At 43.7% G+C, this 72,089-nt stretch overlaps 1 pseudogene; it reads right to left on the bottom strand.

Annotated features, from left to right (window-relative positions):
- Nucleotides 1-44,463: 44,463 nt before the first annotated feature.
- LOC144828129 (uncharacterized) lies at nucleotides 44,464-66,126 on the bottom strand (annotated as a pseudogene).
- Nucleotides 66,127-72,089: the final 5,963 nt, after the last annotated feature.

Here is a 72,089-nt window from a genome sequence, read left to right as displayed (position 1 = left end):
AAATGCGGTGTGACATACGCATGGTGTGGACAAAATAATAAAAAGAGCCGTGCTTTGCTGAGTTTGTGTGGTGGCAGGCGCAACTAAATCAGAGACTGATGCTAGGCAGGGTATTAAAACTAGTAGAAGTAAAGTGTTAAGAATGTCTACTTAAGTATTAGTTACTAATTAGGTACCAACTGAAATGAGAGCAGATGAAAGTTTGGCCCACGAAATTGACTCCGCACCAGCGCTCGGCGATGTGAGGTGAGAAGGGCTATGAGCTCGCCCTGTGACTTACTTGTGAGTTGGGTGTTGCCTCGTTAGGAGAAACCGTATTTGTAGCATCTTGCCTCAGTGGGAGGGAGTAGTCTCTAAGGCAATGATTCCTCTCGCCTTGAAGTAGAAGCAGCGTGCATCACTTTTGGGTGAGAGAAATCATATGATTGTGCATCCGGTGGTAGTCTAGAGCGACAACCAAGTGTTGGGAGAAGGCCACCAATAAGTGGTTCACCAGCGAATTTAATCGCTAGAGGCTGCGGTGTTTGGTGAAACCTCACAGCCAGCTTCATGGTAATAAGTGACAGTCTATGTGCAGTAGGCATAGGTTAATACCGGCGAAAGACCAGTATCCTAGTAGATGTGAGTGTGTATATCCCATATTAGTAAATAGAATTATCCTATTCTAGGCAGAGGGAGTGGGCATCGCATATCAACCAGTAAAATAGCCAAAATTGAGCATCGTGGTTGTGAGGTAAAGGACTTCACAGTCACATGTCAATAAGTAGAATTAACCTAATTTGAGGATCGTGGTTGTGAAGTAAAGGGCTAAGATTCGAGGAAGGTAAATTGAAAGTGTAAATACAGCAAGGTTGAAAAAAATCTTATTTGAAAACATTTGAGATATGTTATAATAAACGAGGTGGTTGTTAAAGAGAAGGGGACGAGTTCCAGGGACACAAAAGTAATGTCTATACATGCATAATTACCCTTTACAAACTAGCACCAGCAGTCAGGTAACACCATGGCAGATCAGGTTCACGGACAAACATCATGTAAAGTGTGCTTAAACCAGGGTAATGCTATATAGGCAATATTGTTACAGTGTCACATAGCATCACATCCAAATACTGGGAGGAATCAGATATAGAGTAAAAGGTAAATCAAGGTAATCCTACGCAGGCAATAGTGTTACAATGCCACACAGCATAACATCCAACTGTTGGGAGGAATGTCGTTAGAGGTAAAGGGGAGGGCACATTCATATACGGAATGGAGATGATGGGGCGACAGAGACCATTTACAAGAAATAATGCATTTCATTGTCACTGTTCAGAACACGTTTGGAGGAGCGTAGGGTACAAATCAATCTGGCTTCCAGCTGTCTGAGGGCTAGTTCTCTATCCCCTCCTCTTTTGTTGTGCATGGTAACATCAATGCCATGGAAACGGAACTTGGCCTTGTCTGTTCCCCTTGTGCATTCATGTGAGACTAAAGCATAAGTTGTGTCCCCATGCAGAACTGCTCTGCGGTGCTCTTGGATGTGTGTCTTAAGCTGTCTTGTGGTGCTGCCTACATACATTTTGCTGTAGCTATAGATGAGTACGTAGATCACAAAACTGGTGAGACAGTTAATGAACTGTTGTATCCTGTGTTGTGTACCAGTGTTGTATCTAAAGCTCATGGCTTTATTGCAGCCTAGGTTACAGATGTTGCCGGTGCCACAGGTGTAAAAGCCCAAAGGCTTTTGAAGCCAGCATTATTGTTGTGGTGTCTTGCAGAGGGTATAACTAGGACACAGCGAATCCCTTATTGACCTACATCTTTTAAACATCATCGATGGTCTCTGTGTGATATTATCGTTAACTCCTGGTGCCCCTTTTAAAAGTGACCAGTGTTTGCCAATTATTTTGAAGACCTCATGGTTGAGTGTGGAAAGTGTTGTGATGCATGAGAGACTTTCCTTGCCCTTTTTGCTGTCCTTGGGCTTGCTCCCTAGTGTGTCTTTTCTCCTAAGAGTCCTGGCCCTATTCTCTGCCATTGCCAGCACACTTTGATCATATCTCCCTTCTACTGTGTCTGTATGTTGCTAGTTTAGCTTGAGCCTCTAAATTGGCATCTTCGCTGCAATTCCTACAAATGCTTAACAACTCTCCATAAGGGATAGCCTTTTTAGTTGCTGGTGGATGTGAGCTGGTGTAGTGTAGAATGCTGTTAACTGCTGGTTCTTTCCTGTATAGTGTACTGTGTATCCTGTTTTCCCTGACAAATATCTCAAGATCAAGAAAGTGTATTACAGACTGCGACATCTCAAGTGTAAAAGTGACATTAAGAGTATTCAAATTGAGGAAGACAAAGAATTCCATAGGTTCGGGTCCTGTGCCAGTCCATAAGATGATGATGCATCAATGTAGCGTCCCCAGAACTGGATTAGTCTGGTCCAGTCTGAGGCTGCTCTTGACCATTCCTGGTTGTGCTCCACCCACCCAATGAAGAGGTTGGTGAACGATGGAGCAAATTTGGATCCCATCGCTGTCCCTTGTTCTTGTACCAGGTCTAATCGAACAAGAAAAAGTTATTGTCCAGAATAAGATCAATCATTGCCAACAGCATTTGGTTGTGATCAAACATGGTTGCCTGTCTTTTGGAAAGAAAGAAGTCGATGGCTATCTTCCCAAAGCCCCTCCTAATGCAAGTGTAGAGTGATTCTACGTCAAGCTTTGTAAAACGCAACCTGTCATCCCATTCAAGGTCCTCAAACTTGTTAAGTATGTCTGTGCTGTCTCTGACATAAGAGGGCAAGTTGATCACTAGAGGTTGTAAAAATGTGTCAACAAATTTCGACAGGGCTTCTGTCATTGAGCCCATACCAGAGATGATTGGCCGTCCAGGTGGAAAGGGCTGTTTTCTTGTGTATCTTCAGTAGAAGGTAAATACAAGGGTATCTAGGGTTGAGAATAGTGAGAAAATTGTACTCCGTATCAGATAAGAGACCCCCTTCCTTCCAGTGTTGGAGCTGACTATTGATCTTAATGGTAGCAGTGGGGCATGGGTTCTTTGTGAGTCTAGCATAGTTTGTTGTGTTGCTAAGTTGACTCAGTACCTGGCCCTCGTAGTCCTTTCTGTTCATCAACACCATGTTGCCACCTTTGTCTGCTTCCCAGATCACTATAGAGTCATTCTTGTGTAGGCTGTAAAGAGCCTTGCTCTCATCAGAGGCAAGGTTGTCCCTGGTGTAGCTCCTGATTTTACTCTGTAGTTTGTCTTCAAGACAGTGTCAGTCTCAGTCACTAAGTCAAGGAATACCGCAACGCATTGGAGATGGGTGCCCTGTGGAGTAAATTTGCTGCGTGTATGTAACCCGCTTTCACAGGTATAATCCTGCAAAATGTTGACTCTCAAGTACATGTGTTAGTGAAGATTCGTTATCATTGTCAAGATACAAGAGTGTGGCAACATTTCTAACATGTGATACTGTGAGGTCAATTTGTGGTGCAGTCACATCAGTAGTATATCGTTCTAAATTGTTAACGGCAAAATTACATTTTAATTTATCTGTCCTCACAAATTTGTACAAGTCTATGTGCAATTCAGAAAATAGACCTTGTCATACAGGACAATAGCCACGTCCTTTATTAAGTACATTGTTCGCATGCACAGATAATGAATAATCAGACAAATTCTCAACCAGATCATCATTGTTCCTGTTCACAGGCATGTTAGACATATTCAAGTTCATGTTGTTCATTGACGTTTGTTCAACTGGCTCTTTTGGTATCGTGTTAGTACCCTGTCCTTTTCTGCCATTTTTCCTCCTCCCCCCTCTCCTGGTTTATCTCATTATTTTTTATTTCTAATCCTGAAACAAAGTATTTCGTCTAAAAAAGTCGAGGAGCATGCTCCCTGTGCTGGTACATCAATCTCTTCTTCCTTGTTCAGTTCGTCCACTGAGGAAGCATCAGAACTTGCACTAATACTGGAAATATTCCCAGAGCTGGGTGTGACTAATGCATTGTTCTTAGGTATTTGTGTGTTGTCAAAGTGTGTGGCGGAAGTAAAAATAAGCCCATTACCGTAATCATGATCATCCCTCATGATCTTATGTAGCTACCTACTCTTTACTGTTGATTGGTGTGCAGCGATCGTCTCTTTTAGGATGGCATAGTTCTTAGTGGTCACCTTGACCAAATTCAATTGTCTGATTTCTTCCTCTAGTGCTTTTATTCCTGAAAGGAGTTCTCTTTACCAACCACCCCGTTTAGTATAACATCTCGCAAATGTCTTCAAATAATATATTTTTGTTACCTTTTTTTGACCTTGCTGTATTTACGTCATGAACAAACACACTAGCTTATTTAGTCGACATGTCTGTCGCTTACTACCATGAAGTTATGAAGTGGGATAGTGAAATCCAATCGGTCACACTCCAATGTAATGTTCTTGTACCATGCTTCGTTTACATCCCAGTACTAGCTCTCCTGGTCAATGACTCCACCATTCGACTCGTATTTAACTGTGTTTTTGCTTACACACTACAGGGTGGCTTCATAACATGCATGCCAATACCTTTTGACTGCTGGTCGTCTTCATATAAATGTGTACCTCCGTAATGTTGACTCGAATTTCTGATGCCTTTACTCTCTAACTAAAATGGGACTCTACCACTACCCTTTTCCTACTGTTCTTACTCCTCTCACTTTCGATTTACCTTCCTCAAATCTTAGTCCTTTACTTCACAACCGCAATCCTCAAGCTAGGTTAATTCTACTTATTGACATGTGACTGTGAAGTCCTTTACCTCATAATCGCGATCCTTAATTTTGGCTATTTTTACTGGTTGACAAGCGATACCCACTCGCACTGACTAGAATAGGATCATTCTATTTACTAATATGGGATACTCACTCGCATCTACTAGGATTCCCATCCTTCGCTGGTTCTGACCTTTGCCTACTGCACATAGACTGTCAATTATTACTGTGACGTTGGCTGTGAGGTTTCACCAAACATCGCAGCCTCAAGTGATTAAAGGTAAACCACTTAATGATGGCCTTCTCCCTACACTTGGTTGTCGTTCTAGACTACCACCGGATGTACAATATTATGATTTCTCTTACCTGTAAGTGATGCACGCTGCTTCTACTTGAAGGCGGGAGGAATCATTGCCTCAGAGACTACTCCCTCTCACCGAGGCAAGACACTACAAATATGGTTTCTCCTAACAAGGCAACACCCAGCTCACAAGTGTTCCGGCTCTTTTTATTATTTTGTCCACTCCATGCATATGCCACGCCACATTTTCAAGCCTTACACTGCTGTGACCTTTGCCTTAACCTTTGCTGATATTTCTTATCACATTGATGCTCGGCACATAAACCCTAGGCCACACGTGGATTCAGAGGGTCTGACCTCCGCCTCCTCTACTTTTACCTCAGTCACGGGAGCTGGCACATCGTACTTCCTGTCTTACCCTGCCCCCCTGGAATATAGGAAGGTTTGCGCTGTGACCACACTGGCAGCAGTTCTGAATTATGCTCAAGCACAGCGGCATCTACTCTCTTTGGAATGAGCCTGATTCCTTTTCTTATAGCGTAGACACTCTACAAATCAGCGACCCTTGCTTGACCCACCTAGCTTGCCCCAATTGCAGTCACTTACTCTAGGCTCTGCTCTCTTTTTTAGACTTTTGTACACTGACGACACGTTCAGGCACAACAACAGCACTGGCCTTGGTTACCGACCATATGGACTTTTAGGTGGTCCCCTCACACTGAGGTATGTTCAGAACTGTTTTATTAACTTATTGCACTAGTTGGTTACTGCAGTTATCACCATCACTTAAACTTTTCTCTTAAATATTTAGGCCATCTACCAACCAACACGTCCAGGCACGGACAATCAGCATTGATGAAGCTTTTCTTTTTCATTTAACAAGATATAGGCAATTTTACCTATGATAAGCCGAATCTCGTGTATGATGCTTTTCTCGTCGCATACTGGGTCACTTGGGTGTTTGCGGTTATCCTGAGTTTTCTTTACACAGTCCTAATCGTCCCTATTCACTCACATCTGCTTTAGCATCTACCCTCAATGGATAGATTTGTTTGCACCACTCTGATTTCCTGAACTCACAATACCCTTAAGTCTTTTCCTTCCCTTTCTTTTATTACCTTCCCTCATTGGACAAGTTTCTTTGCACCACTCTGGTTTCTGAACTCACAATACCCTAAAGTCTTTTCCTTCACTTCCGTTTATTACCTACACAACTCCTTTTGTGGTCCTTCTTCTGTTGGACTCCTCTTCTCCTTTCTATCTATTACTTTTATCTTTACTTTATTTTTTGTACACAACTCCTTTGCTACTTTTCTTCCCTTGAATCTTCACTCTCCTTTTTGTATTTACTCTTTCTAAATTTCCCTTGAAATCCATTTACCAGTCATGTACAGTCTTCTAAATATTTTTGCATATTGTATGCTATTGCAGCCCTGAAGAAGCCATTGTTTGGGCGAAACGCGTTGGCTGTTTAAATCTGAAAACCAAGCACAATTGAAATAAAGAAACAGACAAGCCACAACGACAACGTTTATTCATTGTTTTGTAATTTACATATACTATGTTACCTATTTCTTCTCGCAATATTGTTGTGTGGCGTTTAGAGCTCTGAGTGAATTTTTCCGATTCATGCCCTTATAGGTAAAACTCACATTGCCCTTATATAGGCATAGAAATCAATCCCTTATTTAGACATAGCCCATGCAGACCAAATACAGACATGGCTACTTCCACCCGTCACAACGATTTCTTGGAAAACCAGCTTAAGCCTTTAGGGAATGTCCCCTTGCTTGAATATTGATTTGTCCAAGAACTCATGTACTTTGCAAAGAACAACTATTCCCCAGGGGTTCTTTGCTGATGTTATTATGCCTGACTTTACATCAAACTATGGCATTCCTAAACACCCTCAAGAAATAAATATACCTTCACTTGCTATGGCAAACTATGATGGTTCGGAGCAGTTCGACTATCTACTTGCCCGACGCAGCTCGCTACAGCAAGTGCTTCCCTTGTGGGGTGTTGGGAAATCGAGTCCTGAGACAGAGATACCAGACCTCCTTCATTCTGAACCAAGGTATGGAGCTGATTAAAACCTAGAGAAACCTTTGGTAGATTCTTGGCAAAAACAACTAAACCTATGCTACACAATACTTACTTCTTCCCGCGTACTTGTCTAGGTACATTGGGGTAGGCGTTTTTAGAAGCACCAGTTAAGTATTTTGGTCAATGTTATTAATGTATGTATTTTTATATGGCTTAGAAACCATACAATGCTTTTACAGTATTATTTTATAATACTATTCTCGCTGTACGCATTATACTTTGCAGTCTGCTTAACGATTGTAGCAATTCACTTCTCTTGCATGAGAAAGAAGACTATTCAATAAATCTTTTTTATTGAAAACTCCTGTCTCTCTATTTCTCTGCAAACTCTGTTGAAACAAAGCATGCACGATTGGTTGAGTGAAATACTTATCCACAAGATATATTTCTTATTCTTGGGAAACAAAGTTGTAATGTTTATACGGTTGTCAGAAACAAATCCCTTCTTGTGAATTCGAGAAAGTTTCTAGTGACCTCTGAGCTAGCTGGCACTCACTATAAGTTTAGTATATTCGATAGAGACCTAGTCGACCTCAGTCCTACGTCTAATCTATAGGATATCTTATTCCAAAGCGCAGAGCCTATTGGGAATATAGGAACTACACTACAATATGTTGTCTCTCACATCCCTCCGGTGCATGTTTAAATTTGTAGTCGAGTGGCATCTGGCCATTTGAGGCGGGCAATATCCTGAACCGACGTGACTTGGCTAGGCAGTGCGGTCCTTGCTAACCCGGCTGCCTTCTTTTCTTTTGAGGTGCTTAGAGATTGCTTAAAAATGGACCGCACATTCAGCACTACTTATTCAAAGTTTGTTTGATTCTCCATCATTGTGTGCACGATTTTCGAAAGCCAATTTAAGGAAGATTTTTAAAAAAGCTTCAGAAGATAGGTTGGAGAAAATAAAGATACAATTTCAGTAGTCATGTAGCACACACTGCCCCTTACGAACATGGGAACTCAGGCTTATTTGACCTATGTATTGAATTTGCAGCATAGATATATACTAACAAGATTTCACCTAAACTATATCCCACTCATGTTTGGTTTTCCTAAAAATTTATATTCCAAGAAGGAGGACTGTACAATCCAATCACACCTTTTATTTTTCTGCTCCTTTTATGGTCCACAGAGGAAAGATTTCATTGTGCCCCTTTTACGAAAGTATAACTTAAGGTACTGTTGCCTGGCTCTAGCTTTTATTAAAAAACTAGAAGGCGCACATGTATGCTATGCACTTGCATCCTTTTTGTAGGCTGTAATGAGATATAGATGTTTGTACGAAGATATGTGAGGCCATGCACTAACAGGAGGAATTGAATGTGTTATGCCTCATAATGATCAGAGATGTATTGGGGGCAAAAACTACCTCATTCTTCATCTGCGGATGGAAAATTTGATTTACCCCATTACTCCGTTGAATATTTCTACACTCATTCTTCCAATGTCCAAGCTTTCCACATCCATGACAAGGATATTTCTTTTTCGTGTCATCTCTATTCATTCGACCTCTTCCTTTATTTCCATTCACTACTTGACTATTCTGATTCTGCACATTCATCTGGTTGTCAATATGAGAACCATAAGTTGCCTCTTGGTGTTCTGCCAACTTCACTTGTACCCACATCATTTTCTCTTTTAACTTTTTATGTTTTGCATCAATGTCATCACTATGGTACTTTGCATACTTTAGAATGTCATCCATTGGCTTGCTTTGCCAGCAAAGCTTATGCTGCCGAATCATCTGACTAATTTCTGATCCTAGCCCATACACAAACCTGTATACAAAATGTCCCATATCTTTATCAACAATGTTCTCAAATCCACTATCCTGCTTAAACACCTGCAATAACCTTTCATAGTATGCATGCACTGACTCCTTAGGTTCTTGAGTTGTTCTGTCTATTTTACCCCAATCTGTTTCTTTAGGAAGGTAATTACTTGATTATATGTTTTCATTACTTCCTCTCAAGGTGCACCTGTCTTTGCATCTCTAGGATACTCTTCAGTTGGCCAATCATCTGTAATTTTACATTCTATCCATAAATCCGTGGGTACCACTATATCAAACAAGCCATCCAAATCCTTCAACAAAACCTTTGAAACCTTAACAAACCTCTGTACCTGCTTGTACCATTCAATTGGTTTCAGTCTCAATCTAGGGAAGTCATTTGTAAAGGACAAAATATCCTGTCTACTCCATGGAACATGAACATATCCACCACCAGGAATGTCTCTCATCGGACACATCTTTTCAACCATTTCTACCTCCTTCAATGGAAATGTAGTGATTTCCTTTTTCTAGCTGCTTCATCTCTCTTCTTTATCCATTTACTTCTCAATTGATCTACATCTCCCGATTTCTTAACAATGTGTATTAATTCCTTTATTTGCAATCTATTTCCTGAAGCATTCAAACTTTCTAAGCCCTTTCAGAAAACTCTGATCTATACGGTTTTTGTAGTATTGTTGACTTTTCCATATCTATTCTAAATTCTAAAGCTGTCTCTCCTATCTTCTCATGAAGATTATTTGTCCTCCAAGTTATACTTTTGCCCAGAAACAACAACTCTTCATCTCCATATGAACCTAATCTGTCAAGATTTATTGTACCAATGACCATTTCTTCTAATCCCACCTTCAAGTTGCTAACATCTATAGTTTTTGGTGACAGTTTCTGCTTTTCTAATCCTTTTACCTTTTCCTCCAGATCTTCAGTAAAAAATCTAGTTGAACTTCCTGCCACTGGAGTGACATTTGGTTAGGCCTGGGCGGTAAATTCCGTTCTGCCGAGGACAGGGAATTGCCAAAAATTCTGCGATCTGCGGCTTTGCGGAATTTGTGCGTGTTTTTGCTTTTAAAATACGTGTTCACAAGATATTTCTCCAAGAGCACGCAAACAGCGTTCGCAAACAGGAAAATAGCACAGCGAACGGGCGGATCAAGCAAATCCGTGTGTTTGCGGAACATTTGCGTGCTCGCAGCGATTTTTTACCATTTTGCGTAGCTTTGCGTAGCGGGATTACGCATATTTGCCCACCCCTACAGTTGATACTTTCCTCCTTGCATCTATGGGTGAAATTCTTTTTGGAGTTTCATCACACTCTCAATATTTGGGAGTTCTAATAATGAAACATTTGAATCACTCTCACTAGTTTGATCTTCTAGCATGACTATCTCCTTTCTAGCACTATTCTGTGAGACTACCACATTTTGCGATTTTGGAGTACCTCGTTTATCACCATACAATGGAATGGCCCGACCAATAGTTACTGGTACTGTCAGTGTTTCGGCATTTAAACCTAACTGATTTATTTTCTGAATTATCTCTTGTTTCGTTGTATTCAATACATCACTTTCCTTTTCTTGTGATGCTCGAATGACTGTTGGATCATATAGAACTTGTGAAACCAATGGAGTTCCCATCATAGGGGCACTTGGAATTGTATCTCTAGCACTTTCTTGATAAGTCTGGGTATTTTTACTAGAATATCTTTTAACAACTCATCTTCAGACTCATCACACCCTATTCCTGTCACATCCATGTGTTTCGTTTTTTCCTTACTTTTTCTCCCTTCTTTGTCTTCATTTATTTATTTATTTATTTTTACCATTTATTAAGCGCACTGTTACCGGGCAGGTGTCCTGGCGCTGAAATGATATACTTTCTCCATATGATGTTAGTCCCTATAGGTTGAAAAGCCATGTTTTAATGTTCTTCCTAAATATTACCAGGTCAGTGCTTTGTTTTAGGGGGAGGGGCATTTTATTCCAGATAGCAGATGCTCCGGAAATAAAACTGCGACCTCCCCATCGAGCTTTCTTAATGCGATCAGTCTTGACAAGCCATTTGTTGGATGATCTTAGATGTCGACCTGGTTTATAGAGCTGGAAGTGTTGTTGGAGGAAAGACGGGCCTAGTCCATTCACTGCCTTGAACACTATGCACAGTGCTTTGAACATCATACGTTTCCGTATTGGGAGCCAGTGCAATTTTCTCAGTTCCCCGGTGACGGAAGCAAACTTGGGTAGACCCGTAATTAAGCGGGCAGCAGCATTTTGCAGCGTCTGTAGCTTGTTCAGGATCCCTTGCTGTGCTTGCAGATACAGACTATTGCAGTAATCGAGACGTGACAGCACAAGTGCTGTCACGACAGTTATCCTGCTGCTAGTGGAGAGGAAAGGGAGGATTTTCCTAATTGTTTTTAATATCCAATGTACGGAGGATGAAAGAGCATTGACTTGTGCTTTAAAGGAAAGTTGTTTGTCAATGAGTACCCCCAGATTTTTTACTGTTGTGGCTGGAATGGGTGGATCTCCCATTTCTTGAGGCCACCAGTTAGGGGTCCATAGGTTGGCCTCATTGCCAAAGAGAAGAACCTCTGTTTTCGAGGAGTTCAATTTAAGGCAATTCCTAGCCATCCATGAACTTACTGCACTCATGCATTCCTGGAATCTTGCAGCTGTTCCTTCCTCTCGACCCGGGAGCAGAGATACCACAATTTGGGTATCATCTGCATAAGATGTCAATTCGAAGCCAAAAGACCGAATCACCGGGGCGAGGGAGGAAATATATATATTAAAAAGGGTGGGACTCAGGGAGGAGCCCTGAGGAACCCCTCCTGGGAGTGTGAAAGGAGTAGATTCAAAATCTCCTAGGGCTACCACCTGAACCCTGTCCGAGAGGAAAGATTTCAACAAGCTCAGTGCAGCTCCTCGAATTCCGCACCCCTCAAGACGGTCCACCAAAATGCTATGGTGGACCGTATCGAAGGCCGCGGACAAGTCGAGGAGCACTAAGACTGCCCGTCCACCCGCATCCATCACCTTCCTGATTTCTTCGGTGGACTTAATGAGGGCAGTCTCAGTGCTGTGGCATTAATACTGGATACAATCCCTCTGATACTACAGCCCTTCTCCATCTTTTCATCTGGTCCACCTGAGTGTCACCATCCCCTCTTCTATACTCCACCCAATTTTACAACCACACACATGTATTATATCTACTTTACATCATCATAAAGGAAGCAGGTGTGTTAGGAGGTGACATAAGAACTCCCTCCCTAGTCACTACTCTTTTGTCCTTTTTCAAGTAATTCTTAATTTTATTAATCAGTGTCATTCTTCCGATTCTTGTAATTTAACTAATTCAGTCAGCAAAATCCCAAACGTTATTTTCACAGACCCTGTTTGTTAACCCTTGTCCTAGACCAGAGCAACTCACACCAACAGTCCAATCAGGGCTCACTACATAGTCCCTTCTTCAACCAATACCAGCACGCTACCTGTCTACTCACTAATCAGAGCTTACAACACACCCACTCATCTGAACAATGCCAGCACGGCTCTTGTGACGTCAGTATTACTCCTGCCCTTTACAATCTGCAGTTTTATTATGCCCACTGCTTCAGCGAATACCAGCGCAGCTCTCTGTGAGGTCAGTATGGCACCTGCTACTGACCCTCCCTTTACAAGGTAATACGACAATGTCTTTTTTAACCTTTCTATTTAAATTTCTTGTTAGTAACAATGTAAAAACAGAGCTAATCTGTCTGCTCCACTAAACCAAAGATAGTTTCTACAATCGCTTCAAAAAGGAAATTCCTTCCTGTCACTACGAGTAAAACCACTGTTTACCCTTCACTTAAGCTCGGGGACGGACCTTTTACTCCTCTAAGGATATTCTCCTTTGGGTAAGGCCAAAGTTTTACAGGTGGTCCCTCTGCTGTCACTCACACTCTACTCCTATATGATATAGTCCCTAATATAATACTGCCAGCCCTGCGTAGCTTCTCAGTATTATGAAAACAGACGAGTAACCTTCTGCAGTGTGATTTCCTTACCACACTCTTCTAAATTCTGTTCCTGGGATTCCCAGGTATCTCTGTGCCTGTGCTTCCAGACAACATAAAACGTGAAAATAACTCTTAGTCAATAATCAAAATTAATAATTATTAATCAATAATCAATAATCACCAAACTATTCAATAATAACCATTGCTCTGCTACCAGAAGTACTGATCCCGCGAAAGGCCAAGATGAACATTTCACAATCAATGACATTTTGCAAATGGGCCCACATACACATTCAAGTTTCCTGACATTTTTTGCTAGGTGGTCAAGTTTTATTTCACTTTGATCTTGATTAGTCAATATTAAACTAATCTTCACAGATCAACACTCTTCCTTTCGTCAATGGACCATTAGTTGAGTAGTTGATGGTGATATTAACAATTAACTAACTAATTTACAAATCTTAATGAAATAATCACAGACTCTGGGTAAGATTCAATGAATTTGATCTAAATCTCAGTCAAACGTGAAGGCTCATTTGTACAAATTCACAGTGCAAACTATCAACTTTCATGGTAGAGAAAATTAATTCATCAAATACATTCAATTCACAGACTCATTCAACAATTCAATGCATTGGGAGTGGATAGATGTAGAGACAAAAGACATAATAAATCATACATATGTAAATTTAAGACAGAATAATAATTACCCAATGGTGAAACGGGAAACCCAACCCTCTGGCCAAAGGACTGGTGGAGGTCTCCTGACTAAGAATCAGGAGACAAAGACTATAGGACAGGATCAGGACAGGATAATACTTACTAAAGTTATCTAGAACCCCGACGCACCGGAATGCATCCCTCTCTTACACTCTCTCCCTCCTTGATATTCTTCCGAAATGTTCAATATAATCAGGCTGTCTTTCAGGAATTATTCTTCCGAGTCTGTTCTCTTCTTTTGAGTAGAAGCTCTCGCCCACACATCTCTCAGCAATCAGCAGCAATCTCCAGCGGCACTAACTATTAATCTTTTGGTCACCCTAATTATATTCTTCATTTCTACATGTCCCACCCTTAAAAGTTGCAAATATCAGTGGATTATGGACTGTGAATGTGCAGGGGCAGGGGATTTGTCATCACCTCATGCTGTCATGCTCAATTTCTTAACTAATTATGCGTGTAACAAAACCCTTCAAGTTTAGCTCATTTATTATTCTGCCTCATTATTTTCTCATGCGTTTGGTGTATCAATGTAAACAATTTTTCAATAGGATGCTACAGTCGATGAAGGTGTTCACACAGCAACTTGTCCTTGGCTCCTGGCAGCCTGTCAACGATACAGTCAGTGGGTCACATTTTCATCACACTGCACATGCCCCAACTGGTCAACCTCGTCACTGCCATCTTTTCATTGGCTTAGCACATTGGGCCCAAAGTACACTATTTATAAAGGAATCATAAACAGATTTTAATTTCTCAAATATGTGATTGTCACTGTTTACCACCCACTTCTACTCTATCCCATGTTAATTTCTCTTTCTTTAAGCAAAAGCATTAGCAGCAAAATGTTCTTTTAAAGTTCAGGCATGTGGTGTCTCAAGACCAACAGTTAGTAACTCTTGCGCATGCGTGAGAGTTTTGCCTCTCAAACAGGTTAGTAACGTGGTTATTTACACAGTTCTTGTTTTGCACATGCATAAAAGCGGTTTTTGGTTTTGTGCGGGATTCGGTCGCATTGTAAAATATTCTTTGTTATTTTAGAGTGCATAAAGTTCTTTTCCGCATATGTGAATGTCGTTCGCATGTTATTTTGCACTTCTTTTCTATTCCTAGTGATTAGTACTTGTTAATGAGAGATTGATCCGAGCAAGTTTCATTTTCTCGAATCCTTGCTCCATCAGTCGCACCCTGGCCGTTATGTCAAAACGGTAAAATTCGTGCTATGAGAGGTAAATGACAATATATGAATGTCATGAGTGAGTTGGCAAAATGCCAAATCATCAATAGGTAAATACACTCGTCTTGAGTGGTATAATAAGCCTACCTGCCTCTCCGTGTCTCTCGTCATGTGGATTCAAGCCTCAATGCTGTAAGAAAGATGAACGGAGGCACCAAACATGTTGATCTTAAATTTCGTATACGCAAATGGAAAACTGACTTGCGGCCTCACAACAGTACGGTCGCCATCTTGGAGTGACCGATGCTCACCACCTAGTCATGTGGCAGTCTGAGAATGCGCCATAGTCTATGGGTGTTGTTTGGTAACACCCAAGCACCATCAATGGAACTCCTTCCTGAGCAGAGTAACGCACACAGTGATTTGTGCTGCAATGCTTTACTTTAGATTTTTCAATCCACTCAGGGTCATGCAAGGGGGCCTTGCATGGCCTAATAAATCTAACTTATGCTTTACATCGCTCTAGCCTGCCGTTGCGTGGCGCAAGGGTGAAACAACTTATTGATAAATGTGTCCCTATTGTGTTTAACAACAACGAGATAGAAGACAACAGAACAGTGAAGGCAGCATGTAAACTGTCCATGTATATTGAGTGCAGCTGTAGCAGTGGCACTTGATACTAGAGAAGTATCTGAGGATCACTTGCATACCAAGCTCCACCCTGACTGTGCTTTCATCATTGCATGCCTCTTGAGAGACCACTAAAATAAACAATCTCTGAGGTGCATTTGCATCCCTCAAGGTATCCAAAGGAGTATAAATGTAACCTTTGTTTTAAAAAGTATGTTTGACTAATATGGTTCCAAAGTGAATGCATAAGCCTTACGAAAGAGTAGTCAACTGGTACCAAAAACAGGGCATACAAATTTTAAAATATACTGTATTTATATTTTGAAAATGTCTTTGCCTTACAAATCATGCACTTTATGTTTTATTCTTTGATCTGACAGATATTGTAAGAATAATACTGTTTACAAAAGGCTATGAACTTGAAGTGAGTCCTTCTTTTATCTCCATGTTTGTCAAACAAATTCCTTTAGTGTGGGCGATATAGGTAGCCCACAGATGACTTTCCTGCTAAAATGAAATCCACAGCACCTACTGGATCTGGGTTCATGGTATCCCCAGCCCTGCTGCCACAAGCAGTAATGGCACCTGGATCATGAAGTGGCTTGGAGTTGTGTGCTTACGGAAGGTGCTGGACAGTTTTGAGCGACTTAACCAGGATGCTGCCCAAGTGATCAGGACTTCTCGATGCTAGGAGGATTTAAATTGCACCTCACTACATCTTTTTCCTAGTTCTTTGCTTCTTAATATGCCTCAACATTTTCTTTCCATATTTACATGCAATTTAAATGATCCAGAAGAGCAATGAAAAAACTCCACTTGGGTTTTAGTCTTGGGTTGGGTTGACTCTCCCCCATGGTGTAACCACCACTGGCCCAGCCTCCAGTGAACAGCACAGGCACACCATCCTGAGAAAAAATGGTTAGTGGATACTATCAAGATGTAAATGTGGACTGACATCACCAAGCATTTGCCACTCACTATGAGGCTAAAAAGCCACACTAGTACCTTTGTATGTTGAGCAAATGTTGACAATGAGCAACAAAAATGACTCTGGGCCAGTAATGCTCTCTTTAAAAGTTTAGAACAGGCCCAGAAGCTGTAATGTTGAATGATTGCTCCCCTTGCACTATTTGGCAAAGGCCCAGTTAAATTCTGTATGGGGTGGTCTCATCAGAGATAAACAAAGGAATGGGCCCAGTGGGTGAGTCCTGCACATCATGGTGATGCAGGTGCAAGCCCCGTTGGAGAAATGGCTGGATTGAGAAAGGCTGGTTAGTATTACCTCATCAAAACCCAAACATTCCCTTGGAAGCCTCTTGCATGCCACTCTGTTTTGTAGTCTTTTACATTGGCATTGTCTTACCACCGCTATTGAAAGCACATTCTCAACATTTTGTGCCAGGTTATCAGTGCTGTGTTATCAACTGACATAAATATGGTGTCTTAACTATTGCCTACAAAATATTCCCACATTGTATTTATTAATAGAAAATGTACACTCAATAGGACTATATTTATATAGCGGTGTTTAGGATAGACAATTTTTCAATACACAATATTTGAACACAAATCTATCGCTAACACGGGGATCAAGGTGATGGATAACACCCAACTGATGTTTTCCTTCAGAGAAATGTTGGCATCTGTCTTCGACACTTTCAGAGATTGCCTTAAAAGCATTTCCTTCTGGATGAGTTGCAATTTTTTAAAGTTAAATGCCAACAAGATGGAGGTTCAGTTTTTTAACCAAGCAGTCCCCCCCCGGCAGCCCTGTGGTGGCGGGTCGAACTGAGAACGGCACCTGTTCCTGAGGACTCAGTCAAGAATCTTGGAGTCCAATGTGACAATGACTTATCCCTTTCCATCCATATCCAGCATGCATCTGTGGCCTGCTTTGGTAAGATGAAAATTATTAGAAAATTCATTGACTTCTTGCCAGAGATAACTCGTAACACTTTAGTGCATGCGTTAGTCACCTCCCATCTCGACTACGCCAGTGGACTCTATTTGGGTCTGCCTAGCGGCTCGATCCGTAGGCTGTAGATAGGGCAAAATGCGACAGCGAGGATGGTCCACAATGTCCCTCTCGGCCACTATATCTCCCCCCACCTCAGACAACTACATTGGCTCCCAGTGGCCGAGAGTTTTGAATTCAAGGCCCTCACATTTGCTTTCCGGGCCTACCAGGGAAGAGGGCCCAATTATCGGAGGAAGAGACTTTGCCCTTACTAGCAGTGCAAATCGCTGAGATCCAACCTGGAATGCTACCTCTTTATCCCCCATTTGCCAAAGCGAGAATGGGGGGCAGAACTTTCGAGGTGGGAACCTCCAAATGCTGGAATGTCCTGCCCCTCCAAATACGTATGATGCACTCTGAACTGGAGTTTAGAAAGGCCTTGAAGTCCTGGCTGTTCAGCCGTAGAGACTATATCTTTGCCAGCATTGCTACGCTGTTATCCACTTTAGCACCGGGACAACTCAGTCGAGGTAGCTGCGCGCTCTATCAATGTCTTTATTATTAATATTATCTGACTAAGAACTACCACAGCATTGTGTGATAAAATACAGATGAGTTAGTGTGGAAATGGGCACAATTTGGGATGGTTGTCTCAGAGAACCACTCATGCCATTACCACACATGCCTTTACAGCATGTCCATTACAGTGCATGAGTCTTTACCACGAAAATATTTACAACATTTATAAAGAAAATGTAAGTATTTTGCAGGTAAGTAAAAACCCTTTATATACACACACACATATCTACATATATATGTGTGTGTGGTGTGTACGTATATCTGTAAATATGTATGTGTATATCAACTTCTCATTTGTAATCAATAAATACAAACGGAGCCGACCTAAACACCGATTTCAAGTTCTTTTTAATTCAGTTAGGCGTAACACATTTCGGCAGCTGCAACGGCCTTGGTCACATGACCCGTAAGTGATGTTGCTTGCTTTTTACTTCCGGCAGTCTGGAAAATATAAAACAGAGACTTACTCCCTTGTAACCTCTGTGTGTGGGACAATTTAAATTCATTGTACATCCTTCGTGGAGTTTTGTTTTTTCTTTGACCCCCTATTTCTAAAATAGGAATTGTGGTAACTTAAGCTTTCCGAACATCTTTCAACATGATTAAAATGCAATTGAGGAGCATGATTAATTACATAATCCTAGGCAAGTGCCTCATTCAATTACATTAATTCATGCTCTTATGGGGCGTGGCCGAGCTGAGCAGCAAGATACGTTCTTGGTGAAGTGGCTCTGCCGGCCAAGTGCATTATCCGACATTTATGCAGAGCTAAACCACCAATCTGTACATCTAACATCGAGGATTGCACTCAGCAGACAATGCAGTGCACTGCTGTATTTTGACTTGAGTCGCACTGTTGATTAGCGCAGAGGCAACCATCAGGACCTTGCGGCCTAGCCCGGGCTGGTTGCGCAACACAGAACCAGTGTGGAGGAGAGCTGGCCATGTGGACTCACCATGTGTGGTAGCATCGACCCCGACTCCGGCTGGCCGCTTGTTTGGGCTGCATGGGTGCTGAGGTGCAGACGTGGACACTGGGGTGTGGACTGGTACGGCCCAGCGGTGCGCACAGGGAGTCAAAACTGCCTGCGGGGCCTGCTTGGGTGCCAAGGTGTGAGTGGCGAGTCTGAAGCTGCAGCTGGCCCCGCTTCCCAGTGACATTGGGGGTCATCCCTGCAGCACATTTCAGTGGCCGACATAGCAGGCCGCCTAGAAGACCCCCGCGGCGTTCTCTGCGAGACAGGCCACTGACGCTGCCTGGGCAGGCTTGGCACGGGAGGAGTGCTGGGCCTGATGCACGCCTCTGGCTCGCCTGCGGCGATCCACCATTGATGTTGGTACCTTGCGGTGGCCCGGCAGGTGAACCTTCAAGGCGAGAAGCCAGCCACCCCATCAGCTTCAAGTACGGAACCCCCCCCGCATGTGCGGAGGCCCCATGTTGAGGGAGCCGGGGCCTCCGTGAGTGGTGCCAAGCACTGAATGTGCATTCCGCTGGGTCTTGTGTTGCATCCTGAACTTAGGTACCTGCAGGTGAACAGTAATAAGCATATGATCTCCCCCACTTTTTGTGTGAATAACATGATGCCTGCGAGTGAATAGCCGACAACAGTATTGTGGGTGCCGAAATATTGTATTTCCTGTATTTGTGGGCTGATGAGCGGTGGATGCACAGTCAACGTAAAGGCTCCAGGGAGGTCTCCATCATCTTGGTCTAGCATGAGAAGAGTGTGTCAAGGCTACGCTGCCACAGTTAAGCATGGGCTACGGCTATTGCAGTGCTTGTTTGCATCCGTAACTGTGTGTGGGCGGTGTCTGTGGGTGCGGCAGACAACTTGTGATCCCTGGTGGCGCAGAAGTGACTGGGCAGTTTGAGGCACAGGGGGACACAGCGCTACCGGACTGAGACACATCAAGGAGCATAGTTTCACCCCATAGCGGTCTACTATATATCAGTGTTTGACCATGCGCTCTGTGCCCTGGTCGGATTGGGAGCCGGTAACGGCACTCGGGGACTTGCAGCTTGCTGGGTGCCTGCACTCCTCCTTGCGAATCTGCCAGTGTTCTTGGTAGTAGCCGGACTACTGGACTTTGACTTTTGGTCTGCTGGCTGCAGTACCACAAATCTGTGGTGCACAGGAGAAATAACACTTTGTCCTTCCAATTGTCTGTGTTTGGTGATGTCATCCGGTTGAGTTGAAGTGCACTAGGTTGGAGCAACGCTGGATCCTGTTCCACACACTTTAAGGGTGCTTCTCGCTCTTCGCCACAACTGGATGGCCCAGCGGGGCCTGGAGTAGTACCTTCGCACAATGTGGTTAAGCGCCATAGGGAAAAGTTGTCATGGCTAAAACGAACAATAAACAAGCTAAAATCACCTTGTGAAATGCACCACAAGATTGCAGGATAACGACTCAACGCCGCTCACAGAGGTTTCTGAAACACAGCTGGAACCCAAGCAAGAGGACGATATTAAAACCATGTTGCATGAGGTGAAAGTTAGCTTCCCTGCAATAGACTCTAAACTAGATTCTCTAGAGCTAAAGATGGATCACGTCCCCCAAAAAGTGGCAAGCATGAAACTCGATTAACACCTTAGAAACCAGAGTCTCGGATTTGGACGACAGCCATGTGGAGACACAAGAATGTCTACTTGTATGGACAGGGTGCTGGAAGTGATTAAGGAATGCAATGAAGGCCTCGAGGCGAGGTCAAGGAGGAAAAATGTATGCATAACTGGCATTCCAGAGTCCACAAACATCATCAATATGGAGCAATATGTGGAGGGTCTTCTGAGAGAGTTGTTCGGCTCTAATCTGTCTGCGATGTTCCTGGTTGAATGGGCACACCACACTCTGGGGCCGAGACCCCCCCCGGAGCTCAACTACGCCTGATTCTGGCCTGTTTACTAAACTATAGGGACAGAGACACGGTCTTGAGGATGGCCCAAGAGAAAGGGGACTTACAGCATCTGGGCAATAACATTGCATTTTATCCAGACTTCACTCAAGCTGTTCAAGCCGCACAACAAGAGTTTATCCCAGCAAAAAAAGTATTTCAGAAAGTTGGCACTAAATATTCTTATTCTATGTTTTACCCTGCAAATCTTAGAGTACAAACGGGGGCAAGCCTAGATTTTCATCGAAGCTAGTGCTGCCCTGAAATTCGCCAAATAGACTGCGAGAAAACAACACAGCAGGGACGCTGCTAATGCGGCTTTCCCGAGCAGTCAGCTAAGTGACAAGGATTAATGTTTGTTGCATACTCAGTTGCCTTTGGTATGTGTAATACAGAGCCCGCAGCAGTGTGTCCAGTAATACACATATTTTCTTTGATTATAATGGGATTCTTTTCAAATAATGCAACCTAATCCAAAATGCTCGGCCATCCTGTTACTGTGTGACAGGGCAGTGTGCCGGCGACTTCACACCTCTGTGGGATGATTCCCTTTAGCCCTGAGTTCCGAGGGCCTATGATGCTATGGGATGTTCATTTGGGGATGCACAACCTGTTTGTGGGTTTGGTGTGGGTGGTGGGTGGGGTAGGGGTTGCTCTTGTTCTTTGTTGTCCAATATAGTACGTACCAGACCCCTTGCTGTTGATGCATGTTATGGATAGCGTGACACACTTTAGCTGTACAAAAATCACACACTCAGTTAGCTCACTAAAGGTCCCACTGAGACCAGGATTAAGACGTAGGAATTTTTGGGATTGGTGCTCTTCCCCTGTCCATCACATTTGTTTGACTTACTTCAAAATGTCAAAGATAACTTGCCTTACCTGGAACGTTCATGGTCTAAATGACCATCTTAAAGCGCGGCTGGTACAGTCATACTTGGCTAGGCATACGGTAGACATCTGTCTCCTGCAGGAGACCCACCTTAGGGAAGCAGCCCGTTCTAGACTAATAAACCACAGAAGGAGCGAGGTCCACACATTCAGTTATTCTAATTACTCCAGCGGAGTGGCAACATTGATTAGGAGGGGAGTGCCCTGGCTGACGCAACAGATGCTACGTGACTCAGAAGGACGCTACATTATTTTAAAGGGGCTACTGTTTCACCAGTCAGTTATTATTGCCAACACATATGGTCCAAATGTGGATGATCCTGCTTTTTTCCAACCTATTTGGCTTAAGATTCAGTCGCTGAGGCATGCTGCACTACTGTGGGGCGGGGATTTTAATATAGTCCTCTTGCTCTCAACTGACAAAATGGGCATGTTACGCACACACCATCTGCAGGCTTCTGCGGTCTTGAATGGTATAACGCTACACCACCACCTAATTGACTCATGCCGCACGCTCCATCCTACTGCCCGGGAGAGCATGTGCATCTCAAAGCATCACCAGTAATGGTCCAGAATCATTTTCTGGTTAACGACTAAGGATCTACATAGCTGGGTCATAGAGGCAACACACCATGCCGCACACTTTCAGAGCACGCTCCGGTTGCTTTAGTCCTCTCGGTACCCAAACCCTATCAACAACCATTCAAGTGGCGCCTTCCTCCTAACGCACTCTTAGATGCGGCCTTTCATGAAAGTATCAGGACGCAAATCATTGAATACTTTGAGCATCACAAGGGGTCGGTGCATACAGCAGGAGCATTGTGGGAGGCGTCCAAGGTGGTGATAAGGGTGTCCGGTATAGCAGGACAATCTGGGGTGCTCCGAGACATCCGGGGCAGTTTGGGCAGACTGGAAAGAGACATACAAGAACTGGAAACCCAATACTTTCGTTCTCCATCCCCCGCGAACCTAGGGGATATTTGTAACAAACTGACGGAAATTGAGGAGGAGGCGTAGCGCGGGACTCATTATTTTCATATATTTATGCAACTGCGCACTGTTACAGGGAGGGTGATAGGCCAGGCAGGACGCTTGCAAACCTCCTACGGGACCCTAGAGGGTCCACATTTGTCAAAGCGCTTGTCATCTCTGATGGTGTCATGGCACATTCACGTTCCTCACCCGCCATATACATCTCGATCCAGCCCACCTTACACTGTCTTGTTGGAATATTTCGACTCTGTGGAGCTTCTATGGCTCAGCAGGGCCCACAGGCACTACTTAGACATTCCGTTCACAGTGGAAGACGTGTGTCATGTCATTGGCAGTCTGCCTGCAGATAAAGCCCACGGGGAAGATAGCCTCATGGCTACATTTTATAAAGAGTATTCGGCGATACTGGCACCACAGCTACTGGCCGTCTACCAGGAGGCTGTGCAATGGGGCATACTCTCCAGTTCTATGCATGAGGCCATAATTATTACCATACTAAAGCCTGACAAGGACCCCTTGAAGTGTGACTCGTACTGTCCACTCTCATTGATCAATCTGTACGCAATTTGTTTTGCCAAGCTCTTGGCAATACGACTTCAACCGTTGCTCCCCCCTGTAAGTTAAATGTCACTAGTAGATTGTAGTGACAGTGTAACCATGACTGCAGGTCTCCCATTTGTAGCCTGACTGTTCAGTTTTAAACTGCAAACTTGACCTTTCAAAATTACCTCTTTTGACCAGTCAAAATCTTCCTTTTAAATATGTAGTTACCTATATGTGGGCTGCATTGCCCATAATGCAGGATGCATGACATTTAACAGTGAGCCACGTAAAAGTTTAATATTAAGCATTCCCTCACGGGGAAAAGACCCCAAAGGGTATTTTTAATATAGCAGGCTAGGCTGTTCCATAGGAAAGTATTGGGCTAAAATATGAGATTTAATAATGTTACCTCCAGTTTGGAAACATCTACAAATTTAATTTTGGGAGTTTTTGAAATATTTATTAGAGGCCTAATTCACTACTGAAGTCAAATTTGTAATACATTTTTTCGAATAGGTACTTTTAGAAAGTTACCTTTTCCCTGCCCAGAGCCTCTGGAGGCCGATTTGCATTAGCTCCAGCTGTCACCTGCCAGCAGAATACCCCCCCTTGATGAAGTGTGAACTTGTTTGCATAGCAGAGAAAAGAGGCACTGGGTATGGGAAAGCGTTGTTTCCTCTTGACAGGACAGCCTGTAGGATGTGTCCAGGAACTTGACTAATTTTGAAGAGGCCTACCCTGTGACAGGCAAATGTTAGTTGAGACCTTGACAGGTCCTTTCTTTGTTTTCCCCAGAAATAGAGTGACCGCAGAGAAGGGGTTTTTCATTTCTACTCCCAAACCTCTGGGTTGGGCACAGGAGCTCTGTGTAGGGTAAGGAATATTCTGCAATCTTGGTTTTAGGTAGAGACTCGCACTGTGGGATTGTTTGCAGTAGAGATCCAAGGGAATGCTGGAAAAGTGAGTAGGGGACTGTTTACCCAATTGATTAGAGAGGAGCCAGGATACACCCCCACCCACAGACTGGTACCAAGCATAAATATGACAACAAACGGTACCCTCTCTAAAACATTTTCTGTACCTGTGGAAGAACAGAAGAGAACTGGACTTGGTTGGTGTGACCTGGGTAGAGCTTAGATGTCTGGACCTACTCTCCCTCTTGAGCCTAGGAAAAAATAAGTATACTTCAAGAGTCATAAGACTTCCCTCTTGTTCAAGCTACAAGAACATAAAAAGCCACCAGAGGACTTTTTCTGCAGTTGCCCAGCCTACCAGTTCTAAATTTACATGCCCTGGATCCTGCTGCTGGCCTCTACTGAAGTGAGTCTTGACCCACAAGTGCTGGCCCCAAGGTCTGTGACACTTGTCTGGTATCAAAGTGTTTGAGATTTTCCTTGTGTAGTGTTTGACTTCATTATGATACAAAATATAAAAAGTATATAAGTGGACACAGTAAACACACCCTGAGCCCCAGAGGTATATGTAGGGATGCAATCCCTAAAGAACCCCTTCTTCATTGGCTGTATACAACATGCACAATATGTTGTGGCAGCCGAAATAAATTGTGTCAAATACCAGGATTTCCGAGTCACAAAAAGAATCACATATGTAACTGATGATAACATATATTAGTCAAAATATAAAGTATTTGTTGGTAATGTCTTATTCTTTATCGGAATTCTGGAGCGTTCTCAGTTGATTTAACCACTCGCTTCCCTTTTAACTATTGAAATGTTGTTTTTGTTGTGCTAATCTGTGCCCTGCCATGCATACTATTTGGGCTCACGAGTGCTTTCTCTTGGCAGGTCCTGCACTCCATCTCCGCTCTCTCCAACGGGATCAGGGGTGTCAGCTGCTGCACAGCATGGCCGATTGGCAGGGAGGGGCCAGGGGTCACGAGAGGCATAAAGATAACACACTGGAGTGAACGTGTGCAGCTGGCGCGCCAAAGGTGTGCCTAAGGCAAGCCTGTCTGCGAACACCCACGCCCAAATGGGTCAAGGGGCCTGGAACCCTGGCTAATCCTGATCATACTTGGGCGTTGAACTACGAGCACTAGGTTTTAGTTCCAGCCCCCTAAAACCAGAAACAGGAAATATACTCCAGAGAGTGTACTCCTCATCTCACAGGGGAGGGAGACACCTAGCTCTATACCTCCACATACCCTATGGTAATTACAATTCTGGCGGCAGTTATAATATCTAACTCTCTGTCTTCAATACACTCTCCTTAAAAAAACTTACCCTTGAGATCTTCACCCACCTACAAGAAGATGCCCCTGACATCCTTTCCCTGACCGTAACATGGCTTGATGAGGACTCTGGACCCACCAAAACCTCATCACTTCCTGATGGTTATGATGCCATCTGGCACAACAGGTCAGCGGGAAAAAGAGGAGGTGGGGTGGCGCTGATGTACAAAAATCAACTGACAACTGAGAAGTTGTCAGGAGAAAATCTGGAAGGGGCGGACATCTTAATAACTAAGGTCTGTCACAGTTCCTCAAGTATAGCAATCTTGGTAGTATACCGCCCGCCTAAACGGCCACCGCTCTTCGTGGTTCTCTTTATCGAATGTGTCACTAACCTCCACTCACATTTCCAGCAACTTCTGGTGGTAGGTGATTTCAACTACCACTGGGACCAATAACCCAGAGGGGCACAGGTCCAACAGCATGAGGACACGCTAACCACTCTTGGGTTTGAACAGATAGTAACGACCCCTACCCATGAGAAGAGACACACCCTAGACCTGGTTTGGACAACTCTCCCATCTGTGAATCTAGTGGATGCTCCTCGCTGTGAGTGGTCTGACCACTACTTTATTAATCTTCGACTCCCCTGAGCTAGGCGAGATTTATGCCCGCCACCCAACTGGAAACTAGTACAAAGTTGGAATAAAATTGAGGGTCCCAGCTTAGAGAGCACCCTTCGAGAAAACCCTGTAAGGAGGCCAGTGACAGCTGATATTAAAGAATGGACTGAATCCATCTCCAGCCAGCTATCATCTGCCATTAATAAATTAGCCCCAGTCAAGAAAATAATAACCGGAAACAAGGGCAAGGGGGCGCCATGGTTTACGGTGGAGCTCAGGGCTCTGAAACGCACGCTTCGCCACCACGAAAGAATGTGGCATAAAGCTTATGAGCCACATGCCTTTGCAGATTACAGGGCAAAAGTCTCCACTTATAAAAAAGAGCTCCTTAGCAGGAAGGCTGAATATTATGAAAGTAGGATTTTGGTGGCAACTAACAAACAAAAAGAAACGTTTAAAATACTTAGGGAACTGAGTCAAAAACAGTCGCTGGATGCGCCATCCAGCCAGGAACAATGTAGTACATTCTTATCCTACTTCTCTGGTAAAGTTCAAATTATCCTGGATGACATCGACAAATCTACCTTCAAGCAACTCCTCAACGAGGCGGTAAAGATATGGGAAAATAGGGTAGAGCTGATCTCTTCCTTTCAAACTCTCGATCTAGAGACCCTGCGACGCATCGCAACCAATATCACCCGCTGATCCTTGCCCACCTCGGATCTTTAAACTCACTTTCCCAGAGATTGAGGGAGAAATCCTTGCTTTCAAGAACCTCTCACTGGAAACTGGGAAGGTCCCCAGGTATTTCAAAGAAAAAGAAAACTACAGAACAATATCTCATCTCCCTTTCCTGGCCAAAATCATGGAACAACATGTCCTACAAACCTTTTCCAGGTTCGGGGCTCACCATAGTACGGAGTTGGTGATGTTGTTGTACTTGATGGAATCCGGATCACAGCAGACAACAAGAAGCCATGTGTCCTAGTCCTCCTTGACCTGTTGGCAGGGTTTGACACGGTCAACCATTCCCAACTCCTGGAAGGAATAAAAAACATTGGTAGTGGAGGGCCAATTCTCCAATGGACTACTTCATTCCTGACAGACCACAACCAAAAAATTCAGATGGGGGACTGGGTGTCAGAGAAGGGGTCCATTCCCTGTGGAGTTCCACAAGGGTCGGCACTGTCTCCTCTCCTGTTTAACATATACCTCAGAACTTTGATAAAGGGTCTTGCCTTGATGAACTATCGGGTATTCAACTATGCGAAGGAGACGCAAATCATTCTACAAATAGATAACACCCCATAAGCCCACACCCGGGTACAGGACATACTGAGATTTGTGATAAATTGGATGACAACCAATTCACTCAAGATCAATCCGAACAAAACAGAGGTCCTGGCTGTCACCAATGAAAGCAACACTTGGAACTCCCACTACTGGCCGCACAAACCCTCTCCTCAACCATGAGGACAGTGGTGGCCGCCCTGATCCTGGCCTGGCTTGACTATGGGAACTCGCTCTACATCGGACTACCGGACTCACTGCTGGGCAAACTCCAGGTGGTGATGAATGATGCTGCCAGGCTGATTTTTAAGCTACCTAGGCGCACTCTGGCATCACCCCTACTGCAAAAACTGCACTAGCTACCCATCAAGCAGAGGGCCAAATTCAAAGGCCTCTGCATTACACACAAGGCCCTGTTTGTACAGGTACCTAAGTACATCAAGGAAGGCCTGGAGAAATATCCCCTCCCCGGAGGGCCTTCTAAAATGTCCACGATTCAACTACACCAGTAAAGGCGGTCGGGCCTTCTTAGCCCTTATGCCACAACTTTGGAATAGGCTGCCTGGTCAGCTTCGCTCTGAAAGCTGCCTCCTTCCATTCAGGAAGAAACGTAAGACCCTATTATTTACAGGAGCCTGGGCATAACACTCCCCATTGTGATACAACTCTCCCTTGGAACTTCCATGGATCTTCTTGAAGTGCTTAGAGACCTGCTGGTATTAGGCGCTCTACAAGTCAAAATTAACATAACATAACATGTAAAAAATGCTGACCCTCTGCTAGGATTTCAAATCAAAACCACTTTATTCGATTAATAAAAATCATAAAAGTATGCTATACAAAATACAAAATAATGCCAGATTTGCATAGATTCACAATAAAAACAATAAAAACAGTTTAAAAATCAATTGATCACTTTCATTATAACTTAATACGTCAGGTAATACGGAGCTGTTGAGACCGCCAATCTAAGTTTCCTGCAGCGGATAGATACAACAAGGAAATTTGCTACACTAAACATAATCACAGGGAGTTCCATGAGTTGTAAATAGAGTAATGCTGGTTTAGTCTGTAAAAACCCCTGATCTTTTATTAGTGGAAAAATAAACTTTTTCCTGCCTCCTGTATAGAAAGGACAAAAGAATGTAAAATGCATTGTACCTTGAAGTGAGTGGCCGTCACACTTACAAGGGGCAGCATCCTCAGGCCCACACCACCCTTTGGATTCACTTAATAACAAATGGATCTGATTGAATCGGAAATTCGTTAACAACCATCGGTGAAAAGGGATCGTTACAGTGGTAAGGTACGGTTGAATAAAAGTAATGAGCCCTTACCATATGTTTTCTTAATTGTACCGATTCCCGCTCCTGCTCTCTAATCTTAACGAAATTAGTTTTGACCCAAATTAGGTCGGCTTTCAACAGGCCCTCTGGGTTTGTGAAAATCTCTGGGCGCCCCAATTCCCTGGATGTTGTTTTAATGAAGGACTGCCACTGGATTTCCTTTGCTTTCTCTAATTTCATACAGTCCCTTAAAATCTTATGTCTCAGAGTAAGATTAGGGTTAAACCAGGTTTTGATCCATAATAAAATAGGGGCCATACTTGTTGTATCTGAGATGTAGCCCTTGCCTAGCTCAAGGTGGACCGCAAAGGTAGCCGTTTATTGGGGAAGGGCTAGGCGGGCACGGAGGAATTTATTTTCCTCTTTCTGGATGGACTCAGATTGTTTATAGACCCATATAGCAGCCCCCTACCTTGCTATTGAGATGGTTTTTGCGTTATAAATGGATGAAATTGCTTCGCACGGTTTTCCCCCTAACTGCTTAGCAAAGCCTAATATTGCAGCGGACGATCTTCTCACAGCATTTACTTTAGCAGTAAGTTGGGGAACCCAAGTACCTTTATCATCAAACACGACCCCCAGATACGTAAAGACTTTCACTCTAGAGATCGGGACAATCATTACAATAAAATGGTTTAATACTGTTCTTTCTCAAGCCCAGTGACATAACATGCGATTTTCGATTATTAATCACTAGGTCCAAAGATTTCATAAAGTCCCCAAAGGAATTTAGCAGTCTTTGTAACCCTAATGGGGTCCGTGCCGATAAAACGGCATCATCCGCATATAGGAGTACTGGGATGGACGTTCCTCCCATACGCGGTATATCAGGTGTCGCCTTTACCAGTGTATCTTCCAGGGCATTTATATATAAAGTAAATAGCATAGGGGCCAATATGCACCCTTGGTGCACCCCTCTGTCTGATTTAAACCCTGAAGTACATTTTCCCTCCTGTGTCATCCTTATTGATGCGTGCAGATCCCTGTGAAGCTCAGCCAGAAAATACACCAATGGCCGATCAATCCCTAGGTTCAGGAGCATAGTCCACAGCCTTGACCTATTAACTAGGTCAAAGGCCGTGGACAAGTCCATGAATCCCAGGAAGATTGAACCCTTGGTAGAAACCGTATATTTATTTATTAATAAATGTAAATTGAGGCACTGGTCCTCCGTTCCTCTACCAGATCTAAACCCATACTGGGCATTAGATAGGATATATTTCTCAGAGACCCAGTCTGCTATTTTGGCTAAGATGACTTTTCCTAAGATTTCAATAGAGGAGTCTAATAGAGATATGGGCCTGTAGCACCTGGGATCCCCCCTTTGGCCCTTTTTAAACACAGGGATGATAATTGACCACGACCATGATGCCGGAAACCCATTTGTATCTGATGAGTTAAAAACAATTGTTAGTATTTTGGCCCAATATTTGGGATTGGCCTTGTACAGGTCGGGGGGGACACCGTCAGGGCCAGGGCCTTATGTCCAGCCGCACCCTCTATCGCCTTCTCAACCTCTTCTTCAGAAAATGTCAATGGCAGCCGTGGATGGTCGATAATGGGGGCCTCAAAGGTTTCAAGCTCTATGTTACTACCATAAATTGATTCAAAATGACTTAGCCAGTCCTTCTCTGAGATGTTAACTTCTAGCATGGAATTTTCTGTGCCGGTGAACAGCGGATTGTTAACAATGGCCCAGAAAGTAGAGCTATCCCTCATTGTTGCCTTGTCCATCAGCGCTACCCAGGCCTCCTTTTTAATTTCATTTTTACGTGCCTGCACTATGGATTTATACTCTTTCCTGAGCCTTGTAACTTGCAATTTATCCCTAGGTTTCTTTTTAAGGGCCTTCATGAGCAGGTTATGAGCTCTAGAGCATTTATGGTCAAACCAACCCTTTGCTGGATTTACTTTAGACCAGGTATTAACTGTAAGCTCTTTGGCCACTTGAAGACAAATTGCTTAGTGAGAAGCAATTACGTCCACCTCATGTCTTGAGGAATCAGCACATATATTAAGTTCAGCGCCAACCTTCATGCTAATAGTGTTAAAAAGTCTTCGGGGTAACTTTATTCCGTTTTAGTCTCCTCCCTTTATCTTTAACTTTTACCTCAATTACGGCTTCTGTAGTGGCCATTTTATTAAGAAAAGAAATACCATTATCCAGCTCTAGTACTACCGGATTATGGTCACTAAAAGTTGAGAATACAGCATTATAGAAGATTACAAAACTTAAGAGTCCAGGAGATATAAATATGTAATCTATTATTGATTCGCTATCCCTAGCTCTGTACGTAACGACACGGTCACTCCTGTCAAAAAACCCAGACTCAAACAAATCAGTGTTTTAATGGAGATCCTCCAGAGCTTCCCCCTTAGAGCTATGTTCATAGTGTTGGGGAGATGAATTAACAGGACCTTCGTTATCTCCATACTGGCAATTTAAATTGCATAAATGAACATTAAAATCGCTCATCAAAATATAATAGGCAAAAATGGTTTGATTTTCCTTATATAATTTTAAGAAATTTGGCAGTGAGAGGAGATGCTCATTTGGGCTCTCACCTTGCATAGAGTTGTAAAAATTAATGAGTAGTAATTTAATGTTGTTTGACAAACTAACTTTCACTATTAGGTAATTAGGGGAAAAGGAATCCAACATTTTACATGTGCCTGCTATGTTTACTGAGACCAGGAGCATAAGACCCCCCTCTATCTCTCCCTGCCGTCGAACTGCGAGCAGGTACAGAATATGATGTATAACCAGTGACCCAAAAGTCACACTCTCTATCCCAAGTCTCCTGTAGGGCTACAATATCGTATTGTTTCACAAATTTTAGCCAGACATTATCGTCCCTTTTTGTACGTAGCCCTGCAATGTTCCAACTTATCAGTTTTACCGACTTCCCCGTCCCCTCAGTGTTGCTTGCTGTGTTTTGTAGTATATTTTGGGGCATTCTATCAGGGCCAGCCAGTCAATCGATCTCCCCCACCTGAGACAAAGGGGAAAATTGGTTGGATAAAGCCAAGGCCTCCCTATTCTCCTTTCTGTATGCGCTATGAGGCTTAGGTAGAGACCCCGTTTTTTGGGTTACCCAGCTTGGTTGATGCTCTCTAACCAATTGGACAGGGGTGTTTAGGGTAGACCACTTTAAATCACAAGTTCCCCGAACCAGGTGTACCTTCTCACCCGTATTACCGGGTCTAGCGCTTGGATAAAAATAACCCAATGGCATAGCTCTAATACATCCAACCTAATTGTTTATTTTTGAGGCATCCCAGAAAAGGCGGGTCGCCTCATTGGATTTGTTAAAATTTACAATGAGACAATCCCCCTTCAGGTGTTTTTTTGTATGACCCAGCCACCCTACCTGTCTGCCCATGTTTATACTAGAGGAAATCCTTTTATCCCCCTGCAGTTTTCATTGCACCAATTCTTTATATTTGTTAACAAAGTTTCTGAGGATTCTATCTCTCCAGCTTCCAATGGGGGGACATTAACTAATATTGCGACAAAGGGGGTGGCTTCGGACGGGGAGATTAATAGTAGGTTGGGATGCCGAGACATTATCCTTCATGGGATCCTTCCTGTTCTTCAAATTCCTCGTTGGAGAAATGGAGCTCTTGGGACCTAAACCCAACAGCGGACCCTTAATGCCATTGCATTACCGGGGAGATACTGTATTTATAGGGAGCGTTTCTGCGCTCTGAATCTTGGTAGCAGATGGTAATAACTCTCATCCCTCCCCCCCAGGGGCCAGGAATTTTTGGGCCTGAGGATTTATCGAAAAAGTACCTTCCGGCAAGTTAGGGGATTGTTCCTTCGCTAGCAGAAAAGCGTTAAAACGCTCACATATATTTAAAATCCCCGCTACACATTCGTTTAAAGTGTCAATGATATCTTTAGCAATCAATGTCAATGTAGATTCCAATTTCTCGGAAAAGATGTTCTCCACCATGTCCCTAATGGTACCTTCTAGATGACTGGGTATTATCGTTCCTTTTTTCGCCGAGGTATTGTTAGGCAACTTCGTCTTTTTATACTGTCTCTTACCATGTTTCTTCACAGTATTTTGCCCACCACCTGTAGACCCAGTCACGTTCACAATATTAACAGGGTTATCAGGGTCAGGGCCAGATGGAGTAATAGCGTCAGGTGGTAAAGTAATCTTGGGTGGGTTGATTACAATCCGCGGCTCCAGGGGGACCTGCCTGGTAGTTGGACTGTCATTAACGGGCAACCCCAGCGTTTGGCAGTTGTTACCTTCCAGGCCCAGTTCTCGTTCAGTGTTTGCAATCTCAGTATTTAATACCCCAACGGTGGAAGTCAAATAAGAAATAATACTAGCAGAGTTGCGTGGTACTTTTGCCTTGACTCCCCCTCCATTCATGGATGTTTGAAGTTTCCGCTTACCCATGTTGCACCGTACATGTCAGGGGGGTGGCCCGTCCCGTCCCTCGCCAACCCCTGACAGCCACAGATGGCCCGCCCTTTGCCCGGGCTTCGCCCGGCACTGCCTGCGCGCGGTCCCATGACGCGGGAGGAGCAGCTTCCTCTCATGTGCCTCCGGGCGCGAAAGTTACTGTGAGGCGGCGTCCCGATCCAGCAGGGATGCTGGGAGCTGTGGTTTCACTCTCCCCGCTCGGCGACCGCGGAGACCACAGTGGCAGCGGGGGAGAGTGTCGGCGTCCGTAGGACCCCTGCAGGTGAGATGGTGCTTGTGTTGTTTGCCCCCAATGCTGCCGGCAAGATTACTAGCAGCCCTGCTGGGATTTGATGAACCTTGTTTGGGAGAAAACTGTTTTCTCTCATGATTAACTCATAGAGTTTATGTAAGGTGCTCCTGAAGCTAAAATGAAAGCACATTTCCTTTAAGGGCACATTATCTTACTCTACAATGTGAGGATAAAGTCTGATAGTCTGAGTAAAACATACTTCCAATAGAAGCAGAAACCTATCCATTAATTTCCCACTTTTCTACCATAGCTTAACTGCAGAGTTCTAATTACCAACTAGGGAGCTAACATTCTGGATTTACGAAAGAAGTATGGTGCACCTGACTGCCATCTTGATGGAATGAAACTTGTAAAACTTGAAGCATTTCCTTTATAAATGAACACAATAAGTGGGTTCATTACGTCATAGAGAAAACAGTTAGTGGTCTAGAAAGCTAGAATGAGGAGACTTTTCCAATACATTCCAGAAATTCTTCATCAATGTCAGAAAATGTGTTCAGTGAAGCATGAACTTCCAACACCAGTAGCAGCTTGTCAGTTTATTCTACTGCATTTTCACTGTGGAATTCTATGGAGAAACTACAGCACTAACATTGTGTATTCCTGTACAAAAGTGGCACACCAGAAGGCCACTGCTGGGTCATGAACCAATTACAATCTATATTTATCTGGTCACATTTGCTGCACTTTAAAGACAGAGGCTACTTCTTCTGTCAATTTGGTTGCACATTTTCTTAACATGAGGATTTGTGTACTCATTATTCTCACTTTGCAGTCAGAGAAAGAATTGTAAGGTGCATTCTGTGACAATCTTGATGGGGATGTATGATGTAACTGTACCAAACAACAACATTTACATACGTGCAAATGAACTGTACACATTAAATAGTAAACAAAATAAAATTTGAAGCACATTTTTGGAATTCTGAAGTGTAATAGAAATAAAGATTTTAACTGGATCAAACAAAACAAGACATTTTACTTGGTGATGCACAAATGGTAAATATTCAGTGAAACCCAATTTCCCCACATTATCATTTGTGTGCAATATACTTTTATCAGTAAAACTGTATGTCTGTGTAAGTGTGATAGCCTTTCAATGGAACATGTGATGCCTGTAAAGAACAATGTGCTATATCAAGGTGCTTTATCTATGATAAAAACATTGCCCACCTCATGTCCATTAAAACTAGGTGGGTCACAAAAGTTTGTCTTTCTAAAAATTGAGTCATGGTTCTAAAACGTTTGGGAAGCATTGCTCTAGAGAAATAAAGTGAGGACACATTTTCTATGAGTTTTCAAATTTCTTCCCCATCCAGGTATGCAATGCAAATAGAAGGTTCCGACACAACAGCACTCTGTCAGTTAACTCCAAAGTGATCAATTGAAACTTCACCACAGAGTTCTAATGAATGATTAGAGCACTAACCTTCTGTATTTATAGCAAACGTTTGGCATAGCTGAACACGATCTTGATGGAATCAAAGCTGTAAAACTCAGCAGAGTTTCCTGCACAGAATATTGTAGTCCTTGAACAAAATGAGGAGTTTCTTGTTGTCATTGATATTATGGTTAGTGATCCAGAAAGCTTAAATGAGAACACATTTTGTGTGGGTTCTCTCATATTTTCTTCATTTCAGTAACAAAATGATGGCATGAAGGCTGAAACATGTACACCCAACATCTGCAATTAGTACCCTAGTAATCAATTGCAGCATCACCATAAGTTCTAATGAGCAGCTGGAGTACTAACATACTGTTTGCAAGGCAGAAATGAGGCACTCCTGGACATCATTTTGTTAAAATAAGAGTTGTTGATTTTAAAACCTTTGCTGAAGAACAGGCTGAAGTAAATGAGCATTCAGATGTTAATGCAGGTATGAAACCAATGGTTTACAAATGTAAGAGGAGGTATGCGTTTCATTGGTTTGAGGCATAATGATTTTAAGAGGCTAAAAATAGTTAGAGAGAGATGTATGCATAAGTACAAAATATAATTTCTACATCTGTTTATACAGGGAGGATATAAAGTGGAGTTATACTTGAGGAACATATTAGAAATTCACGGGAACTGCACTGCTGTTTGAAATCCATAAAACCAATTACATTTGCCAGGTTTATATAGCTTAAAGAAGCATAACTTGAACTGCCATAGAGTTCAGATGTAATCAGTGATGTAATACTTGAGGTCATAAGCAATGCAGCCAATTTAAATTTTCTTTTTATTTGTGAGTTTCTGTTTTTTATTTTAAAGTAAAGTAATATGTTATTATGATATGTTTGCGGGCAACCCCTCACCATGCAGCACTAAATCAAGGGGGACATTGACCCCATCATCTCACATGGCCCTGGCCCTTTTTATATATTGGGTTTCTGGTTGGCACTGGTTAGATACACACTAAAAGTTAACCTGTGCTCACCCTCTGGTAGCTTGGCACAGAGCAGTCAGGCTAAACTTCAAAGGCATTGTGCAAAGTATTTTTACAAAACACACAGTAACACAATGGAAAAACCACAAAGAGATTCCACACAAGGTTAGAAACATAAATACGATTTTTAAAAATAAAACAAGACCAAAACAACAAAAATCCAATATGTAAAGGTTAGATTTTTTAAAGATTAAATGTTAAAATAGTATTCAGAGGGTATTTGGTCATGCTTGTCTGGGAAAAGTCAAGAGTTCAAGTCAACAGCGATGTAGCCCGGGCTGGATACTGGAACTACACAGGCCCACTGAATAAAGTACCCTGATTATGGTGGCAACACTGACATGCGGGACGCCGATGAGCAATGCATCTGTGTCAGTACCGCATTGGAGTACATGCACTGGTGGCAATGTGTCAGGTCCAAAGACGATGCACTGAGCCAAGAGGCATTGGCTCCATAGATGATGCACTGGGTTTCTCCACCCAGTCGAGAGGATGTTTTGATCTTCCCACACTACAGAGGCAACGATGCATTGGTACCAATGCATTCGTTCTTTAGGATTCTTCTCCTACAATGGGGTCAATGTGTCATTTCTGCTACATGTAGACTGGACATGCTGCAACTTTACTGGAGCATGCACCTGGGTCCACTTTCAATGGACCAGGCACAGGTGCAGGTGTCCAGAATTTGATATCCCTGAGTCTCACAATACAGGAGGCAAACAAACAAGCCCTTGGAGTTCCCTCTGGGTTCAAGGCAGAGTTCAGCTCTCCCTCAGCAGGGTCAGAGAGCAGTAGGCAGCAGGAAAGCACAGCAGAAAACCAGTTCTTTCAGAGTAGCAGTTCAGCAGAGTGACAGTCCTTGTAGCAGCATAGCAGTTCTTCTGACTAAGGTTATTTACAGGATGTGAAGGGACTGATTTGGAGGGGTCAGAGACCCAGTACTCAAACCCAGTCGTGCCTTTAAAGTGGGGATGACATCAAAGACGGGTCTTTGAGTACACAGAGGTCCTTTCTTCCTAGCTATGGCTCCAGACTAACTACAGGGGGGTAATTAACCCTTTTGTGTGGGGATAGGACACTGCCTATTCAGGTGTAAGTATCAGCACCTCCCTCCCATCATGGCCGGGATGAGCAATCAGGATGCAAATGGGCACTCAGAAACACCTAGCCAACCTTTGTGTGTGGCTGTCTAGGGGAAATGCACAAAGTTCAGCTGTAACCCACCCCAGATGTGTATTGGAGACAGCCCGTAGGTACACAGAGCTTTGGGGCATATGTAGGAAGCCGTTTGCGATTCGTAAACGCCGGAATTCGCAGAATTCCAGCGTTTGCGAATCGGAAACGGTGCTTTGATATGTATGGGCAACATAGAAAAATAAGGAATCGCAAAAATTGCGATTCCTTATTTTGCTCAAGTATTTAAGGAATCGCAATTTTGCGATTCCTTAAATGCTATGTAGGGGTGCCTTGCAAATTGTGATTTTGGCTTAATGAATCGCAAAATACCACCTACTCCAAGTACATGGTATTTTGCGATTTCCTGTCAAAATGCATTTTTTTTAAAAATTCTGAGTGCCATGTGGCGCACAGACATGCCCTTAGGGCATGTATGTGTGACACATGTACTTACAGGCCCATTCCAGGGGTGCAACAGGTGTACTTTGGACACCCTGGCACCCTTGGAATTGCGATTCTCAATTTGCGATTTTCTCTCTTAGAAAATCGCAATTTGAGAATGTATCCCCATTCATTCCTATGGGCCTCTTGGCCCATAGGAATGCATGGGACACTCATTCCTTAATTGCGATTCGCAATTTGCAAATCGCAATTAAGGAATTTTAGAGATTCGCGAAATAATTGCGATTTATTTCATACATTCCATTTTGCAATTCTCAAATAGCAATTCCTTAAAAATCGCTATTTGGGAGTCGCAAAATGTAAATTACCTACATAGGCCCTTTTAAGAGCAGAGAAATGCCAACTTTCTTTAACCCCTTCGGGGCTGATGACGAGCTCAGCTCGTCATGAGCGTAACCTGCCATGCGCTGATGACAAGCTGAGCTCGTCATGTAACGCGGTAATTCGCAAAACGCAGCGCGCAGCGGGAAAACCCCTAGCGCGCATGCGGGTAAATAGCATTTCTAAAATAGTAATGTTAAATCCAGCTTTGCCAGCAAGGAGGGTTCATCATTATCATTCCACAGATATTAAACATGATGATGCTACTTTTTATCAATCAGAAATTACAGCCCAAAAGTGTGATAAGAAATTCCCAATGTTAATCTCTGTGAGGGGTAGGCATCACAGTAGTGAAAAACATATTTAGTTGTTTTTCACTACCAGGACATGTAAAACCTAAAAGTACATGTCCTACCTTTCACTTTCACAGCACCCTTCCTTATGGGCTACCCAAGGCCTATGTTATGGGTGACCTATATGTAATAAAGGGGGAGTTTAAGGCTTGGCAAAGGGGTTTTAAAGGCCATGTCAACAAGCAGTGTGTAAACAGGCTCTTCTGTGGCAGCCTTGAGACATGTTTAAAGTGCTACTTGTGTGGGTGCCACAGTCAGCTCTGCAGGACCACTAGTAACATTTAATTTGCAGGTCTTGGTCACAGGTAGTGCACTCTGCTAGGGGATTATAGATAAATTAAATATACCAAGAGTAGATAAGTCAATTAAACCAATTTTAGAGGAGAGAGCATATTCACTTTAGCACTGGTTAGCAGTGGTAACGTGCTTAGAATCTTACAGCCATCAAATACATGGTCAGAGGAGGAAGACAAAATGTTTGGGGTGACTATTCAGAGAGGGCTATTTTCTAACATGCCTGGCCTGTGACCAGGCCCTGCGTCCAACCCATCACAGCACATGCCCTTCGGCCATGCCCAGCATTGGGGGGTTGGTCACAGGGCTTGGCCTGTGGCCAGGTCCTGCACCCATTTGTTTGTCCCACCGGACTGTCACAAAAGTTCCCCTGGAGTCTCACATGGTCACCCCGGGGAGCTACCCTGTTTCCAAGGGGAGTCCTACAGTACTGCAGCAATTCCAAAGCTTTCATTTATTATTATGCTGGGGGAGGTGTCTTATGTGGTTTTTTTTCTGGTTGTAAACCAAGTCCAAAAATGGCGGCTGCAACAGTTTTCTTCATGTTGTGGCAACCTATCACATTTCACTGTGGCATGGATTTCTTATGGGACCGACCACTCAGATTGTGCATTTTGCCATTTTTATCTACAGGAGTCCCACAAGACTACCACAGGAGTACCGAAGCAAAATATATCTATATTCATTTTAAACCTTAACTCTTCTAAAATGGATGAATACAATTACACCACATCAGAAAAGGCAGTCTTTCTGGATAAATAATTAGTTTCTGCCAAATTCAATGTCATTCTGTTCACACATTTTTTCTGTATCGTGGTTGAATTTTTTGTATCGAAAATGCATGGGGGGGAAAGGTATTTTGTCTCCCTCCTTTTTCTCACCCCGATAAATACCCAAAACATAAGACATCACTCATAAATCTGTGTACGGTAAAGGCACCTCAAGGCAAATTACAAGTCTCAACAACACACACACACAAACACACTAAATCACACAGTACCATCAGCAAACTTGAAAAATAACATGTGCTTTTTCCAAACTGATATGAATATAATGATGATCAAATCCTCAACGATCATATAGGAAGCATTTTCGAATTGCATATCCATAATCAAGCCTTTTTAGTCATGTTTGGAGAACTACTCTGAACACAACTAAATATACAGCTGCATGTCTTAGAATTACACTTCTAATAGAAAACCTTTTCCGATTGGGAAATGAGAGCTGTTATTCATGTGTACACTTTCTCCATATACTTATACATTTACTGAGAGGATTTATGCAGTGCAGGCAAAGTCTGTGCCAACAGCAAGAAACAGAATTCTGTTGCTAAGAGAAGATCCCAAAAATGGCTGACGACTGAGACGAGAGGACCCCCAACATTATTATAGAGGAAAGGGAGTTTATTTGGGAGGGCACCCAAAAGCATTATCTCCAGCTCTATTGAGGGCATGATCAACACCAGGTAATTCACTCCATGTGGGCAACCCCTGCATGGGACAGGAGTGCCACAAGCAATTCTGGAACTCTCAATGCTGGACTGAGATTTGCCCCAGTACAATCCAGAAAGGTATTCCTGGTGGCACACCAGGTACTCTAGGGAGACCCAGAACACAGCTGAGGGTCATTTAGACAACCTACTTAGAAATCTGTTATCACCTCAATGACCCTTAGCTGCAGCATGGCGTTAAGAATGTGTGCACTTATCAAAATCCTAAGCTCCAGACATTTTTATTTTTCACAAATGCTGCCTGCATTTTATGAATATCTTGATGTCCAGCACCTTCCTGAAGCTCAACTGTATCAAGACAAAATGTTAGTTAATTGAAAGGGACAGCATGCAAGAAATAGTGAAAGCCTTGCTTAATGACTTGAATCTTGACAACTTAAAATTCTTTCACCAAATATTAAATCACTTTGCTTCATCTTGGGCTCTCAAGCTCATCCCAAAATAAATACTTTCCAAGAAAAGAAAGAATTCCTGGTGTCACCTATCTCTACTAAACAAAGCAAAACTTTTCCTCCCTGAAAGTGACTTTAGAACTGCTGCTCAAGCTCCTGGACTCTCGCATCTAGACAGTGGAAAGATCATGCTCTACGGCCACTTAGATTCTGCACTGGCCACAATTGAGGGCATTCTACAAGTCATCCAGTGACTGAAGAAATAGGATCATATCACCCTCATCCTTATGGAACTCTACTGGCTGACCTTACTGGCCTGCAACTTCTTTAAACTAGCTTCCCAATTTACAAAGCCTTCTCGTCAAGCACTTGTACATCTCTGGCTAAAAAACTCATCATTTCTGGTGGCTCTTTACACACACGCATCCAGCGCCCTATCAGATTGGAAACAAAGTTCTTAGTTCAAAAACCTTTATTTCGGTCTATAAGACCATAAAAGTATGTGCGCTGTACAATCACAATCATAACAATATATGTTTAAGACACATCAAACAGAGATGTGGGAATCAAAATGCAGCAACTTTGGGAGCAGGAGAAATGTGGCTGCACAGACCAGCAATTGAGCCGATTGAAACAAAGACATTATTAAAGGTGAAAAAAACAAGGTGACAAGCCTTTTCTGTAAATACACCTAGAACCTGAAACAACATCTTTGTATCCATCTAGACTGCCCCAACTATGACCCCAACTATAAAGGACTTCGAAGTGCACCTGTTTAAAGAACACTGCATCATGATGCATTGTGCTTACATTTCAGCTGCCATAAAAAGCTACTTCTCCATTCATTAGTGTTCTGTATCCTTATCTTTGACCCTGTACAGTGAGTTGCTGCCTTTTGTCTAGATTTATGCTGTACAAATAATACATACATACATAAAAACATCTGATAAATTAAAAAATATTCTAGACAATATTAGCATTACACAAACATGTAGTGTGACAATAACATAGAGAATGCTTAACATGAACAAACCATAGAAATGTGCATTTATTTAATGTGTAAAAACAAGCGTACAGCTTATTAGTCAACAGAAAGCTCCTATTTTAATTGTGCTTACATAACTAGGACTAATGCTTTTTTTCTTTCTTCTCTCTCCTTCTAATTCCCTTTAATGAAAATGCCTTTTTGAACAACTGATTTATTCCAGGATGTAACTGTAATTCTTGTCATTGTCAGATATTGTGTTGATTCAAGAAAATGCGTTTCTTTCATTCCTCACACCATATGATTTCATCATATTGAAATGAGTCACCTACCATGTATCAATAATAAATTAAATGTTTAGTAGAAGTAAAACTTGTTATAGAAAATATTTCTCAGGATCTTATGAATAGAAAATGTTTCATTTATTGGACTAGTCTATTTTATAGTGGGATGATGAACAACTAGTAGGTTAGGCTCACTGAGGATTCTCGTGAAAACCTTCATCGAATGCATCTACTGTGTGAAGCTTTAGCAGTCTTCGGATAACCACATGTGATCTTGCAAGCTTTCCGTCGGAACTAAGATGAGAGGTGACGGACCATTGGAAGATCCTTCTGCATTGGTTCAAGTGACTAAAAACCTGTTTTTGCATCATGTTTATGCGTTTAGATTATACGTGTTTCTAGTTAGAGGGGCAATGCTATGCAATTCTATTCAATCCTATATTTGATTGATTGCTACATGGTTTCTATGCACTCCTACTCTGCCATGTCCCTTAGCACTTCATTGTGCTTGCCTGAATTGCTGTGAGCAACTGCTAACTGTGATTTTTCTATATGTCCTTACACTTTGTGAGGAGACTTACTACCCTAGGCTAAATCATAGCTACTGCTGTGATTAAAATTCATTTTACTTGGATTTACGGTTGCCACTGCAATTGTCAGTGAACTTGGCTGAGTTTTCCTGAACTTCTATTAAGAGGCATTCTCTCTCTTTTGCAACTATTTGCTGATTCTCCAAATCTTTGCTATTTTCCAGAATGAAATCTTTATGGGTGTCATACTAGGTTAGGGTAGGTACTTTTAGATTATAATTTTAGATTAAGAAAGGGACTATTTTATTTAAGAAACACACTATCATTTTTTATGCCGGTTCCACCATCTTTTCTTAATATTTCTGTAACCGGCTACATATATAACTAATTTTGAATACAAACAAGAAAAAAACTATTGCTCATTCCTTAATGAAAAATAAAACGTTTAAAATGTACCAAGCCTCTCACCATTGGCTGAAACTTTAACCTGTTTTAAGTTGATGATTTTGATTTGCTATCTATTCTAACATGGTGGCAATGTTCTTTCGCTGCTCGAAGTTGGAGTTCTCTGTCATAAGTTAAGGGTAAAAGCATTTGTTACATTTCTGGGCTATCACCTCTATACCTGTAGATTGTTTGCTTTATGGTGTCATGAGTTTTTCAGTTAAGTGTTTCATTGCCCTATTGTTCTGATGCCAGGGCAGAATGCATGAAAAGTCAAAATTATCAAATGACGTGTGATCTCTATTTAACTATGTCCAGTTGTTCTGCTTACAAGTAAACCTCAGTGGGACAGACCTTGAGTAAATCAGGCCATTTCATCTGCCAACCTGACTTGAGCCAATTTTGAAGTTTAGCCAATAGCAATGTGCAAAGAAACATGTGTTACAGCTGTTCTTTCTTTGCCATAGCCACCCACTGGACAATGGGCCATGTGACAAAACCCCAACAGAAAAGGACAGCATAGTTTAGAACAGGGGTCTCCAACCTTTTGTGTAGTGTGAGCTACTTCTGGTCAGTGAAAATCGTCGTGAGCTACTAAACTCCAAGCAACTTGCGCATTTTTCGAGCGACCTCCCCCGCCCAGTTTTATTGACGTTAAGCCTATTTCTTCAGAGCCCATGGGCCCCATACTGTGGCTTTAACACAATAACACTGACAGAAACAACTTTTTTCCCCTTTTTACATGTGCACTGCCTTCTGCAGCACAGTGAGACAAAAAGCTAAAGCACAAGCCACAACAGTGACACAACAAAAGCACAAGCCGTGCAAGCGAAGGCTGATGCTAGTCGGAAAAGAGACTCTGGCACCAAATTAAAAGCAGCCCAATAAGCCAGGTCTGATGGCTCACTGCAATAAAGCAGCCACTGCAGGGGCCTGTGCTTGACCTCATGGTCATAGGTTTAAATCCCAGCAGGTCCACTCATCCTTTCATCCATTTGAGGTCGATATAATGAATAGCCTTGAGTTGGGTAACTATAAACATCTGTTATTCAGCCCCAGGACACCTTCGGGTAATCGTGCGCTTTGCAACTAGACTTGTTATGTTATTAAATATAGGGAAGGCAAATGAAATAGCTAAAAAAAAGGTGGCCCACTTTTGCAAAATAGGTAAAACTTAGACATGTTGTAGGACGGTGTTTTTCAAGGTATGGAAGACTACTTGGCTATTTGTCCTTGCAGCAGGCAATGTTTGGTACTATCAGAAAATTTTACAATAAAAAGCAGCCCACCAGCCAATAAAATCGGCACACAAATTGCCAAAAACCCACAGACAAGCATTGGCACAGACTACCAACCAATAAAATTGTCACACAAACAGACCACAAAACAACCATACATAACATCCTGAGTGGCCACATGACACCATGAAACAGTCAAGGCCTCACTGTGGAGTGGCCAGAGCTGCCTGTGTCCCTGAAGAGCACACAGAGGCCAGTGAAAAGGCACGTTGTGGTCCAGCCCACCTCTGGTTCAGTCAGCACAGGCTCAGAATGGACCAGCTTGAGAGGTAGAAGCTTAAATGGGGCATGGCAGGGGAGGTTGGTGGCAACTATTGGATGTTTTATTGAAGTGAAGGCAGGAGTCAGAAAGCTAGCATCAGTGTAACAACAACCTTTTTTTTGTAAAAAGGCCTCCTGCACCTCTGACTTGTTCCCACACACAGCTGTGTTGCACAGGTCCATCAATCGAGCCTCTTTGCTAAGGGCGAAGAGGGAATCTTCAGTCAGAGGGGTCTCGACATTCATAGCAGTCTTTCATATCCTCCGAGTAGTTCTCAATGTGGAATCTGGATTGTCGTGGTGTGGAAGTTAAATTTGCTCTGTAACTGGGTGCAGGCTTCTTTGAGCAATACCTTGGCATCAGCATCTTTATTGATTGCAATGTGCACTGATGGCACTGGCTGCGACACAGTTAGTGCCCAGATGTGGTGGCTGTGCAGCGCCTTCAGTCTGGGGATGCACAGCAGAGATTCCTTCACAGCACTGAAGTCTACTCTACGCCCCTTGAGTCCCTTCCATCAGTACGAGCGGCACATCCCTCAGTACGGCTAGTATAGTGTGACCCCCAGACCAGGATGGAAAAGACGAGGAATGTACAGATGGGATCCACAATTTTATACTCTGGCTTGAAGTAGATGACGTAAGAAGCCACCAGTACCCCAACGCTCTGCACCAGGTCTCCCACAACATGAATGAAGGCAGCTCGCATACTGGTGCTCTGCTCCTTCTCGGGGGTGGTTGTTGTATATTTATACTTACTTCAATATGACTACTTGGTGTCTGTAGTCCTTCCTTAGTGTTCTTATCTTACCAATCTCCCTTACTACCTAAGAGTGTTCTATCTATGATGTGAGATTCCAGGCTTGGCAGTTGATCTGGTCAGCTGTGAGGTTTTACTGCTCTGCTGTCTTATCCTATGTAACTTAATAAATCCATCTTAATAACCTGAAGATGTGTCTTATCCTATGTAACTTAATAAATCCATCTTAATAACCCGAAAATGTGTCTTGCTAACTACTTAAATTATCTACAACAGTGATCTTGTGTGAATGTTCATGTGATCCTTCCGTAGGGCCATGACTATGACCATGCCCAGTCTGATGTAGAATAAAACCCACCATTACGATGTTAACCACGTGCTGCCGGTGCCCTCTCCCTGCCCGGCTCCATGCCCATGCTATCGCCCCCTGCACCCTGTCCCTTGTTTCTGCTCTCTGTCCACTCCTGCTTTCACTCCGTGCTTCCGGTACCCCCTGTCTGTCCGGTTCTGTGCCATAGGACCCTGCCTCTGACCCACTCCCTACTCACTGCATGTCCATGGCTAAGGTCCTTGCACCTGTCCCTGCCCTGCTCACCATTGTCCTCTATCGCTGCACTCCCCCTGTCCCTTCTTCTGCCCAATATGTCGGCCTTTCTGCCACTGCTCTCTGTCCCAACCCCTGCACTCTGTCCTGGCTCCTGGACACACTCTCTTTTACTGCACCTTGCCCATGCTCCCTGCCCCTTCTCTAACCCTACACTGCCCTTATCCTGCCCTTGCTCCTGTCCTGAGCCCTGTTCACCTACTCTAGTTCTCCCTCACTCTTTCCTTGCCCCCCTCTCTCCCGGTCTACGCCCTAAGTCTGTCGGTGACATCACGACAATCTTCTCGTCGAACCCTCTGTCTCTCTCCATCCCCACTGTCTCTCCCCAGCCCCTCTCTCTCCTTCTACCCCTACTGTCTCCCCCGGCCCCCTCTCCGCCCTGCCTCTTCACGGTATCTCTGCACCTCCACTGTCTCTCCCGAGCCCCTCTCTTGTCTGCCCCTCACTGTCTCTCTCCGCCCCAACTGTCTCTCCCCAGCCCCTCTCTCTCTTGCTCCTCGCGGTCTCTTTCAGTACAGCGGCCCCTCTCTCTCACTCACTCTCTTTCTAGCGCCCCAGTCTCACCCTAGCACCACTGTCTCCTCCTGCCCCGGTCTGTCCTGCCCCTCACCGTGTCTCTCCAGCGGCCCCTCCCTGTCTCTCTCCAGCTCCTCTGTCCATCCCCAGCCCCCCTCTCTCTTTCTCCCCATCCCCTCTCTATCTTTCTTTCCAGACCTTCTCTTAACACCTCCTTCAATCTCGTAGTCACAAAACCAGAGATTATCAGGTCACCACCCAGATGGCAAGAACTGAGAGCAAAGACCTACTTGTATTGTATTGCGACTTATATAGCGCACGTATCACCCGAAGGTATCAAGGCGCTTGCTTAGGGAACCCGTCCTGGTATTCCCCTGTGAGATACCCCAGCAGGGTATCCACAAGGTGAAAGCCAGGCATCCCGACGCGAGGGGCCGTAGTGGAGATTAAGCAAGCTATTGCCCAGAGTCGCAGAGTGTGACCCCGTGAGTCGAGTAGGCACCGGAGCGAGAATTGTCGAGTCCGTGGAATTTTGAGCCCGAGACCCGCCGAGGCGGGGAATCAAACCCTGGTCCACGGCTGATCTCAGCTTCCGGGTCTGCCGCCTCTAACCACTGAGCCACGCTTCTCCACTTTACTCCACGCTACTTTGCTCCAGCCTCGCTCTGGTTCCCCTGCCCCTCTCTTGCTCTGTCCCGCCGTTGCTGTGGTCGCAGAGCTGATAGTGCCTGAGCCATGCCTGTGCAAAGGGGGAGGAGGGTGTGTATGGGGGGGGTGTGGGAAGGGGTGCAAAACTCTTGCACCGGCTGCAAAGTCCCCTCCTCCGCTTCAGCTGACCCTCCTCGATGACCTCCACTGATTGACCCTCTCGCAGCACTGACCCTCCCCTGCCCATTGTTTCTCCCTTACCGGGCCAAAGCATATTTCCAACAGCCACACTACTCAGTATCCCTCGGTGCACCCAGCCCTCGTCACCATTCCACCGCAAGACTGCAGCAAAGAAACGTCATCCACTTCGGCCCGCCCCACCCCATCTAAGCGCAAGCCAATTGGAGCAGCTGCGTTGGGTGAGGGCGGGCAACAGACACGGAAATAAGCCTAAATAGCCCAAAATAAAACTGATGGGCTACTAAATTGAGCAGCACTTGGTGAGCTACTCACAGGGTCTAGGCGAGCTAACGGTAGCTCGCGTTCGACCGGTTGGAGACCCCTGGTTTAGAAGGTACCAGCTAGTGTCTTTCTCAGAAAACATAAAGTGAAATTCATTACATGACATTTGACAAATATCATGCAGTGAACAAATGAATAGATGTGTCTTCTTCTAACTCCCTATTCCTCTAGAGTGGGTAGTCACGCTCAAAATGTGGTGCTGCCGAACCTGGGAAGTGGATAGACGGACCTCAACTTCATGACTGGTATAGGAGAACACCACCACAGAGACTATGAAGCAGGTACCTGTTGGACAGCAGGCCATACTGTTCTGGGATTTGAATGCGTAGGTGACAAAATCATCACTGTGATCAAGGTCATGCAAGATGCCCAGTCAACTCAGCACCGGTGAGCACCATGATTACTCTATTCCTTGACTTTTGCTCACTCTTTCCCATGTTCCTCTATCAAAGCTATTCTTCCTTGCCTTCTGTTATTGTCAATCCCTGTTCTTCAACCACCACTGTCCAGGGGTGGGCAGAACTCATGGTGTTTTACTCACGTCTGTCACCCTAATCACTTTGATATTTAGTGCCAAAAACTTGTCCCACTCTGTAAAATCAGTGTGAAATGCACCACATTGCACAGCAAAGGGTGCTTTTTCTTTTTGCTGCTTGAGTAGACTATTTACTTGAGTGGCAGCTGTCACAACATGAGCTGCAACTATTTAAATGCTGAACAGCAGAGCAGAGTGTACTGCCCACCCTTCTTAGGAGGTGTCAGGTTCACTCCTAAAAAGTAATATTCCCATGGCAAAGAAGGTGGTAGTGGTGACTGACCCCAAAGACATCATAGAGTCTCAGAAACTCCTGCCCCCCACCTTAAATACTGATGAGTCCATGTGTGGGTTAACACAGATGTTTCCTTTCTGGACAGAGCCTCTGATATCAATTACCTACCAGCATATCCTAAATGTTGTTGTAAACATATATTCTGCTGAGAATAAGGATCAATGAGAAGCACCTGGGTCACTGGCTTGGTGACTGACACATTGTGATAGGTCTCAAGCCTAGTGTTGATGTTCACACCCATCAAACTGAGTATATTTTCATCTCAGAGATAACATTGGTAATGCACATACTTGTGGAATAAATGACAAAGGAGGTTAAGGGGAAGCATATGAGTCTAAATTGTATTAGATGTTTAGAGCCACTGCATATGTTACCATCAATTGGCAAAGGGATGAATTCCTGCTTGCAGGTGGACTGATTAGTGGTCCATAGTGTGGTGAGCAGGCGGCATTGGATTACTATAGCTGGAAAGTAGGGCACATACAGACTAGCCATATTTGCACACGACCAATGAAAATGTGGAAACATGCCAGTGTATCACAGTCTTTGTGCATCCACAGAATTGTGATGTATATGACAGCTACTGTAACAATGGGGGCAGTGTGAGGCACAACTTCTCATGATGTGAGACAGGCGTTGTATGTTGACAACAGACTTATCACTGTATAAGTGCAATCAGTGGGGATATGGTGCAACAAGGGGGTAGTTGGAGACAATTGCATTTACTTACAAATCACCCATTGTATTGTGTCTCATGTTTTAACAAGGATCTGTCTGCTGTCTAAATCAAAGCATCGCTACAGATGAATGCACTACATTCAAAGGTTCTCATATACAAAAGTTTGAAAATGAGATTGTTGGCAAGTAGGTCTGCAGTTCCTATATGGGGGGAAGAGATTGTGTAGTACTCTATAAGGTCAGATATACTGAAATCAAAAGATAAAGGGTGGTTCCCTTTTGGAATTGGAACCCTCACACACTCTTGCAAGTGTCATGATTCATCATAGGTCTTGCTCCTTGTCGAGCCAATGCTTCAATGCTCGACGGGCAACTTCTAGAGGGGCTCTTTATCAGAGATCTTTTTCCAAAGCCAAATGTGAAGTGCCAGTGTGGGGTCATAAGTGTAGTTTGGTGTAAGTGAGGGTCAGGATAGTGTGAGAAAGTGAGTTGAAATAGATCAGGCAAATCTCTAGGGGAAAGATTTAATTCAGTAAGCCTTCCTGTTAGGATAAAATGATGTGAACCACCTATGCTGACTGATCTCTTGTGCTTTTATAATCAAGATGTCAACATATTTCTGGCTATTTTTGCCAGTTACTGATCTAGGGCATTTCTTTAGGGCCAAAAGAGAGCAATCAAATCTAGACAATGTTTGGAATCAAAGGTGTGGTGCATGGAATCCAAACAATGAAGTATCCTAAATAGTAGCTGACCTGCTGGAGCAGGGAGGGAACACAATAAAAAGCATATGTTGAGTAACATGCTGGTAAATAAAGCATCTTAATATGTGTTGTGTTATGCAACACTGGCATGTGTCCAACCTTGATGATATCATGTTATTGTGGTGTAACATTCAAAGAGGGAAAAACGTGGTAAACAAAATACAGACAAACCATGTAAGTAGTTTCATACATTGTGTAGGCACAGGAGGATGGGCCACTTACCCAATTTGGGTAGTGTTCTTGCCTCCTCGAGGATGTCTGGAGGAACGCTATAATTTAGCGCACTGAGGAGACATGAAAAAATATTAAAAGTGTTCTCGGAGGAGTAGGTTGGGTATATGAAATGCCTTCATAGCTCATAGAAATGTATGGAATGTGAAAGGTATTTATGTCATCCTAGCAACATTTACGCAGTGACCTACCCTGTCGCGATCACCTCAGGAGTGAGGGCCAGGGGAGGTCAGCCACTTTTGACCGGTGTGTGCATCCGATCATTCAGCAATGTGTGTGAGAGTGGTCGGGCGGAAGTCTAACACTAGCAAAGGTGTCAAGAAAAGATGAGTGTCATCTTAGAATATGTAAGTGCTAGTGTGTCCTCATGGATTACGTCTGAGCTCAGTACCATGGTTCCTCAAGGTGCAGAGCCACTCAACCCAAAGCCACTCTCAAATGCTTTATGTATGGGTGAAATAGCTGGTAACACCCATTTGTCGTGGTGGGTATCAGAAATAATGTGTCGGCGTCTCTGAGCAGCAATGGATATGATCGCTGACTCAGTCAGGGAAGAGTCTGGATTTGGTTGTCATTGGTGGAAGCATTGGGATGGTGATGGCTGAATGCCATAGTCACTAATAATGAAGCATAATCATGTGTAAGTTAATCAGAGGTAATCCCTATATAGTGGAAGTGATGGCTTGTAATTTGGACAACTTGATCACAGTAATGTGAATCCAGTCATATGCAAATCAGTAAAACCAGGAAAAAAAGTTGTAAGTAAAAGCTTTAGGGTGATTCATATTAAATGTAGATACTCTGGTTTAAATAGAGATCATAACTGCATTCCATATACCTTGTTATTTTGTTTCCATTTAGTTCCCTTTTTGGTGGTTAGACAAGATTTGGTGTTACTTCCTTCCTCAGTTGCTGAGCTTCACTTTCAGCCATCCTGTTCTCCTGCATTCTGCTGCTGCAGACATTTGGTTCCTGGGCAGTATCCTGGTCATCTGGATGCTGGTCACGCTTTCTCTTCTTCCACAGGCTGGCAGGTCCTCTCTTAAGACAATCCCTGGAAATTTGTTATTACCTTAAATGTAAATACTCAGACTGTCAATACCTTATTTTGTAGGATGACACGAGATACCTGCCAGTCTACTGCAGACCAGGGTTCATTGTTATGCACCTTCCAATATTATGCTGCAGACACCTGCTGTCATTTCATTTCTCTCTATGGGCCAGATGTATCAACATTGCATTTTGCGATTCTATATTAGCAAATTTTACCGATTCGCTTTTTTAGAATCGCTAAATGCAATGTATGTAGGTTTCTCAAAATAAATAGCCATTCCTACACATTCCTCAATAGCGAATCGCAATTTGTGATTTACTATTAAGGAATGCCTTCCTATTCATTCCTATGGGTCTATCACAATTTGTGATTTGCTATTAAGGAATGCCTTCCCATTCATTCCTTTGGGCCTAGAGGCCCATATGAACGAATGGCCTAGAGGCCATAGGAATGAATGGAAAGGCATTCACAATTTGCGATTACCAAATTGGTAATCACAAATTGCGAATGCAATTCAAGGGTGCAAGGGGGCCAAAAGGCCACCCTGAGGCACCCCCCAAAATTCTCATGTGCGCACATGTGGCACACACATACACACATGTGTGTATGTGCCACATGGCACTTGGAAAAATGCAATTTGGTGCATTTTTCTAAGGATATGCAAATTTCCACCAACTTGAAGTTGGTGGCAATTTGCGATTTCCTTAAAGCAAGGCCGCAATTTTTAAATGCAGCCTACATTGCATTTAGGGAATCGCAAATTGAGATTCCCTAAATGCATTCGCAAATTAGGTAAACGCAAAAATTGTGATTCCCTGTTTTGCAAATGCCTTTTCAGATGATACATCACAAACAGCTTATTACCATTCGCAAACGGGCCGATTCTGTGAATTGGACCATTTGCGACCGGTAAAAGGCTTCATATATCTGGCCCGATATCCCTTCCCCTTTTTCAACCATGCAGTCTCTCTAGCGCCTGGTGTTCGTACAGTTCTTGGTTGACTGGATGCTGAAGGCATGATGTTCTCATCGAATTATCTGATCTAAATATTGAAATCTTGACATGAAGACTGTACCTGGTCTCTGCTTCCACTACGTCATGACGCACAACGGGAAGCGACCAGACCCCAGGCTGTGGCCTGTAGTTATGTGCTTCCACAAGTAATTCTTGCCAGTGGGTGTTTTATTTTTCCCTTAGGAAATATCTGTTTCAGAAGTAGAATAGCGGGGCTGACCTGGCTGGGCGCTTTGGTTCCTTTGTGCTGACCTGCTCGTCGTTGGATTTGAACGCTTTCCCTCTTGGACGCGGCTCTCATCGGAGAGTTGCTGTTGCTGATTCCAGGACCCGCCCTGACCGCCCACACCGCTGCGGGACTGCGAGGCAGTCTTTACACCTGTAGCCTCTTCCCGCAGCGGCCCCGCCCCCTATCCGGGAGGATATAATCAGGCAACCGGTCCCGCAGCGGGACGCGCGCGGGACGAAGCTCGGGGCGAAGACCGGGCAAAGGGCGGGCCCTCTGAGGCCCTCGTAGGCCAGAGCAGGCCGGGCTGGGCCCATCCTCTAACTTCTGTAGATCGGAGCTCCTTGCTACAGGTTAGTTCAATGGCTACGCTATCCGATGAGGGGACACCTGGGAAGAAGGGAAAACTTCGCAATGGGTCTTTGGACAAATATTTCCCCAAGGTTTTGACTGAGGGAGACAAGGAATTGATCATGGCTGAGCGAAGGGCTGAGCGGCGACGCTCAGTGGAAAGCATGAAAAATAGAACCTCTACTGACATTGTTACCCTTTCTATGTCTCAGGAGGGGGACTCAACTGACATTGGGATGGAAACCGTTAGTCAAGAAGGTTTCCCTCTTCTGCTGCGTGACTGTACCCCCACCCCTTGTACGATCCCCGATCCTATTGTAATTGATTCTCCCACTCATAATCCCTCTGATAATACTATTCCTTTGAAGCCTAGGAAAACGAAACCTAAACAACTAGTGGTAGCCCAGATACATGGCCCACCACCGAGTAAAAAAAGGAGGAAACTAAGGGTGGGGCTAGGCAAAGTAAAAATTCCCCACTCAGACTTTGGCAAAGGGCCTAAATTATCCACATCACATGTAAGGGCACCGGTGGAGTTGCCAGCATCACTAACACTCGATGCACTAACACCAGAGGTTATTCCGCCCGATATGGTCCCAAACATAGTGGACTGTGATATTAACCGGGGGCCAACAACATCAAACAGACTGACCTCCCCTTCACTAATGGGGAATTTGGAATTTTTATTGAGGTCCCTGCTCCTACCTATTACTGAGAGCATTAAGAAAGTCGAAATTAGACTGACATTAATAGAGTCTGCTATAAATAGTATGGCTACGTTAACCAAGGCCCAGGGGAGTGGGGGGGCTCAACCCAAATCTATCTCTAGGGTTTCGACTAACCAGATTGTTAAAACCCCAGCTAAAACCCCTACTGCCCAACTTCAGTTGTCTAAACAGACGACACAGCCTCATGGTAGGGATGTGCTTGGTAATCAAAAACCAAACCCCTTACAAAACTCAAATATTTTTATAATAGGGTCAGAGGGCGACTCTCAAAGGACAGCGCTAAAGGCACCTGTAGTAAATAATCGTGAGGGGCAGGGGGAAGGAAGATACACTAGAGGCCCCGTAACTAAGGTCCCACAAGTGGAGATTCCCCCACAAGCTGTGCCCTATGTAGTAGTTTTGACCGGGGTTCCGCCATTAGCAGAAAATAAGAAGGAGGGTTATGCCCAACTGAAAAATAAAATAATTCATTGGTTGAGGTCATACAGGCCCATAGCCCCAAATGTGGATGGTGATATAGTTCATGTTAGGCGGATTACTTGGTTGGGCAGCAGACGTAAAGACATTGAAGGGGATTTAGTGGTGGTCAATTTTAGAGATCCTCGGGCAGTAGATTACATTCTAAATTGGCCCAATGGAGGAGGGGGAAACTGTATTACACCTAGGGCTTTAACCTAAGGTCGATTTCGTACCCCCCCAACCACCGGGAAGAGTTCTATCCTCCGAGGCCCAATCCTCAATTTTTAAATAGTAGGATCTATCCCTTGTATGGCCAGTATTCCTCTCAGCCCAATGGTCAGTTTGGTTGGACCACGATTCCACAGGGACATTACCCAAGCCACAACAGTGGGATGGAGCACTTACGACCCTTCACCCCTCTGGATACTTGTAATAGGTTCTCGCAGCTCTCTGGTATGGAGGACTGCGATTGATGCCCACAGTCTAAGGAGGAGGGTTGTGGTCAACAAGGTGTGGAACCCCCGCAAGTTGGGGGAACTGATGACGACAAATGCCAGGAGGATACTCCAGTCGATCTTAATAAGATTAGTATCTGTTCGAACGTGGCTCCCCCTGAAACCCTGGGTACGTTTAATACTGTTGACTGTATTGCACTCCCTAAGCAATCTAGTTGTGTGGGTAATATTTGCATGAATAATGTGGGTACTGGGGGGGGGGAAAGGGTGTGCCTCCACCAGCCCCCAAGGGCCGCCAAGTAATACATCTGTTATCCTGGAACGTAGCAGGGCTAAAAAGGAAGATAGACATTCCTGAATGGCACGCATTCATCGAGAAGTTCGATGTCTGTCTGTTTCAGGAAACCTGGTGTCTGTTACCAATAGATAAACCCGGATATACTACTTTCTTTTCCCCAGCGATAAGTAGAGGGAAGGGTAGACCAGCAGGAGGTCTTCTTGTCTGGATAAGAATTGATCTGGATTGGGACATGATTATCCATGACCCTCAGTGTAGTGATATACTGCACCTTTCATCTAGGGGCCATATTGAGGGGAATAGGCTTGATCTATTTAATGTGTATGCTAGAGGTGCTGCGGGGGATAACACCTCTACAATTATAATGAGCTTAGATTCTGCTTTAGCTAATTGCCCTCCTGCAGCTAAAATTATTGTGGGTGGGGATTTCAATTGTACGTATGAACCCCTCCTTGGAGATGACCCCCTAGGCACTGAGGAGGAAGACTGCAGGTGGTCTATCCCACCTTTGTTAGTACCACCCATTCGAAAATGGTCCGCAAGGGCAATCCAAATGAATGCCCTTACCAGGGAACACAAACTTAGAGCTCTTAATGGCAGGACCCTGTCTGATAAGACAGGTGCAATGACTTTTAACAGGCTTATGGGCCTGTCCAGAATAGATTATATCTTAATGGACGTTAGTATGTGGTCTGACCTTATCGATATGGAGGTGGTACCCACTATGGATAGTGACCATAACCCTCTATGCAGTAAGTTTAAATGGGGGAAATGTAAAGAGAGGGGGGCGTGTGCGCTATTGAAAATAACCAAGGAGATTATCCCTTATGAAAATAATCGAAGATTAAAATGGGAAAAGGCTCATTTAAATGAAGACCAACTAGGGACCATTAAATCCTTCGTTGAAGAGCTACATCGAGATTTGGCGGTAAGGGAACGGGAGGATGATAGTGCCCCGAACCCTTCCTTCAGCCTCGATTCTGCTTATAAAGGCACGATAGATAAAGTGAGTCATTATTTTATTTCCAAAGGGAAAAATTGTAGACCGAACATCACACCGCCCATCTCTAGCAACCCGTGGTATTCGGCACAATGTAAGGGGAAAAGGAAAAAATTGACAGCTGCCCTACTCACAAAGAATCCAATACTAGTTAGAGCGGCTAGGAAGGATTATTTGAGAGTAATAGCACTGGCTAAACGTGATTGGGAGGAGGAGCACTGGAAGGATATAACAGATGCTGTGAGCAAGAGGGATACGATGTTATTTTGGGATTTAATTAATAGAGCTAGACAGGGTAAATCCCAGTCTCTAGCAGCCCATATAACTAGCCAACAATGGTTTAATCACTTCTCAGCTCTATATGGTGGCAGTGAAGATATAACCTGTCCTATGGTGGTTAGCGGCGGGGGAGGGGAACCCCGCGGGGAGATTGAGTGTCTATTCACGGCCTCTGAAGTAGCAGTGGCTATTAGACATTTGACCCCAAAGAAGGCGGCCGGCCCGGACGGGATCCCTGGGGATCTCTTGATTGCAGAGCCCTTGGCCTGGGCCAATCTTATAGCCACTATAATGAATTTGATAGCAAGGGGCCGCCCTGTGCCAGATTCTTGGAAGGGTGCCGAGGTGGTCACTGTATATAAGAAGGGGGCAAGAGATGACCCTGCCAACTACAGACCTATCAGTCTGATAGATATAATTCAGAAAGTGGTTGGCAGGGTCATTATCTCAAGGGTAGGTGATTGGATGGAGGATGAAAGTATTCTCTCTCATCTCCAGGCCGGATTTCATCGGAAGGTGGGCACGATGGACCAGGTCTTTCGCTTATTTGGGATCTATTGGAAGACAGTTACCATCAAGAAGGGCAGCCTGTATATGGCCTTCATAGATCTCAAGACGGCCTTTGACCTGGTCCCTCGTGCTAAACTGTGGGAGATTCTGGAAAGCATGGGCTTCCCTGGTACACTTTTGAGACTAATTGTAAGGCTTCATGAGGGGACATATGCGAGGATCAGATGCGGTGCCCAGGGTCAATTGACAGATAGGGTACCCGTGAGGAGTGGAGTCCGACAGGGGTGTGTTATGGCTCCGACCCTCTTCTCCTTGTTTGTGAATGGAGTGGTGGACCATCTAAAAGGAGAAGAGACGGATGCTCCATCCCTGGCGGGGGAAAAGATCCAGACCCTACTTTTCGCCGATGACACCTTACTGATAGCTAAATCCCCGATAGGCCTGCAAAAACTTTTGCACCGATTTAGTTCATTTTGTACAGATAGAAGCCTAACCATCAACACCGCGAAAACTAAATTGATGGCCTTTTCGCCCTCCAAAAAATTTAAAAACAAATTTCTGCTTAATGGGGCCCCCTTGGAGTTGGTTGACGCATTTGACTACTTAGGGGTCCGGATAAATAGCCGAATTAATTGGAAGGATCACCTGGCCAAAATGTTACTGGGCCACAAAAGAGTAGCTGGGGTGACCCTGCGAGAGTACCGGGAATCAATTAGCAAACCAGTGTCACCGGTTATGGCCATTTATGAGGGTCAGATACTCCCGGCTGTATTATACGGCTCCGAATTATGGGGGTTCGATAATGTTACTGAGTTAACCTTAGCAGAAAATAAGTTTTTGAGAGATGTGGTGGCCCTCCCCGTTTCCACCCCGCTGATCCCCCTGCGGCTAGACCTCGGTAGACGAGCCCTAAAGGATATAGTGAGGCTGCGCCCACTGCTCTTTTGGGTTCGCTTAAGAAGGACTAAGGAGCTGGCCAAATATGCTGAAGGTTTGGACGACCTAATCTCGCTTGATATTGGTAACAAAATTGGATGGTTAAATAACTTGAGGCACTTAGTCTCACAATTGGGGTTGAGAGATGTATGGGAGACCCAATCCCCCCCGTCCAAATTGGTGATCAAGAAACTATATTGGGATTGGGTACAGGCCGATGCAACACGCAGCATGGTTGGAGGCTCACTCACGGAGCGCTTTCTTGAATTCAAGTGGGCTAGAAAATTGGAACCCCTCTTTGACATCATAACTAAGCCGCTAGATAGGGCCCTATATCTAAAATTAAGGTACGGGACCCTCCCGGTTCATGAATTTACTACAAGATGGTCTAACTATGGTGGCCCATCGCGATCATGTCCGGGGTGTGCGGCCCCTAAAGAGACTGTGGCCCACCTATTCTTTGCCTGTCCCGCGTATAAAGTGGCACAGAACATCTGGTTGAAACCAGTTTGTAGGGGCTTGGGGCTGAGATGCCATAGATCGGCCTTACGAGTGCTCTCTTCGGATTCTTCATCTACCACACTGATTTGCGGGGTGCAAAGTTTTTGAGTAGTGCCTGGCTTACACGCTCAAGAATTCTGAAAATTAACTCTATGCCACCAATTGACCAGAGTAGAGATAACTGAAGGCCATCTACTTAAACGAATTGCTGAGTACCATTGCTTATGGCCCTTATTATTATTATTATTATTATTATTGGGACATTTATTGAGCGCTGCGCTTACGCACACCGGCGTGTCCACGCGCTGAGAGTGGGAGTAGACAGATGACAGGGAGCAAAGACATCACGGGCCCTTATTTGCTATAAAGATAGGTTTTTAATTTTGCCCGGAATCTGGCCTCATCTAGTTCCAGACGCAGGTCCGTTGGCAGTTTGTTCCAGTAAGTTGCCGCCAAATATCTGAAAGACCTGCCTCCCATGCGGGCCTTCTTGATTCTTGGGGTCCTCAGTAAGCCACCCCCTGTTGATCTAAGTGCCCGTGTTGGTATGTAGGCTTCGATCAAATTCGTCAGGGGGACGGGTGCCCTGCCATTCAAAATACGGTGACAGGTACATAGGGCTTTATACTCCACTCTTCTCCTTACAGGGAGCCAGTGTAGCTGCTGGAGGGTCGCCTTAGAGTGCGCCCTTTTTGGCAGTCTGAGTATCAGCCGTGCAGCCGCATTCTGCAGCACTTGCAGCCGGGCCATGCTTTTTTCTGGCGCTCCCAGGTACAGCAGGTTCCCATAGTCCGCCCGAGCTGTTACCAGGGCATGAACCAGGGTTTGACGTGCTTCCAGCGGGAGTAAGTCCAGGACCTTTCTCAGCTTCTTCAGAATCCCGAAGCAGACTCCCACCACCCGATTAATCTGGGGGCCAAAGGTGAGCCCTACGTCAAACCATACCCCCAAATTGCGCGCCTCTAGGCACGGGGTAGGGGTGGGGCCAAGGCAGGAGGGCCACCATGCCGGCGACCAGGCAGACTGGGCTCTCCCTACCACCAGCACCTCTGTCTTGCTGCCGTTCAGCTTCAAGCAATTGTTGGCCATCCATTCGGCAAGATCTTTCATACACGAACGGAAGCCATCGGCAGCAAGACAGGGCGCCTGCGACAGGGAGATTACCAGCTGCGTGTCGTCGGCATAAGAGACTAGTTGGAGGCCATGACTCTCCACGATCGATGCAACAGGCGCGACGTACAAATTAAAAAGGGTAGGGCTCAAGGACGAGCCCTGCGGCACGCCTTGGCCCAAAGGCACCCCCCTAGAATAGCAGTCTCCCTGCCTGACTTGAAAACTTCTCTCATTGAGGAAGTCTTGGATCCATCTCAGCGCGGTGCCAGAGATGCCACCTCTGTTCAGACACTGTAGCAAGATGTTGTGTGCTACAGTGTCGAACGCCGCGCTGAGGTCCAACAAGATCAGAGCCATAGTTTGGCCTGCATCCACGCCCTCTCTCAGATGTTCCGTTGCCATGAGGAGGGCGGACTCAGTGGAATGACGTGGCCTGAAACCAAACTGCGTCGCATGGAGCAGTCCCCTTTCCTCTACGTGCTTCATAATTTGGATATTAACCACCTTTTCCGCCACTTTTGACAGAAAAGGCAGGAGGGAGATGGGCCTCAGATTTTCTAATACCTCGAAGCCTAAATGTGGTTTCTTCCTGAGCGGGAGCACCACCGCCTGTTTCCATCCGACCGGCAGCTTCCCTGACCCGAAAGATACACCGAGGATATGCCTTATATAAGGCTCCAGGACTACCAGACTGTCTGCCAAGCGTTTAGGCGACACCGGGTCCCACGGGGAACCTGTTTTTACAGAGCGGCACACCACTAATAATTCCTCAGGAGGAGGGGTGCAAAAGCGTGTAATATGCCCTGCCGTCTCTGTGTGCCCTATTGCTTCCTCTAGGTCCAGCCCTATAGGCCGAATAGGGAAAGTTGAATAAATCTTCTCTACTTTAGCGGAGAAGTAGTTTGCAATTCGGTCACAAGACTCCGTAGAGCAGCTCTCCGGCTCTGTAGATGCCTGCACCGACGTCAAGGATTTATAGATGCCAAAAAGTTCCTTGGCAGAGTTTTCCGCCCCCTGAATTTGTTCCGCAAAATAGGCTGCCTTAGACTTTTTTATCAGCCTGTGGTGAATGCGCCTTTTTTCCAGAAATAGATCCCTGGCCTGGTTGTCATAAGACACCCTCCAGACTTTTTCTGCCCGCCTACAGTCTGCCTTTGTCAGTCTCAACTCAGCACTGAACCAAGGAGCTGAGCGATCTTTCCGGGCGCCTGTAGTAGTAGGGCGGCAGAGTGGGGCTGTCTGGTCAAGCGCTGCCGTAATGCGCTGATTCAGATTGAGGACAGCTGTTTCTATGTCCTCACCCCCTGGCAAACCGTCCCTAGTTAGGGCTTGGTTAAAAGCTGCCACCGAGAATTTGGCCCACTTCCTCCTAAGATAGTTAGCGGGTACCTGGCTGGTTTTGTTGGAGTTTCTACTCTGTATGGAGAATGCCACCAGGAAGTGGTCGGTCCAGGGAAAGGGTTCAACACCTGACACTTCCACACCTTCCCAATTAGCATAGACCGGGTCCAGGAGGTGTCCCAGTCGATGCGTAGGCGACTTAAGTTTCAGGTCCAGTTGCAGGGCAAGCATGTCCCGACCAAAATCCTCAACCCCGATAGCCTCAGGGCAGTTGAGGTGCAGGTTGAGATCTCCTAAAAGGAGAAATTTATCCCTGCGCAGGGTCGCCTCCATGAGGCTTTCTAACAGGCTCTCCCTAAACTTAGTGCAGGCCCCTGGGGGCCGATATACCAGACATCCATTAAGCGTCATGGCCCCATTAATTTTAATCGAGAAGAGACCCGCCTCACTCTCCATGATCGGCGTGCGTTCTAAGCAGCAACCCAAAGTGTCCTTAAAGATAATCGCAATCCCCCCTCCCACCCCCTCAGGCCTATCTTGCCTGACCCAGGAGTAATTCTCCGGTGTAGCTTCAATAATGTCAGAGTCGGAAAACTGATCTAACCACGTTTCAGCTTATCAACTGTATTGTCTTGTGCTCTGTTTATATTTTTAATCATGGTCTTCCTTGTTGATAGTCATTATTTTTAACTTGTTGAAATGTTTTTTTTTAAACAAATGTATATTGTATTCTTTTATGGTGATCAAGTTTTACCGAATAAAGATATTCATTCAATTCAGTATTCTTTTCAATTCATATATTTGTAAAGCAAAGTGTGTTTTTCTGCTGCTTCTGAAAATAACATGCATTTACAAACGTGGTTTTCTCTGTTAATCGTGCTAATCGACTAGCGAATTGAAGAAAAATTCACCTTTATTAGCATCTAGCAAAATAACTGAATATGTGGCTATAAAGCAGAAGTCTGCCTGTCAATTTAAGTATAACATTTCATCATTAACTTGCTCGTAATTTTCATCAATTGTCATGTTAAGGACCACAGCCCAGAAGAGAATTAAACGTTTACTGACATGTAATGCTCAAGCAGCAAATCATAATATGTTATAGTAAGGCATACCTAAAATGGTTGCATTAGCTATTAATGTGTAATCTTGCAGAGAAATACTATTTTGCAATGCGTCTTAAGGTACCTCTCTAAATCTCTCTTCAATTCACTGTGATTTACACACACGCTGTTGCTGATCTGTAAAGCTCGAAGCTGCCACCAGGATTTCGAAGTTATTTTGCATCCGGAAACAACTTCTCAGATGAGTACCGGAGTGTGGAGCGTTCATGGCATTTTCATGGTGTTTAGGATACAATCGCAGCGTGAAAAAACACAATGAGGAGCCACGGGGCATAACAGTAGAAAACACATGAAAGAAAAACGTTTTTCCTTTTCCCGTCTAACCAAGTCAGCTTGTCCGCTCCCTGTACACCTTTCACAATTGTAAACATTAATGGACATTATTTTCTGAAATTCCATCAACCTGCTCTGTGCATTACATTTCATGTTTCCTTAATTGATTCCATGAATATTTAATATTGCACACTCTATTTGTTATGTTTTCGTTGTAAGCTAATTAACTACAGTAGGTTACAGAAACTATTCGACAAATGCGAGTTCTAATCAACGAAACGGATTTTTTCTTGCTTTAAAGATGTTGTTTGAGGGGGCCTTTTAATAAAAATGGTAATACAGCCCGGAATGTGTATACAACGCAGAATATACTAACATTATGAATACATTACTGTATTTCTTAGGTGTAAAACCCTTGAATTCTTTAGGTAGATACCATACAAGCAGTACCATTATTTTTTTGTCAAGTTTTTTTTGTTTTATTGTTACTGAAATTCAATATATTAGTGACAGGTACTCATTTGTGAACATTTAGGTTTCGCTGCCAGCAGGAGGGTGTGGACATCCACAGCACTGTATACCCAGACTGAGAGTTATGGAACAGCAGATTTCCTTTTAATTCGTTGTTTTAGTCCACACATTGGAGTTCAGGGTTGCCAGCACAATTGTGACAAATATGAGAGTGCGCATGTATTCAGGCAACACTGATCATTGTTTCTTGATTTATAGTCCCAGACAAGGCACAACTCCTAAAAAACAGAAATGGGAGCACTAACCAAGTTAGGCAGTATGAAAGTGACATAATGTCGAGTGACATCACAGTGTGGTCATCACGGCGTGGGACAATGCCGGTGGCATCACAGGGAGTGGTATAACAAATGTCAACATAAAAAGTGACATTACACCTTAAGACCTCACTCATAGGTTTAGCAGGTCTATTGTGTGTATATCTGAGCGCATTACAATAGTTAACAAATTAGAATTTGGGTCCGGTTGTGTATCAAAACAGTGACACAACCCCAATGCAAAATTGGGACTTCAATGTATACATTTATTTTTAAAATCCCTGCCACAAAATTGGCGACAAGGAGAAGCATGGCAGTATATCTGTTCTGCTTTATTGGTTTCAAAATCTGCATTTCAAAATATCTTCTGAGGTTAAGGCACCTGCTGCAGTGATCTTTGTGTGACAACTAAATCTCACGGAATAATAAAGATAACTCTGGAGGTTAATGTATTCGCTGGAGTGATCTGTGTTTTGTCCCGTCCTAGTTTTGAATCAAAGTAGTATAGAAGGTTAATGTGTCTCCTGCAATGCAGATGACAGATTTGTATTTATGTAAATGGGTAAGTGGTTACTGCTTTTGATAAAGAGATCATTTTGTTACTTGCAGCTCATAAATTGTAATCCTTCTAATATAGCACAGTGAGCTATGAGGACATGGATCCTACCCCTTGTAACCCTCACTGTGTTATGTAACACACCCTACACAATGATTTCCACACATAAGACTTATTTTCAATCTATAATGTGTACATGTGATGTAAAGCGCTCTGATACCCTGCATTGGAAGTATAGGAATATAGCGCTATACAAGAAATAAAACAAATATGGAATTGAAATTGTTATTTGTGCAAAATACTGAGCCAGACCAACATTCTGACATTCCTACAATGCATTCATATCTCTTACATGTAGGGACTGAACAAAACCAAAGGAATACCACTCTTAAGCACCTGTGAAGAAAAAAGGTGTGTGCCTTTGTTTTATCTCTTTTGCAGTTAGCTGTGAGGCTCCCCATAGCTTCCAGCCTGGACACTCCAAACAATTTCTGCTTTTGTTATGGGCCCAGCTGGAATTCAATAAGACCCCTCTGTAAGGAAGAAACAATGTGCAGGCACGCTAAATGTGTCCTAATGTCTGAAAATTACCCCAGCACAAGTTTAGCATATTTCTATTCGGCCAACTTCTTGGCCGGGTTGACGTGTCTACTATCTTTAAACATTAGAAACTTACTTGTTAAAGATCCATATGCTCGTTCACTTGACCTACTGTGTTCCATGTATGCCCAGAATGATAGCTTTAACATCTTTTTGAGTTTTGGGTTAATGTTGATGGATTATTCCAAAAGTGTGACAGACCAATCTTTTTTAACCAATTACAAACGTGGTTGAGCCATAAGATACTATTGTTGTTGTCCAATTCCATTATTTCTTTTAATCCATCCTTATAATCTGACAACTCGGGTGTCGACCAAAGTCTAACCCAAAGCACCAATGGTCTCAAGATCGCATGGTGCACGCCCTCATAACTTCACACCTGGACTACTCCAATAGTCTTTATGTAGGGACTCCTGCATACTTACGTCAACAACTACAGATTGTCCAGAACGCGGCGGCAAGACTGCTCTGCCACGTCCCCTATCGTCACTCCATCTCCCCGAACCTAAGGAACTTGCATTGGCTTCAAATCTCTCACCGCATCCACTTCAAAGCCCTGGTCCTGGCCTTCAGAGCACTCAATGGGTATGGACCAGGCTATCTCAGAGACAGATTGAAGCAGGTCCAATCAGTCCGTTCCCTTAGATCCAACCATCTACGTCTCCTACTACCTCCCCGCTTTCATCGCTATAGAAGGGGAGGCAGAGCTTTTGCAGTGGTCACTGCTAAATTGTGGAACTCCCTACCGCTTAACCTCAGACTCACTGAATTAGAACCCCATTGCAGGTCCAAATTGAAAACATCCCTGTTCTCCTGCTACTAGCCGCTTAGTCGCTACCGTTTCTGTCCACAGCGCCGGGACACCCCCGGTGGGGGTAGCCACACGCTTAATCAAATTCCATAATGTAATGGTGATCGGCACGTTTCATATTCAGATCAAGAATGATTGGTATTAGTGGTGTGTGCACGGGTAGTCTTAGCAATGCTCTATAAAATTTATTTTCACCAACCTCGAAGACCTTTTTTCACATGGGTCCCCATAATTCAGCCCCATATAGTGCTGCTGATTGGGCTTTGAACTTAAATACCTCTAGTGCTGGTGAAACTGCTTTGCTAAGACTATTTCCATGCCTTTTCATAATCGGTAACATGTTTTGCGATAGTATCATTTTACTTTTTTCTTTTTGGGTATTCCAAGATAATTTGGAATCCAGGGAAACACCCAAGTAGCTAAAATTCTTAACATGTTTCAATTTTTGTCCGTTTAAAACCACATTTTCCCTGAAGGTTTTATGAGGGTTTATAGCCATATACTTTGTCCTATTTGTATTGATCTCGAGGCCTTTTTCGCTACAATATGTTTGGAATGTATTTAGTAGACATTGCAGTCCCTTAGGTGTTTGCAATATAAGAATGGTGTCGTCAGCGAAAAGGAGGGCTGGTATTTTTTCTCCCCTCAGTTTTGGTGCGTCATTTTTGCAGCCCTCCAAAAAGAATGGGATATTGTTGACGAATAACGAAAATAAAGTAGGCGCCAACACGCAGCCTTGGCAAACTCCCCTCTTCATAGGGATTTGCCTTGTAAGTTCGCCGCCCGGGCCCCACCTGACTTTAGCATATTTATTTTCATGCAACCTCATAATCTGTTCTAAAAGGTTGTCTGGTAGCCGTAGGCAGCTGAGTGTCTTCCACAGCAGATTTCGGGGGATAAGATCAAATGCAGCCCTAAGGTGTACAAAGGCTACATATAAATAACCCTTTCTTATATTTACATTCTTCCAACACAAGCAGCAGAACCTTAAGACCTGATGTATAGTACTTATTTTGGCTATAAACCCTGCCTGAAACTTTGTAGTAACTGCTTTTTTCTCAATCCAAATGTTTATACGATTTAAAACATGCCTTGCATACATCTTTTGTAAAATATCGATTAAACTAATAGGGCGATAGTTTGCAGGATCACTCCTATCGCCCTTCTTAAAAATTGTAATGATTTCCACCCCCCTCCATGTCTCGGGAAGATCTGAACCTGCAGCTACAGCATTCCACAAACAATTAATATAGGGGCCCCAGACACTGATTTCGTGTTTATATAAGTCTCCCGGAATGTTATCTAGTCCAGGGGCTTTCCCATTTTTAACTAGATTAATTGCCAGTATTGTTTCCTGTAGGTCAAAGTCTAGTTTACCTTCACTTGGACTCAAGAATAACTCATCATTTGAAAGAGTCATATCATTCTCAGGTGCTCCATGCAACTTAGTAAAATGCTCGATCCAAGTAACCTCATCAAGATAAACATCCCTAGCACCTTTTCTATTTCGTTTGGCCACAAGTCTCCAAAATGACATTTGATCATTGTTCTTGGCAGCAGTAAGTAAGTCGGACGGAATCTCTTCATCCCATGATGCCTTGGCCTTTTCTTGTACTCTCCTGTATTTTAATTTAGCTTCTTTGACTGTCGGCATATTATTGTTTTGTATATCAGGGAAAAGTTCAGCCTTGCCAATGCGACAGTCCTTATTATACCAGGATTTCCCTACAAGCTGAGGATTTCCTTCGCTGCCTGTCTTTTTTTGCGTTTTTGTTACCAGCTGGATAAGTTCTTTGAAGAACCCCTTATGTAGGTCTAAGAGTATTTCACTTTCCACTAATGTGGGCGCATATCTGCAAAAAATATTTCCAAATATATTATAAACACCTGCCAGCATTTCACCATGTTCCCGCATATACGCCCATTTAACTGAGTAACGATTGTTGCTAACTATAATATCATCTGGGCTCACATAAGTTACAATGTTACTCTCGGTTGAGCTAAACAACAATCTACTGTGAAAGACAAACTCAAGCGGACGGTGGTCACTCTCTACTCTTGGCATAATATTTAGATCTACTGCATACGGGCATATATCAAACGATAAGATTATATAATCAATTTTGCTCTGAGACTTACTTCTACAAAAAGTTGGGGCCTTAGGTACGTCAGATGGTAGACGTCCATTGTATGCTCTCAGGCCATGCCCAACCGTTAGTCTCATGATTTTGAGTGCTAACACAGTGCACAGAACTGTACATTGTGGGGATCTTGTTAGCACTGTCTTCCTCTTCTAAAATATTTCCAGGTTCATAGTTACAATTAAGATCACCACCCATTCCTATGCTTATGTTTGTGTCTAATAAGTTTAGAACGGAATCCAAATGTTCTATAATTACAGACACCTTGGAAACTGGGCAAGGTCTGTTATAGATGTTATATAGGTGCAGAACCCTTCTATCTTTAGTTACTATTTTTATTCCAAGTATGTCTAATGAGTCAATACATAATTGCGTGACTCTAATATCGAGGGTCACTTTTACCCATTTAACTAGGCCACGAGAGGGCCTTCCTCTTGCAGATGGGACTGCGGCCACATGAAAAGTTTTATACCCTACCCTGTGTGGAATCTTCAATGCCCAGTTCTCCTGTAGCATACAAATATCACTCGGTTCAATGTAATCGTTCCACTCAGGGTCACTGTCATTCAGTGGCAGTGGCGAACCAGAGGGTGGCAGTGATGAACCAGAGGGTGGCAGTGATGAACCAGAGGTTGGCAATGATGAACCAGAGGGTGGCAGTGATGAACCAGAGGGTGACAGTGGTGAACTAGAGGGTGGCAGTGGTGAACCAGAGCGTGCTGTGATGAACCAGAGGGTGCTGTGATGGACCAGAGGGTGCTGTGATGAACCAGAGGGTGACAGTGGTGAACCAGAGGGTGGCAGTGATGAACCAGAGGGTGGCAGTGGTGAACCAGAGGGTGATGTGATGTACCAGAGGGTGCTGTGATGAACCAGAGGGAGGCAGTGATGAACCAGAGGGTGACAGTGGTGAACGGGAGGGTGGCCGTGATGAACCACAGGGTCGGGAACAGGCTGGACACATGGAAACAACATGGTCACGACCGTTGTGACAACACAAGTAAGTTCGCGTTCCCGAACTTGTAAAAAACCATCACGAACTGGCAAAAAAATAAATCTGCGAGTTTGCGGAATTTGCTAAATTTGCGGATTGCGGTTACGGTTTCGCGTGAATTCGCATACCTCAAATTCGCAAATTTCGCCCTTACTTAATCAGTATGCACCCCAATTGTTCTTCACAAGACCTCCGCATATCCCGGTAGATTGTTATCACCATTATTCACCCTGTTCCCCCGGCTTTCCCTTTTCTTTTCACCAATTCTTTTCCCCTCTGGCAATTCTTATTCTTTCGTTAGTCAGTCCCGCTGTTTTTTGCACTCGTAATCTTGTTGATATCCCTGGGGTCACTGGTTCATTTACATTAAAAGACCCCATGGGTTCTGTTGTAGGGTTATTCAAAAGTGTTGGGGGATTACGGTACAGCTATACACATCTAAGTGTGGTGTATTTGTTGACAGGTGTATACCAGGTTGACTATAGATTGGACGTTTTGAGGGGTCAAGTGATAACCTTCTTTGTGCTAATTAAATTTTTTGGCATAATACTGATTCAGCTCTTATTATAAAATCATCAAGTGTGCCTACAGCACCCTTTCGTTTGCTCATGATTAGGTGTTTCCCCTATTTCAGTTAATAGCAAACAGTAATTGTCCTAATCAACAAAAATGCTGCAACGTAACAGAATGCCTATTACTTCACCTTCCAGTACCAATTTCGATTCCAAGAATGATATGACCATCTTGGTGACCCAATTTAGCTATATGGCCTTTGAGCTCAGTAAGTTTTCACCTCAATATGAAATATTGGGCCATATAACCTGCTACAGTCAAAGTGTGTTATCTGTGGTCCCGACAGAATTTTTAACTGATTCCAATAGAGTCAAAGTCAAATTTAACTGCAAGAAGCAATCAGCCATAAAATGTCATTGCGACAGTGTAGTTTTGACAGTTTACAGCAAATAATTTAATTTTACCACTTGTACCTTATTCTACTGAGAGCCAAGGGGGGTGGCCCAGCCCAGCCTCCCTCGGCCTCTGACGGCCTAAGACGGCCCGCCCTTGTCCAGAGCTTCTCCCGGTGCCCCGGCGCGTCCCGCGACGGGGGGCTCAACGTTCCTTTTGAGCGCCTCCTGGCTCCTCTCAATGTGGTGGCGTGTTGCGCGCCGCAGAGGTTGCTGGGGAATGTAGTCCAACTGACTCTTGGCGGTGGCGGCTCCCCCGTATCCCCCGGTGAACAGCAGCAGCAATTTGGCAAGTAAGGGTATGGCAATGTTTAATAAGGCCGAGTTCCAAAGAAAAGTTTATCAGAGCTCTATCTTTTCCCTTTGATTCAGTCCCCTAGAGATATTAAGGTGTGTACCTTCAACTAAGCAGATGACCCGCAACTAATGTTCACCATTAGAAACACCCTGAGTCAGTCCATGAATTTCAGACTACTATGCTGCACATCCGTAACTGGATGAACAGCAATCATCTAAAACTTAATCTGGACAGACTGAACTCATCCTGACAGGGGGCACCCATAACTCATGGAACTCACACTTCTCTCCAACCAAACTGGGACTCCCCCCACTCCATTCCCCTCCGCTAAGAGTCTTGGGGTGACCATTAATTGCAACCTCACGATGAAGACGCAAATTGGATCAGTAATATCAACCTGTTTCTCCCATTGAAGGAAGATAAGAAAGATCTGTAGACTTCTTACTCAGGAAGCACTGATACAGGTTGTTCCAGCCATGGTCAAATCCCATATAGACTATGCCAACTCCTTATATTTTGGCGTTCCACTGTATTTGACTAAAGGACTACAGCTGGTGCATAACTAGGCGGCTAGATTGATCTATCAGCAGCCTAGATGGCAACATGTCACTCCCCTCATGAGGAAGCTGCACTGGCTCCCCATCACAGAGCGATATGTCTTCAAAGTTGGGTGACTCATTTTTAAGTCCTTGCATGGCAGGAGTCCCTTATTCATTGATAGCCTTATTCAAAGGAATACACCCAACCTGCTTCCAGCTCACATGTACCTACTGATGACACCTTCCTTCAAATTGAAGCAAAAGGGCAGTAACAGGTTTGCAGAAAGAGCACCAAGATTCTGGAACTCCCTCCCTTCTGAAATTAGATCTTGCACTGACCTCATGAGCTTCAGGAAGCTTCTCAAGACCTGGTTGTTCAGACAAGCATATGATTAATTCAACTGGGCCCCGGCAACTCCTAGAGCAGTGCCATGAAACTAATCGGTGTTCCTGCACTTTATAAGTACCTTTTAACATAACATAACATAACATAACATTGCATAAGTGCAGGGGTGCTGCTTGGGTGATTGTATGAGTGCATGGTTAGTACCTGTGTGAAAAAAAAATTGAAGAGTAATGACTGTGTTTTCCTATTAGTGCAAGACTTGTACGTCAGGGAATGGATAAGTGCATGGGTAGTGCCTGGGTGATTGTATAAATGGAGAGGTGATTCGATAACTGTATGGGTAGTGACTGAGTAGAAGGATGGCTTTAAAGGTAATGCCTGTGTCATTGGATGAGTGCATATGTAGTGCCTGAGTGAATGGATGAATGAATATATAGTGCCTGCATGAATGAGTGAGTGGTGCAAGAGTATTACCTGAGTGATTACATGAATGCATGGGCAGTGCCTGAGCGATTAAATAAGTGCAGGGGTACTGCCTTGGTGATTGGAAGAGCATATGGATAGTGCCTGAGTGCAAGGCAATAACTGCGTACTTCGATTAGTGTGTTGGTAGTGCCTAAGTAAAAGAATGACTGCAAGGATAATCCCTGGGTCATTGGATGACTGCATGGGTAGTGCCTGAGTAAATAGATGAGTGCATGTGTAGTGCCTGAGTGAATCGTTGTGTGCAACAGTAGTACCAGAATTATTGCATAAGTACATGGGTTGTGCCTTGCTGATTGAATGACTGTAGAGGCAGTGCTTGGGTGAGTCTTTGAGTGCATGGGAATTACCTGGGTGAAAGTATGAGTACAAGGCTAATGTCTTGGCCATTTGAGGAGTACAATAGTAGATCTTGATGGAATGGATGACTGCATGCGTAGTGCCTAAGTGATTGCATGGGTGCATGATTAGTGCCTGGGTGATTGCATGAGTGCAAGAGTAGTGACTGAGTGTATGGGTACTGCATGAGTGAATGATTGAATGCAACAGCAGTGCCTGTGTGATTGGATGACTGCATGGGTGGTGCATGTGAAAGAAAGAATGCAAGGTTAATGACTTTGTTTTTCTATTAGTTCAAGACTTGTGCTTCAGAGAAGTACATAGGGGGTGTTTACGTGAAAGGATGCCTGCCTGCCTGATTACATGAGCAACATAATGATCATTTTCTAGTAGTCTAAAGGATCAACATTATTTATATTAAAAAACAAATAACATATAATTAAACTTTAAACATTTTTTCACATTATCATGCATATTATATTATGTATTGTTACCTTTTAAGTAGTTTAGATACATCACTCAGGAGATGTATTTTAGAGTAGTATTCTCCTAAACAGCATTAAAACTCTATTTAAACTTCAACAGTACCAACCATAAAGAAGAAGAAAAATGGTTATTTAATGATAATATATTACAGAAATTATAATATTATATTTTTAGGAACTCAACATAAATTTAGAATTACATAAAATTTACAGATTCTCCATTTTTGCTGTTCTCAGATTCCACTTAACGTTGCTTTCTCATTGAAAAGAGGGGAAAAAACAATCTAATTGATTGCATTAAAAAAAACAAATCAGTGTAAAGCATAATTTTCAATATGTGTAGCTATGTGTCTTTCTATCTACACTTTGTAAATTACTTCCTTCATATACATAAAATCTATTATTTATCTCAAAAACATTTCCCAAAATATAGACTCTCATTTACATTTACATAGACAACAAATATATAAAATATTTGCCTTTAAACAGAATTTTCCAAATGCAATATCAAATATAGCAAATAATATTCTAAACCTTAATTAAAATACTAATAGTTTACATTCCTGTCTACTTCCTGTTCACATCTTCCCAATAGGCAGAATGAGGTGCTCAAAACTCTGGCTTAAAAAAAACAAGTTTAAATTTGGTAATTCATGAGGCAATCTAGGTTTGAATTCCGAATGGGGATCATTGCAATGTGTCCATCCTTTTTTTTTTTTTTTTGTGTCCTCATTTGCCTTTTCTTCAATAGGGAGCATACCAACCACTTTGCACGGCTTGTAGACGTGATTTGATATATTGGTAGTAGAGATGTCCCATAAGAAGAATTATAGATGCTTTTTACTCAATCTAGGTATCTTTCAACCTATAGGAACTTTAACACGACTTGACTGACCCTGGTCCAAGAGTATAAGAGGCATAATCATTGGATCCGGGGGAAAAAAAAAAAAAACCCGGGTTTATCTCCAGTTGATTAAAAGGTTCCAAAAGCCAAATGCCTATTACTAGTTGTTCTTTTAAGGTCCATTTTAGATGTTTCATATAAGGAGGAAAGCCACCGAGAGTGTAATGGGGGTGTTTTCTCTACCCAATTTATACAAATCTGTCTTCTTGCCAGCAAAATTGCGTAGAAGAGAAAGGACCTTGCCAATCCTTTGATGTTATCTTCCAATCCAAAAATGACAAGAGAAAGGGTTATTTCTAAAGATGTATTTAGGATAGAATTTAACGTTTCCTTCACATCAATCCAGAATTTTTGGATGTCTGGACATTCAAAAAACATATGTAT

This window comes from Lissotriton helveticus, chromosome 4_1 (assembly GCF_964261635.1).
Source record: "Lissotriton helveticus chromosome 4_1, aLisHel1.1, whole genome shotgun sequence".
Taxonomy (NCBI): domain Eukaryota; kingdom Metazoa; phylum Chordata; class Amphibia; order Caudata; family Salamandridae; genus Lissotriton; species Lissotriton helveticus.
This window is presented reverse-complemented; position numbering and strand designations above follow the sequence as displayed.